This window comes from Anoplophora glabripennis, unplaced genomic scaffold (assembly GCF_000390285.2).
Source record: "Anoplophora glabripennis isolate ALB-LARVAE unplaced genomic scaffold, Agla_2.0 scaffold51, whole genome shotgun sequence".
In the NCBI taxonomy this organism is placed as follows: Eukaryota; Metazoa; Arthropoda; class Insecta; order Coleoptera; family Cerambycidae; genus Anoplophora; species Anoplophora glabripennis.
In genome coordinates this window covers 81255-153343 of record NW_019416324.1, presented here as the reverse complement: position 1 = coordinate 153343, position 72089 = coordinate 81255, and the positions used below count along the sequence as shown (strand labels likewise).

The window sequence follows — 72089 nt, the reverse complement described above, 5'->3', positions numbered from 1 at the left end:
TTTCAGTCAAATTTCACTCAATTTTATTGAATAATGTATCAATTTCTGTCCACACTCCGATTTAAATTTCAATGTAAATTAATAAGGGATGTCATTGTTAATAGCATTAAAACTAGTTCAACTTGGTGAAAAATGTTCAAATTATATTAAACAATGCGTTATTGTATGCAAACTTGATTTTCATATGCAGCAAATTTTCGTTATGTGTTTATTATGTATTAATTTATAAACGTACAAAAGAAAAATATTTTTGTCTACGTTCAGCATCTAGAAAGTATGTCTAATTCACATGCAAGATATTTTGCAAGATATTCCTAATTTATTGGACATAAACTGTGATACGAATCTACAAACAATAAAATAACTACTACATAGAAAACGTTTTTTGGACATGAACAAAGTGAAAATCCTCAACTGTCACCATTAACGTATACAACATGCGCTGTACTTAATCGACAAAAATTTCACTTTGTTTTTACAAAACAGCACTCGCGCAAAGGTCGATTGAATTTTTTTAGTGTTTGTGGGCGTGAATTTTATTAATTTATACAATCGTTGTGGGATGTGAGAAAAGCGTTTCTAATTTGTTTAGTTTTCCAATAACCCGTATTTTTCTTACTTTTTTGTTTTATGTCCTTTTCCGACAGTTCAATTTCAAAATACATTAAAATAGCGAGAACTAGATCATTTTTTAATTAATGTTGCCATAAAACCATACATATTAATGCCTTGCATTAAACACCATTCTTACAATATCCATTAATTTAAATTTTACGAGTATAGCAATAAATAACAGATTTAGTCGAGCGTGAATCTTAATAAATTAATAAAAGTAGGTTAAGTTTAACGCCACTAGTTGAGATATTTTATAGGTTCGCTCGGTCTCAATGAACTTGATTCGATAATCTGTTACGAAACGGTTAAACTATTGAAAATAAATTTTTTAACTTTCTATAATTAATGTGTGTCTAGCAATTGCTTGTACGCAGGTGGGACAATTTTTGTAATATTTATTCTGTAACACGTATTCGTCAAATGAGAGAAACAACCTCTTAACTTTATAGTTTACTAAAAATAAACTATAATTCTCCTAAGGTCGAGTCTAAGAAAGCATTTATACTATATACAATTTACTATTTCGTACGCTCTAGCAATAAATTTTTTTACCGTACTTTGCTAACACCACATCGTTTGATGTGAATCTAAATTAAGACCTGCCTTTCTACGTGTTGAAATTTTATTCGCAGCAATAAAGTTATCAAGTAGGTACTTTTCTTTGTACAATTTAACGGGTTTTTCTCGCATCATACAATGAATACTGATATGATCGGAATTACTCAAGAAAATTGTTACACCGCGAAAATGATCGTACTAGAATTAACTCACTCTAACTCATCAGTTTAAGTTTAGTATAAAAATGTTTGTGTAGCGCGCATTTTTTAAAATTCTACCGAGCCCGGCACTGATTTATTCGTTGGCAATTAAAAATTTCGACAGATGGATGTTAATTACCTCGAAAGTAATTAAACCTGCGTTTTAATAACTGTGACGACAAACAATTGAGCGAACGGAAAAAAACCAAGTCAAACTACCACACCTGACAAAACCAATTTGAGCCTAAAAAATATAGGTCGATTCTTCGCGAGCTTATGATGCCAATTTAATTGCCCATTTATTTTTTACAACGTCTTATATTACTTCCTGTGATGGTACCTTTCTTTGTGGTTTCAGCTTTCATCTTGGACCACAACCGGTGACTAGCGTGGATAATAAGAAGGCCATGTTGTGTACGCGTATATTTGGCGCGGTAAAAAGTGAAATTGGTACCTCTGAAAACAATTTCGGATGCAAATTTTGTTTATAATGATCGGTTTAAGGAACGAAACGCAAGTTTCATGCATTAGTGGAGTCAAGATATCTTAAAATTACGCATTATATCGAAATAATTATGGGAAGCATGGATTTTCCTAAAACCTTTTGAAATTACTTGGAGATAAGTATTAAAAAAAAGTTATAAACTTATTTTTGTACTTTTCGATGTCGCTGAACGAGAATATTAAGTCGGAAAATGAAAATTCAAAATGGCTGACACAATTATCGATTTTAAATCAAACTCGCGCATATTTGTAATATAGAGGTTCGAAAAATGAAAATTAGAACAGGCTAAAGAGGTTTTATTGAAAACATGTTTTATTTTTTAAAAAACAAATTTATTACAAAATAATTAATTTTTAAATCTCATCGAGTTGTTGCGCTTCTTCAAAAATAACTGGGTAATTAAGGCAATCAATGCCAGCATAGGAACAGCATGCTGCAATGCAAATCAAGCCTGCTTTCCTTTAAATACAAAATTACAAAATCAAAATCAACGTCCCCTATTATTTATTTATTCATATATAAATATTAAACTCATACATTTACAGGTTTAACATAAAAGAAAACGAATATAAATACCTTAAATGCAATCTGAAGATTATTTGTAATAATAAGTGATAATATTACATTAAAGAATTACAAGTGTACGAGAGTATATCCTCAAAAACGCTTTTAAAATAAATAAAACTGTAAGTAACAAAACCGTTGGATTGCTCACTCAAAACCCTGCAACTTTTGTACTAATCATTTTTTTGTTTGAGCAGTATTTTCTGATATAGAAGGGGGAGTTCCAAACTTTCTGAACACCCTGTATATATTAGACTCGTATCTGTGTCTACATCAATAAGAGAACTTATATTCACAATTTCAGAAACAGAATCAAATCAGGTAAGTAAAATAAATTATAATGTCGAAATAACTAAAACTTTTACACATTTTAACTAGTATCATCACTTTAAAATTTGGCGTGATGTTCATCACACGATAGAAAAACAATTATTTCTCTGATTTTCTATATCTTTAATTTGATGACTGTGCTTATTCTTATTATTAACATCACTACTAGCACCAAAATTAATACTTACCGACTTCCTAATGGGACATTTTAGTGAAAAGGTGTCGAGTACATCATGCAATTCTACAATGTCGTATATTTAACTACCGGTTATTATCTTAATTGTATATTCTTGTTTGTTAGTGGCACATTACCATAATTATGGTCATTTGCTTTGTAACTACACCGTCTGATTCGTAACAGCCATTAAAGCTGTCTGCAATACAGTGTTAGTTATAATTTTTTATAAAAAGGAATACAATTTTTTTCACATTTTTATATGTATACAAACTATTGATCACGTTTTTCACTAGTGACTAAAAGAATTTGATTAAATCTTATTTCAGTAATAAAAAAACAATCTGTGAAATACCTACAAAACTATAACTATTTAAGAAATCACCTCTGCGTGGTTTAGAATTTATTGGGTAGGTTTATTAAGCTTTTTCCTTGACTTTCTGTTTATTTTTTCGTGTTAGGGTGTGAATTTTGTGTTCTGATAGAAAAACAACAAATAATGCTAATATAAATGAATCGACCAAAAATGAAACTCACTGTTTACATTTGTGTTCTTGTTTCGTAACCTGTATCTGTGGGATAAGTATATGTAAATAGAAGATTAAATTATAATAATTAATCAATAATCTTGACAGCTACACAGTATTTACATAGAATTTCTTTCAAGTAACCTCATCAACTGTCACAGTTTTCTAAAACCCAGTTGATGCATAGTGAAAAATAAACAGTCTACAGGTGTTTTTATGGAATTTGCTAAAAAAAAAATAAAAGATTTAAATACTATATTAGCTTAAAATGGAATCTGAATGTCGCAATTTTTACTTTTAAAAGTAAATCTTGTAGGAAATGTGTTGAATAATTACCAGTGATTATTTTGGTAAACAACTCCAACTCACCTGCTTTGAATTACTTAAAAATTATTTCATACTAACCACTGAAAATTGCAACTGCATTTGTAACAATTAGCTGTGCCTATTGTAGGCACAACACATGATGTAAGGAAATATTAATGTTCATGATTGTTTAATTTACACATTTCAGAAATTATGGAAAAAACCCCTAGAAATGCCGTCAAAGACAGCGAATGTGAAATGAAAGGTGAAGTAGCAGCTACTGACAATCTAGCACGGTTATGTAAAAGACAAATCTAAACTGATGGAAAAACAAAGGTGTGGTGAGGCCAAACGCTAACGTTAACGATGACAGCTTAGATTTTTTAAAATACTAAATAAATACTACTTTTCAAAGCGCATAATAGGATCATTTTAGAAGATGTGAGAATTTAAGTGGATTCTGTCATGATCTCTCTGTTGAACGAAAATAATAGAATTATCTCGGTAACAGTTCGCAAAAGATCAGTGTGAGATTAAAAATGAGTGCAGGAAGTGATTGGGTTTAAAAAGAATTTGATTTTTACGGTCCACAAAAAGAACAGTGTACCCGTTTACTTTTACGGAGCATTTATTAATAGAATTGCTGAAAATGAATAGCAAAAATGTAGTGTCAACAACCGCTATTAATTCACCTTTTACCCAGTAACGTTTCTTAAAGCTGTTTTACATTGACAATTTATTGATCAATTAATTGATGAAGTCGCTTCAAGACATTACAAGTGTAATGCACCAAATCAGCTGTCAAATAACTTCATCAATTTATTCATTCATTCAAGTTATTCAGTCAAGACAAAGTCTGTAGCAGTGTCAAATCACACTGTTTATCAATAAATTCGTGAATTAATTGATGAAGAACTTCGTCAATTTATTGATGAATAAATTGTCAATGTAAAACAGCTATTAAACGCATTTTCAAGGTTCATTAGTTAATAATTCGTGTTACTTCAGAAGATCAATCGTTCTTTGGTACTGGAAAGGATTCTAAATGCCATTAAAGAAACATTGTATATTATGTGTGACAGATAAACAGGTGAATATCCGATTCTGTCTATCCTCATCCAGCTAGAAGAAGCGTATTAGTCGATGCACAGCGGACTGTCGATCATTACCGGTTATGTACCGATAGGTGATGATCATTTAAGACGAGTTTGACTCGTTAAAAAGGGAAATATAATCATTATGATAACGAATAATTCTTCTTCATAAAAGTTTTAATATGTGTTATACGCATTATTCTAAAGAACCAGTTTAACGAGCCCATTTCTTTCAGTGTAGAATTTATTAAATTACTTTATCTTTCTTTTGGCCTGAACCTGTAAAGAAAATTCATTAAGTTGAGGCTAAAAACGAAATTTAATTTAACTACAACGCACAAAAAAAATGAAGCTTTTTAAATGCTATACAAAAATAATGAATAGCACAAATAAGTCAAGAGCTAATAATAATATCATGCTTACGAATTACAATTGAAATCACAGATGGTGTACATGTTCATGCTTCCTTTGATGAAAGTTTTCTTTATAAACATCGAAAAAATGATTGATACGAAACCTACAAACGTTTAGAAATCTTACCATCTATAATCGTGTGTTTTGTCTTAAAAACATATGGATGATCGGTAACCTTACTCGTTTTAATCATTCGTATTAGAAGAACCCTTTTAATTTCATTCTATCAATGCCATTAATTTATAGAATGATATAGGTTCTTATGTAAATACTTTGTAAAATAACATATCCTAACTATCCTTTAATTGTGCATTCATCGAAATCTTCCTTATCGTTTTCTGGACCTATTCGAATGAAACGTAATTATTAACAATAAGAAAGAAATTTAGTATTGTTTTTATTACAATAATTAAGAATTTATTTATTTCGTTACTAACAATGCCCAATTAACTGTTTAATTATATTGTGTATCTACCTGCGCATCAATTAAATACCGGAAGTAAGAGAATCAGATAGAGTTTTCATTTATCTTCGATGAGAGAATAACCAGAGAAAATTTCACATACAGGGCGTGCAATTTAATTGAGTAAGTTAACAACTTATGGCTCTTATGGTTTCTTGAGGAGAAACAAATTTTCGGTCAAAAACACCTTTGAAAAAAGACAGTTACTAATAACATCTATCTAAGTGCAAGGTTATCAATATATCTTGGTAAGTGCACTTATGTGAAACCCATCGAAGAGAATTATATTCGGAAAACGGTTTCTCATTTTCAGTATCTTTTTCCTCAGCTGCAAAAACGTTTGTTTATAAAACTTTTTCTATCTTAGCGTTATTTTCAAGATATTAACAGTTGAAAATCGCTTTCTTCAATCCACGTGGCCTAGATATACTTAGGTAGATATACGAAAAACAATTGGAATTGGCGAACTGACTACTTAAAAATTAATTTTGTGGAATGAATCTTAAGTGTGAGATTTTAGAAAATGAGTTTATTTCAAGTATTTGCATTAAAATTATACAAAGCATGGCCCTCTTCAATATATGTCACTACTTGAGAATATTGTCAGAACAAATTAGATTTCCTTTCTATGCGAGCATTGAAGTGCATTACTTGAAAAATTTCCTAAAATAGAGCTTAAACGAGAAAATAACAAGAGGCATGTTTAGTTCAGAATCATGTGAGGATTGCAAAAGTACATCAAAATATTAAGCAGGACAAAATTTAAGTATTCAACGATGTGTAGGTATCTCAAGAATTTTAGGACATTTGTTTGTAATTACTATTTAGTATTTATATATCTTTGTTCTTAAAATGGTCTGGTGATCGTTTTTAGTACTATAATTTGTGAATCTAAGCAACACACTGTAAGTATATACACTTAAAGTAGAATATGTTAGGTTCCCTTTTGTATTAAGCATCGAAGTCTACAAAATAAATTTCCTGAAAAATTATAACAAAAGGTTTCCGGCAAATAGTATGAACAAAAAAATTGGCACTATTACGTTTTTCGACATGACAAATACGAATTTTAGATTAATTTTAAGCCCTATTCTTTTGATAAACAGGGGAAATTTTTTTTGCTTTTTGAATTACGGGCATTGTGAATTGAAATTGTAACTTAAATCATCAACAAATTTTCAGATCCTGAAACTAGAACCTTCAAATTTCAATTAGCTTTTCTTTTATCGCTCTACGACCATTTTTCTCCAAGTTACGACCCCTTGAAAAAGATTTTCTTTTATTCTTTAATTTTTGTGACTACTTTACATTTGTCATTGGTAACCGCAGTTTTCTCTCACTAAATCGTTGTCGTTTTGTCAATGCAGAAGGGCCCGAAAGAAAAATAACCTTTCTTAACCTTCGGACAGCCTTGAGAAAGGCTAACCGAGCAGCGGAATACCGAATTAGAATTAAATAATCCATTTGGTCATTACAGTAACCGTTATCCAACGCGATTTAGCAACCGTCGACTTTCTTGATTTTACGTTTCGTAAACAACGCCATAAAACGCTGCCGCGCTTGTATCTTGACCTAGGCGAGATCCGCACTTAAATTTAAAATCAGAAACTTGCCGCAGTGAAAGGATTTTCACCGATGTTCTCGAAACCTGCGCAGATAGCGGGTTAAGGCGAGGTGAAAGGTAAGAAGGCACCGTCGGCAGAAAACAGAGGTATTCGGCGTGGCGCGATGCTAAGCTATGCGCAAAGGTCATGAAGGAAAGCCGGCGTTGCCGGAGTTGTTGTGCTGTTAGATTGATGGGTATTTGCGTAACATGTTTTTTGATTAGTCATTTCTCCTCATTCATGCGGATCCGTTAGTATTCTTTCTCTCTGTGACCATTCAGATATAAACATTGTCTTGTGAGAAGTTCCGAGCTTCACATTTTAGCTATGGTCGACAATCAAGATTTCCACCAAAAATTTACAATGGGAAACTTGGCGGAGCCATCAAGGCACGCGATTGATCGTCGACCCTGGTTAAATATTTTCTAATAATGAAAGTGGTGTTTTTAAATTTATTTTAAGGACAACAGTTACGGTTTTAAAGTTTATTAAAATATCACAAAAATATGGCAACTGAATGAATTTTTTGGAAGACAATGTTTTGGAAAGTTGGTAAATACAGGGTGATTCACAAATGGCAACCTCGTATTCTTTGGTGAATTTTAAGGGCAGTCTTTCCTATAAAGTTTTTATCTAGGACGCATCGTTGAAAAGATACAGGGTGTTAAACTTCAAAAAATATTTTTAAATTTTTCAAAAAATTTAAATAAATTATAGGATTTTTTTGTTGTATAGAGATATATCTGTACAACAATAAGGAAACGAAATAGATATTTTTTTGATCATCGTCAAAAGATACATTTAATGAAACATCAAAATGAACATTAACGGATAACAATACGTGAATAAATAATCATTCAATTCATTATTAACTTGACACTTATGCCATCGAAAGCTTTACCAATTAGCAATAGCGCAAAATGGAAACATTTTTTAGCGTTAAACGATTGTACTTAGAAAGCTTTCTTTTTGGTTAATAGCTGTATGTTTAGTTTGTTTTATTCCATCAGATATAAATCTATAGGTACTATATTACCGGCAGAGATCAGTGATGCTAACTGTATATAAATAAAAAATAATTGTTCTTCTGAGTATAAATAGTTTTCCAATTAAAAATGATTACGAATAAAACGTAATGAATATACCTATTTTGTAGGTATATTAATATCTTCCTTAAAGAATACGATGCCGGAAAAGAAATTTTATAATTAATATGTTATATTATTTATTATATAGTACTAATTACTATAAAAAATATCCACTGTTTTGCTACAAGATTTACATCCTTAGTACAAATGTATAAAAATTGACAATTTATTGGTAAAAACTTATCTTCTTTATCAAAATGGACACGTTCTATTGTACTTATTTATATTTAATCAGTGGTAGCAAAGGATCTAAGTAAAATAGACCTTAATTTGTTTCAGAATAATGCTTTCACATTCAACATAAAAAAAATTGACCCAAGCAGAACAATTAGATACAACTTACGGTTTCTAATCGTACATCTTGACAAAGTCATTTTGACTATTAGAGAAATGACAGAGACAAGAGACATTTATAGCAGGATAGGTATTATATTTACCTCTATTAACGTTTAATAGGTCCTTTATTTTTATAACAAAATTTGAAATTGTTTTTGTTTTGTTACACTAGAAATACACTAAAATAACTGAAAACAATTAATTACGAACATTCTGATAACACACTCCTACTAATTTAAGTGACCTCTGAACTTTGAACTATTCAATTCTGTTTTACCAGATGTACTTTTCGTCAAAAAAGATGCCACTGGGCAATTTAATATATCTCAGAAAGAAAGAATCACCAGTTTATTCTTCTTACGATCTATTACGTATAAAAAACACTGTATTCTCTCAGTTTTCGCAGGAATGCAGTTTTAAATAAAAACATTTATGTTTGTGGGCTCATGAAGAGTTTGCACTGTATTAAAAATTTGTTAATTTTTGTTTTTTCTGCTTTTGTTGCTTCAAATCATGTTTTATTTCTTAGTGTTAAATTTACGAGGACATGCGGTGTATAACAGTTTAAAAACTAATCTACAAAATAGTTTAAAAATATAGGTACTATGTGTAGGTAACCTATGCAACCAGAAATACTTCAAGGTGGTATTAAGAGTTGTCTACCTTACTTTGTAAAAGATGTAAAATACAATGGCCATCGATATCAACTGTGAAACATAATTGTGTGATGGTAAAAGATCAGTCGTAAGTGATATATGATATTATGACTAAATGGCTGCAAAAGAACCATAAACAAGAATCCCTTATCTTTGATCAACACTCAGTATAAACTTATCCGAATTTTTGCATTGATTTTTCAAGTGCAGCTAAATCTAAAAAGGTTTATATTTTGATATGCATTTTTAAAATCTGATTTAATTTATTTTTCTTCCACCAAAAATTTTAAAATTAAGGACTCTGATTAATGTACCAGTTATCTAAAAAAATGCAATTATTAAAAGAAGGTCACATTACTTGTACAGATTTTTTAAAATAGTTTTTCAGTTCTTATCAAATTATTTATAATTTACAAATGTTTTTCGAAAATAAAGTGTAATTGGAATTAAAAGTTACTGTCAATAAATGATACAATAATTTCAAAGTGCTCACATTGTATTCAAAAATTGATCATCGTTCACATCAGTGTTTGTTCTGTTCATGTATGTTTGGTTGTCTATGGAAGAAAACATATTAGTATGAATATGAATCATTTTTGTTGCGCAAAACTGATTTTCCTTTCCCTGTTTATTACTTATTAGTTATTTAAATAATGTAAAATATTATTAAATTAAATTGCGTTTAGTGGTACATTATTTTTACTCGAAGTTTGTAGATAGTTATTACTTTTTATTGTCAACTATTGGTTTAATTTTCATAACATTATAACCATTATATTAATAAAACTAATAAATAATTTATTATACAATTTATTAAAAATACAAACAAATCACTGTACAAATAAAAATAACAATTTTAAATACAAAGTCAAAGTATTGGATAACTAGTTACAGACAAACAGACCAAGAATTTGACTGGTATTCCTATCTTGAACATTGGTAAGATGTCATGGTGGTGGAACTACAAAACAGCGAAGGCCGTTTTGCACTTTCCTTAATTTGCCTGCCTCTATTGTTGACACAGGTAGGCAACTAAAACAAGAGATAAAAACGTTAGTTTTAAAAAAGCAACTATTTAAACCTGGGACAAATCCGTGTTGTAAACTTTTAGTGTATGGTCAGCTTAAAATAATTCATTGTAAAGGTGGAAACACACGCGGTGGTGTGGGACAAATCAGAGTTACTAAACAAACTTGACATTCTGTTCCGTGGTTGCGTTATAGTACATGGTTAGTTTAAGAAAATTCATTTGATGGTGGTAGGTACATTGGACAAATAAAGATTTATGTTGGTTTTAATTGCAGTAAAACGATCGTTACTTTCATATCAAGTTCAACTGCTCGCTATATACGCAACTCGCCAATGGTACATTATCGAGAAATAAATGAAATTTATGTAAAGACTACATATTTGGAGAAAGAAAGTGTCCAAGCGCGCTACAGCCTTATGCATGAAAGTGACAGTTGTTGTCTGGCCATTGACGGACCATTTGCGATAACTGCCTCTAGTTCCTGAGCGAGCACTTGCAGCAGGGTACTTAAGGCGAAGAGTTGTTGAGTAAACAAACCATTTACGGTAACAACACTAGATAAAAATGGATTTTAAAAGATTTCAAAAACGTTGTAAGTAGTAAACAATTGACAGCAGCTACCATTCTGAGTTGACTCAGTTGTTTTCAAGTAGGAAGTACTTCACATTTTTTTCATATTATTGTTTACTAGATTACCTATATTGAGTAAGTAGTTTATTAATATATCTAAAATCATTCAAATTGTTTACACAGTAAAAAAATTTCACTCAATTTTACTCTACTACAATAATGTATCAATTTCTATCCACATTTCTGAGTGAAATGATTAATGATTAATAAGGATACAGTGTTGAAATTAATTCACTTCGCCGAGCCTCCTTCTGTCCTGGCTGAGACCCGCCAGCTGAGACCCGCCACCGCTGACTAAGGCCTGTTATCCTGGCGATCACGTTTTTCTGTAGTTTGAAAAGCTAACTGACCAAACAAATAAATACGGATCTTGTCTTACCTAATAATAGTGACTATTTAACAGGTACATGGAGTTCTATTCGTGTTGGATTTACCACCAACCCCCGTGACCAAGATGATGGACATCTTCGTGAATAATAACCTTCTTGACTACCGGAACTGGCACGTGCACCTTCTTGATGTGGTGATGGTGGACTGTGTGGACGTGGTAGGGCGCATGGATGACAAAATGATCGCTGAAAAGTTATTTTATAAATAATAGATATGCCATAATATTTTAACCGATATAATATTTAAAAGAGTTATTCAAATCATCAGCATACAACAAAACATTGACATTAAAATTGTTCGTGATATCATCGATGAAAAGAAAAAAAGATAGTGGACCAAGCATCGAGCCCTGAGGTATACCTGATGTTTGACTAAATCAGATCTGTAACCACTGACAATTTCAACGTGATGAGAAAGATTTAATTTCAGTAAGTGTAAAAGAGATTTACTAATGCCAAAATATTTAAGTTTACTTAGCAGTGTACAACATCAAATACTTATAAAATAAAATAAAATTCATTAAAAAAGCAAATAAATATGCAGTCTTTAAGTATATCTTGTTGAACCATTACAAGACACAGAAGAGGATATCCTGTCTCGAATTTCAATACCAAGAGTCATTTACAATTGTTTGCAATTAAAATATGCAGACACTCCCAACAATAAAATTACTTGCCTTACGTAAAACTAGTTTTCTAATCATACTAATAAAACGTTACCAGTGATGTCACAGAGAAAATAACTACACACGTCGGAAAAACCGTCTGGCGTGTTGCAATATATTATAAGGCAGATAATTTCACTCTGAAACTGGAAATAATGACCCTATAATCCGTAATCATCTGGTTCCGGTATGTGAAATAAGTCACCTTTCTACTACCAAACCCAGAAAGACATTACGCAACGCAACCAATTCGATTCTCGTTCCGTCGCTTTCTTCGGTTCGGAGACAGACGTCTGGAGACAATTTGGTTGTTAAATCTGTTGTAGTTTCGTTTATAGTCTTGGTTCAATTGTCGGAAAAATGTACCTACGTTTGTGCTTTTTAATGGTCATTTCTGAACTAGTTTTATATGGAAATTATAAACGTCGCTTTCTAACTATTATCTTATTCTCTGAATAATAATAATAAAAAAAATCATTGAGTTGCTATATTATACAAAAGAGTTATGACGTAATATACAAAACAACTCTGAAAGCCGCCAATGTTACAAATTTTTACCGTATATGCCTTGGCAAACATAGTTTGAACTTAAACTTTGAGTCTTACAAAAATAACCGAAATGTCCTATTAGACACAGAAATATCCAAACGTCACCCGAATCAGTCCGATCGAACTACCCCTGCGCCCAGTGCTGACAGGCGAACTTTTGTTGGAAATTTATAATCGCTCTTCCTTACACATACATATTTTCCTAACATCTACATGTATACTATTATACTACCAACGTTTCCAATGTTAAAATGTTATTATCTGTGTTTCAAAAACGAAGCGTTTTTTATTTTTGGTCAGAGATTTATCTGTCTATTTTTTATTAACATTAACGTTAATAATTCGAATATTTCTCAAACGTAAACTGTAATATTTCTAAGATCTAAGCAGTTTTTGAAATTGATTGGTACTATTGATTACAGGATTTTAAAAGGAACTATGAGGTTCAAGATAATATTTTATTAGATGAATCGTTCAAATGGTCATTTTAGATGAAAAAACCGCGGAGTGCTATTAAATTGGAGGGTGGAAATTGTAGATAGGGATGAAAATGCACCCCTTTCAGTTTTTTAATTGTAGTTCGAAAACGAAGCAAAATTTTGCTACAGTTCATAGGAAAAATTATTTAGAGAATTGAATTTCCCATCGAAGCGGTTTATTTCAAAAATTTAAAAGGAAAATTTTATGCAAAAAATCGTTAATAAACAATTTGAAAAAAGCAAAAAATTCGATTTTTTGATTTTTTTTTACTTTTTTGCCTCTAGTTTTTTTTTGAGTAAAGATAGCTATAGGCATTGCTTCATAAAAAAAGTAGATAAAATTTCGTTCAAAAAAAGAGGTTGTACAGTATATTTGGATGAGAATTGACTGATATATGGCCTCTCATACGTTTTAATTCTCATTTTTTGCAAAAAGGAAAGATTCGTTCAAGGATTTTCATCACATGAGGGTCATTAAAATTGAAAAAACCGCGGGGTGCTATTAAATTAGAGGGTTGAAATTGAAGGTAGGGTGAAAATACACTTTGGCAGTTTTTTAAATATAGCACGAAAACGAAACAAAATTTCGGTATAGTTCATAGGAAAAATTGTGTAGAGAATTGAATTTCCCATCGAAATGGCTTATTTAAAAAATTTAAAAGAATAATTTTATGCAAAAAATCTTTAGTAAACAATTTTAAAAAAGTAAAAAATTAGATTTTTTGATTTTTTTAACTTTTTTGACTCTATTTTTTTTAGTAGAAGTAGGCAAAGAAAATAGCTGTACAAAAAAACTAGATGAGATTCTTTTTAAAATGATGCGTTTTCAAAGTTTTTGAACTAATATTGACAGAGTTCAACCGGTCAAACATAGATATTTTTTTGATTTTCGTTGTTTTTAACATAAATTAGTCAAATAAGTAAAAAAAATCAAAAAAACTTTTTTTTATGATTTGTTTATTAACGATTTTTTCCATAAAATTTTTGTTTTAAATTTTTTAAATAAGGCATTTCGATGGGAAATTCAATTCTCTACAAATTTTTCCTATGAACTATACGAAATTTTGCTCCGTTTTCGTGCTATATTTAAAAAACTGTAAAAGTGCGTTTTCACCTCTATCTTCAATTTCAACCCTCTAATTTAATAGCAGCTCGTGGTTTTTTCATCTAAAATGACCCTTTGAACGATTCATGCAATAAAATTGCTTGAACGTCGTAGTTATTTTTAACCCTGTTATTTGGATATAATCAATAGCTTACTAACTGCAATTGATCATTCACTATTTTCCTTTACATATTAATATTTTATCAGGTACTATTTTTGGAATTTGGAACGGTGTTTGTAACAGAAAAAATGTGGATCGTATTCTACTACGACTAGATTGATAATTTCAAAGAAAGTTTTATAAAATACTTACTGTCCACCTCCCAAATATCCCGGAGTAGGTGCAGCTGCTGCCAAAACCAGGACGAAGGCTAACAATACAGCCTAAAATGAAATACAATTATGTAAAATTTTGTTTCTACCAACAATATGTGTACAATGAAAACATTTTTGTTGCCAGAGTTAATTATAATCCTTGTGAGATAAAACTTTTCAATTTGTTTTCCATATAAGAAAACTTTATTCGCAAATAATTCAAGAAAACCATGTAAAGTCAATATTTCACTGTCACTATAGGATCGTTATGTTTATTGCATGGTCTAAAATTTAATGAACGTTTATTACTTTTGGAACAAAACGTGTTTTTAGTGGCAAATATTATAATATAGTAACAACAAATAAATATCTTGTTAGCACTTTAAAATTGGATATGGTCTAAATTATATGTTTTCTATTATTTTAAAATTAAGAGTCAATTTAATCTCTTCTCCCTTGATTTACCTTGATTTATTAATAAAATAAAAAGGTCCTGTTTAAACATTTGTAATTTATATCGAAAATTGTAGTATGTTTGAAAAATCGAGTGTTTTTTTTTAAGAAAAGAAAATAACAGTATGAAAACGTTAAAGAAAACTAGCCCTTACATTTTAGACATAAAAATACCTAAATTCACCATTGTTTTTAAAAGATTGTACATATTTTCAACAACTAGATAGAATTTTTTATTATACCGATATTATTTTATTGTATTTCTTAATTTTTGTAGTGTTATCTTTTCGTATACTCACGAAAATTTTCACGGAGGCCATTTTACGTATCGGAATGGTAATCCACGAGAACTAAGTCACAAGACACTGGATGAAAGAGTGTGAATAATGCATTTCCACAGATGGCATAGTTTATATAGATAAAAGTGGACCTCCATCCCTACTTTCTTCCTTGCGGTGTGTTATCGTTTTTGATTACATAAAGAGGAAATACGCCAAGAGCAAGGCGTCCTGTCGTAAAAAACAATAAAAAGTCCCCGTGTCATGTCGGAGAGAGTCCAAATGTGGCAATATTATTTATATGTATCAGTGTATGTCACCGATACGCGACGTTATTTTTTGCGCAAGGATTTAATCCTACCTGATGACCAGCGGCGTGCGCAGATAATCTCCAAGGGAAGCTAGCAGTTGCTTTTTTAAAATATTATCAGGTTCTTCTTCCGAAAAAAAGAAAGTGCTGAGTTTTGTAGACAATCTGTGATTTTCCATCTATCTATTGATATTTTTTTATCACAGACGATGAGTTCTTATTTTCAAAGTTAGATTTTGGTCAAAAAAACAAATGAAACAAAAAATGTTCATACAAAAAAGTTGAAATTGTCTGGAATAATAGTCCCCTTTCCAGCACAAGTCTTTGATTTCTGGGTTAATTCTCGCATTCAGTAACCGTGGTAGAGATTTTTTCCACAGATTTCTCTGGTGTATCCTTCCAATGAACGGGCCAAATCCAAATCCATCAGAAGACTGTTTTGCACCTGTTGTTCTTGACATTTTTCTTTTCTTTCGGGATATTTTTTAATACATTTTGTTCAGATGGACCTGTTGTATCAGTTATGTAAGTGATATATTCCGTTTTATTTGCGATTGTATCGTCCTTTAAATTGCAAGTATAAAACCATCAGTTTGCCACTGATATGGAAAAATTAAAATTGAAATTTGGTTGTGTTACTTCCTGTTTCGGTTATCTAAATCATTCATGTAAGTATTGTTAATAAGAATGTGTTTAATGGGTGCTTTCTATATAAACACATTATAGCAATGTCCACCAATAATGCCATTATTTCTCTTACTGCACTGTGGATTATAATTCAATGCAATATAAGAAATCTAGAGGAGATTGTTCATTAGCTTACAGCACCAGAACGTTTTTCTGTGTTGAAATTTTAGAAAATATTTAGAATTCATCTCAATGTAAGATAAAAGTAAAAATATATAATTAAAACAAACTAGTACGCTGCTACAAAATAATTTATTTTGTTAACATTTTTCCAGTTCCCTACATCTACGCCTATGCTAAAGAATGTCAACAATAATTTCAGTTGTAAATATATATTTCATAATAAATGCGTAAAGGAAAAGCAGGCGTAGTCTAGCGATTTTTATTTCTTTTTAATAAAATTCATACTATTTTAAATTTCATGAGAATTTAATTTGAAGAATTTAATCAAATGCGTAGGTTAGAAAGCAAAAATAAACACGAATCATTTTTTACTAGGCTTACTATACTAATATCCCTTTTTTCGTACACATTTGTAAAAATATTAATTCAGGTAATAGATTATTTTTCTGTTAGTTTGTTATAAAATATGTTTATGTTATTAATACGTTTGTTAAATATATTTTTTCTTAATAACTACAGTTTATAGAAAAAATTATAAAAACTATTATTAACTAATTAATTATTAGATAATTACCTTTTTTTGTAAAGCTTCATAGAAGGCAATAGTAAGTTTATGAAATATAGAGTGAGATAAAACTATTTTATGCCAATCACCTTATAATCGAACTTTTATCCACACATATAAACCGTCTAAGGTGATACTTTATCCACTAGTGGAATAAAGTAACTTTATTTCACTAGTAAAATAATGAAAAAATAATAAAACCTATAATAAATCATATTTAATTTATTTACTTATTATTATATATTATACATTATATTATATTACATTTACAAGAGATATTACCTTAATCATTAAATATTCTTTATCGGAAGCCCCAGTAAAAAATTCTTCAATATATGCTCTTTCCAATATTGCAGCTTTTTCTGCTGTGTATCCTAAGTTTGTTATATTTTTCAACATCTATATTTTTGTAGACCTTTATAGTAGCCTTCAACATCGAATACCTACTTCGACTACATAGATGAAATTGCATATTTTTTCTGCAAATTAAAAAATGCGATAGCATGACTTCTTCATTTATTTTCACTCATTATTCTCTGTTTTTCCCCTCCATTCGTTAAATTCGGCGAATACTATTTCGTAATATTCGCTGGATTTCGCTGGCAATAAATGGAAAATTGCTTCTTGAGCTTCTTTAAAAACATTATTGATGTCATTTATTTCTCTTTAATCGGCAGATAAAGTATTTTGAGTAGCAGTACTGCTATATGAAATAAACTACTCAATAAGCAAAAATACCTCACTCATATCAACAAGTCGGAAGGAACTCTGTACACAAGAATTAACCTGGTTTGTTGCCGCAAACCTGTTGACGTGTGCTGTGTTTATTGCATATCAAATGGAAAATGAAAACTGGTCTTTTCCTAGTATCAGCTATTAAGTTACATAATTTTGGAAAATGCCGTAATAGTTTGTGAAATTTTATATTTACTTGAATTTAACATTGTTAAACGATAGAAAGTGAATCACAAACTGATTTCCTCATAGATTTAATAATTGCAAATGTCACATTTAAAAAATAAATACCTAACAACGTGAGCGAGGAATAAACTTCAAATGACACAAAATGAGAACTTTCTATGTGTGTCGGAATGACCAGAGTTGTAGAAGTGCCATTAGAATTCCTAATTAATATGCTTATGTGTCCAACATGGTAAATTGCCAACCACACTTCGCAAGTATCGTTAGAAGGTACCATGAATTTAGATTAAAGTAGACTGCTGTGATGCAAGCTGACGAATATTCCTCGACCCAGTATCGAATTTAACCATGATCATGGCCTACTACGCCGAGACCGCTGGTAATGAATGGAAGTACATCAAAAACGGTTTAGAATGTCGTCTCGGATCGTTAGTGAACCAGTGATCTAGTGGACTGGAGGAACTGTTATGGTCAGACCTATTATGTAAATTAAATTTATAGATACAATGTCATCTGGTTTGCAAACATTTTAATAAAATCAAATAGTTTTACTCAAGGAGTGATCTACTTAAAATATTATTTGGATTTATTGAATTTTTGTGGCTGGAAATATACATAGGTATTGAATTTTCAAAACCCAGGGAGTTGCACTAACCAAATTTGGACGGGACATAGCTAATACAATGCGAAGCATCGCTTTACTATGAAAAACGTTGTCGCCGCTGTTCTTGGTGGTGAAAATTCGAAATATTTGGAATTATTAGTAAGAACTGATACTGATATAGTTTACATTCACATATTAGCTAATTTTGGAAACGTTTTTTTATTCGAAAATATCAAATACGTTTGTTAATTGAGTTTTAACTAAAGTTTAAAACAAGTATTATACAATAAAAGACATGAATTATCTGCTATTTTTTAGATTTTACTTTCTCTTACGTCGTATATATGTATAATAGAAATATATCTTTGTATTAATTTGCGAAAAAATAAGGTAATAAATTTGTTGAAAGTTCATGCAAATTAGAGAAATCATTGTTACATTAAAAATTTTTTGAAACGTTGTACTAACACATATGTTTTAGTTTATATTAAATGTTATACTGACCATAAGAACTAGTAATATAATTTATACTCATCACATTTTTATTATAAGCAGGTCAGGAAAATGACGATTTCGTGACGATTATGTGAGAAAAAAATGTTTCCATACCATTAAAGAAATTCATTCGTCATTAGGAAATAATTTAAACTACAACCTACGCTTTACCAATAATCTGGAAAAATCAAAGCCATTTCTCAGTTGGGTATAGAATTAGCAGAAATAATATGCATGTTTCTATTTTAATAACTATAATCTTAAGTGGATGTTATAGATGTGTTTAATATTAATATGGTTAGACCTGTTTGTTTTTTTTTATCAAAAATGGAAATATATCTATATTAAGTATCAAAATTTATTTTTGAATAAATTGCTTAAAATTAAAGTAACAATATTTACAAATTGCACATGCCACGACTTAAGTAGCTTTAAGTCCTTGTGATATAAATTGAATATTATAATATATACCTTTGAGGAGACAAAAACAATAATATTTAAATAAAAATATGTAGAAACAGAATAAAAAATAAATAGGAAAAACATGTGGATGTATTCAAAACAGTCTTAAAGAAAAATGTTTAGTATAGGAACTAAATTATGTCTAAAGATCTTAATTATGTAACAATGTTTTGAGTTTCAAACAGTCACACATTTGAAAAAAATTAAAGAGTCACATTTTTTGAGCATAAACACTTCATAATCATGATTGAAATGGAAAATTTTTTTTTGAGGTTTTCTCACATTTTTACCGCAAATAACGTTTTAAATTGATGAAAAAAATAAAAAATTCGAAAAAATTTTCGAAATTTTTGAAGTTTTTTTGTTTTTTTTTTTGGAAAATCTTCCGGACATTGAAGAAAACAAAATCCAATTGTTTCCAGCACGATTAGTCTTTTCCGTCCTATGCTTCTGTTCATCAACTTTTAATTTAATTAAAATTAAAGTTGACCCCGATTCATACCGTTTTTTGAGACAAATTTCTAATTAATTTTTGTACAGATAAAAAAACAGTTTTTTCAAAACTACCATTTTTCTTCTCTGAAAAAAAAAAAATTAAAAACATTCTTCCAGAGGAAAGAATTTAATGATAACCGTAGCTCCTAAAAAAATCGATTGAAAGATCTAAAAACTGGTATTTTAGAGCTTCAAAATGCTTTTTTTTAATTCCCCATACGACCATTTTTCACCTAAATACAGTCTGTCAAGAATCACAGAAAAATTTCGGAAATTCTTTTGACCCTTTATTTTTTGCATTAGTTAATCTGATTGATCCGAAAGTACGTGAATTTCACTCTACAAATCAGCACTTTAGGCTAAGCAACATAATATTAAGTAGGTAGGTAGTTTTATATCACAGCAAACTCTAATAAAAACGAGAAATGGATATTGAATGCAATAACAAGAAATTTCCTATAATCAATACTATTCCTCTTCATGGTGTTTTTCCCTTTTGCGTTGTGCTCTTGTCCTTTTGCGATTTTTCGGGACAACCGCGTGCTTCTTGAAAATATTATGCCTCTCACCACCATAATGGTGATGTCCAGGATGAAAGTCTGAGAAGTCATCGAAATCCTCGTCATGATCGAAGTGGGGGTACTTCAGATCTTTATATTCCTCTTTGTGGTCATCTTTGTGATGAGAAGTCTCCAGCTGTATAATCTTTTCCTTCTCGTGGAAGTAATGGTGGTGCTCCGGCACCTTTACTATTTTCGTGTGGTAGATTGTTTTGATCTTCTGCGGTACGATTATCCTATGATGAACACTGAAAAAATACAGACATAAAACTTTGTGTGTAATGCAATGGTCTCATTAGATGTTAGATTGCAAGTTTGCTTTACAAATATTTATGTAGAACTTGTTTTCTGTAGTGATATTTTTTAGAACTGATTTAAAAAAAATTGACGCTGGCACTTATGCCAAATATCTTACAAGGTATACTTATTTTAACATGATTAGGGTAGCAATTTGTTTCGACTGGGTATCCCATTTTTTACTGAAAACACAGCATATTAAACTGTAATTCTATCTACGTTTGCTTATATTACTATAATTCAAGCAATTATCGTTCCAGGTACATGATAAATAGCAATTACTTATGTAAATATAAATTATACTTACTGGTGATGACCTGGAAGGGGGGAGCTATTTATCTGGACAACGATCGTTACACAAACGATAAAAGTCAATACCTGCAATAATATGAAATAAATTATTATGGGATACAAAATTAATACAAGGTTAAAGTGCCTCTTTTACTACAATTATTTATTAGTTAAAAAGTTTAATTTAACATTTCGTTATATATATATTTCAGCATTAAGGATAAGTAAAGTACATGATTCACTTTACACAGGGTGTTCAAGGAGGAAGGTTTAAATATTTCTCTAGGTTATACTATTTGGGCAAGTTAATAACTTTAAATAAAATTGTTGTTAGTTCAATTCGAAGATTTTATTAGTCGAAAAAATTTGCAAACGGGAAAAATTACATCCATATAAAATTCGTTTGTTACAAGAATTCAGTAAAGACGATTATGATCGTAGAATCGAGTTCTGCGAAGTTATTATGGATAAATTAAATGAAAATATCAACTTTGTCACCTGCATATTGTTTCCTGACAATATGGTTTCAACATCAACAGAGAGGCAATTGAATGGCCAGCTAAGTCTCCCGATATGACTCCGTTTGACTTTCTTTGTGGGGTCACATAAAAAATGTAGTCTACAAAAATAGGCCGCAAAATATCGAAGAGTTGCAGGAAAGGATAAGGCATGAAATATCCACTATTCCTCCCAACATCTTTTAAGTTCACTACAAAATTTTGTTCAGCGAATTCATTACTGCCATGAAGTAAATGGTGAACAATTTGAGCACCTTATAAAATAGAATTCCGAAGAAAGTATTTGTTGTTTATTAAAACTTGTTTTCTCTCTTTTTTATTCTGGCATACCTAACCATTGTTTTCATAAAATTTAAAACATCCAGGACATTTATTATATATTATAAAATACTTTTTTCGTTTCATGCATTTTTATCAACCCTGAACTATTATGCTTTTATATTTTCTGTAAAAAGCTAATAGTAAAGTTAAAGCATATCCATATCCTCCACCTTGTGCTATTTTCAAAATAAATAACCATATTTGGGGCCCTTTTTCTTTTATAAATTTGAGAATATTAAAAAGTTACCTACTTTCAAAATTTGATATCTCGAAAATGGTTAAGTTTAGGTACACGATGCCCTGTATGAATTTGGTTTAGAATTTCGAGAATAATTGAAATACAGAATAATATACAGGGTGTTCCATTAAAGAAAAAGCAACTTTGTTTCGTCATTTTGTTGATCCAGTATACTCAATTTTTTACAAAAAAATGCCTGAATTAAAAAATAACATCCTTGAATCATACTCATGCGCAGGAAAAGTTGTGAGGGTCAATAGGCGCTACTACCCCTATTTCCCCCAACCACGCCACGATTTTTTTTTATTTAAATTCCACAAAAGTCGAGATACCTAAGAAATAATATCACCAATCTAGTTATTTACTTTAATTATACGCATAACACAAATATCGAGCTTTAACTCGAAAGCAATAGAAGATATCTAATAGTTCATTTGACAGATATGTTGAAAATCGATAAAGCTTAGGTTCTCCTCTCGCCCGGTGACACATTACAAAAGCGTGACAAGGTTATTAGCATGATAAAAAGCAAAAAACTAGATATTACGTCGAGATAAATGCAACGGTACTCACGTTAAACACCTCCATATCTGCCGCCAGACTCACAAGCGAAAATAAAAGTTCTCGTTTCTATTGGAGAAACACTAAGCCTCGGCGGACTTTCCTATACACATATATATTTTCGTGATCTGAAGTGGGGCTGAGCCTCAAAAGGAACGCAACCACTTCCGAACTACCGTCGTAGACGAGATTGACTGTTTCGAAAAATCCTGTTTGTTCTGCACACTTGTAGGTAATGACGAGAGAACGCGTTCTTTTCCGTGGATGAAGCTAGAAAGCCATCATTTATCCGCTTTATAATGACATCATTTTCATAATAACGTGCAATGAGCTTTGTGTAATAACAAATATTTTACGGCGATGATACGGATCGATTCGCTTTGAGACTGATGTGGAATTGTCGGAAGTTGGTTCGGAAATTGCCAGGAAGCGATTATGCCAGTTCAATCAGTTATACTCGTACATATTAGCAGACATGCCTTTAATACTTACTTATTTTTGAACAATATATTATTACAAATTAGAAAATTCAGCTTGGGAGCTGTTAGTATTTACTTATACAGGGTGATAAACTGTTCCAACACAATCTAGTTGACTTGATAGATGGAGTTAAAATTGGTCAGAAATTGTAAATTTTAAAAGGGTAATTTCAATGAAATTTAATGAGAAATGTCACTTTCTGATAATGCGATCGAAGTAGTTGCTTTTATAGAACAGATTCGTAAACTTGTACGGGAGAGGTGCGGTATATTATTACTATTAAAGGTTTTGGAGCCCAGAAAATCCGCATTGGATGTAAGAGAAACATGCACAATTGTCGAAAAAAGTGAATGTTTGGACTGGAATAGTAGGAAATCGCATACTGGGACCTTATTTCTTTGAGGACAATTTTACAGGCGACATTTATTTCGATTGTTTGCGTTTTCAGTTGATTCCAGCCCTGGAATTAATTTTTTCTAACCGTAATGAGCACGATATGCCTGCTGGTGATGTCTAGTTCCAACAAGATGGTGCTCCTCCACATTTTCGCCTGGATGGAAGAAATGACTTTAATGAAGTTTTCGCAAATCGATAGATCGATAGAATAGGACCGCTTGGATGGCCACCACGCTCCCCTGACCTAATCCCACTAGATTTTTTTGTGGGGTAGGTATCTAAAAACCAAAGTCTATGTGAACAGACCAGATACCATCGAAAGATTGAAAAATCGTATCAGAAAAGAAGTTCGAAACATAACACCAAATGTTATTCAAAATGTAAATGACAACTTTGAACACCGAATTGGGACACACTGTATATAAATTTACCCAAGAAATAACTTAATAAAGTTACGCCGACAGCGTAGAAAGCACCCTGTATATTTTTACCAGTGATTAATATACGGGATGGTTAATTATACATATTAAATGAGACCTGATCTAGGCAGGACATAAATTACAGCAGATAATTACGAAAATTTACTTTTACCAAGGCTTTCCATCTCGAATTCTCTTTTGTTGCATCCTCCTCGCTGTGGGTTCCGTGAAAAATACTATTCAAATATCAAACATATGTTCGCCTGTCCGTTTTATTGACGATATGAAAGTAAGCGAAATTTTTTATTAAAGATGTCGTTATTTATAGCTCGAAACCTCTAGACTGGGCTACGACACTTGTTCAGTCAATTTTTCAAATTCGCACACTTGTTTGTTAGTATATCCAGGTTAATGACAGGTCAAAAGTGGATTATTTGCTTTAAAACAAATATTAAATTAGATCAAGAAGCACTGCTACGTAAGCTTGAACATTTTAACCAAATATAAGGTGTGCCTCAGGGCTCGATACTCGGCCCACTGTTTTTTTATTCATTTCTTCAATGACAACGCGAATAATTTAGGTTCACTTTTTGCTGTAAGTTAATGGTTTGTAAATCTATTCAATATCTAACTGTAAAAAACTTCAGCGCAGTTTGGACTTGATTGTGTCAAAGAATTAGGTGTTATATTGGGCGCCAAATTAATTTCTTCTGCTCATATTGCTGGTTGAGTACCAGGAACATATATAAATTTGAATTCTACTTACTTTATGTATAAGCTTTGACTTCTCTTTTTCTTCACTTATAGGATTAAGGGGATATTGTAAATTTTTAGAGAAAATTAGCAAGTGCCATTAATAAATCTAGTTATGAAAAAAACATGTTATTGATACCGAACACTTAAATTTAATTGGCAATTATCAGCAGAGTGAACCTAAATATGCACCTACTTTCTTCATTATCGCTAAAATAAAAGGAAATTGTCCTCGGGCAATACATAAGCCATATGTTGCTTACTTCCGCTGCATTATTTGTAGTTCGCTTTGTAAACAGCCTCAGTTTATGTACAAGTTTGCATAAACAAATCAATTATTTCGCCAATGAAAAGTACATATGTAAGTAATCAAGAAGAAAAAATATTATAAAAGTAAGCCGGGACTTGGCACCATGTAGCTAGATTACTGATTAGTCAATAAATTATTCCATTTTTGAAATAATAAAAACACATCTTTTTCATTTGTAAATTTAATTAGAGCTGTATTAATTTTACTCGAGCATAATAAACGTCATTACAACATTAACCTCAAAACAATATCACGATCAAGTACACAAGTTTTAACATTGTATCCTTTCAATCAACTTTCCATTTCTGTTGGAATGTATTTTCTTAAGGCAACGATTCTTCATAGAAAATATATCATTTTGTCTATTACAATTAAAATATCAAGTGTATATTATTAGCACGGGAGAAAGGTAACGATTATAGCAAATATCACCTTCTAAAGCTTAAAATTTCTTACCAGATATGTATGTACTAGGTTTAGCAAACGTAAATCTGAATTAATTAAAGGATATAAAGGCGACTTATAGTGTGAATTGATGACTGTAACTTCTGGGATCGAGATGTTTAGGTGGTGTACCACAGGGTTCAGTGTTGGGTTCTATTTTATTTCTAGTTTATATATCGGACCTTTAAAGGGACTGTGTCCGGATCGCCTTCCAATGCCGACGACTTGAAGTTCTTCACATCACTTTCTTTGGCTTTACAAAATGATCTTCATCTCATTAATCGCTGATGCTGGGATTGGTCTTAATTACTCTAAATCTCTATATTACTCTAACATCCTATATAAAAGCATCGTCATAATTATTTGCCTTCAAAAATGCTTTTATATTTGAAAGTTGAAAAAAATTAACTAGGTGATACTTATATTAAGAGAAAGTTACAAGATGTATTGGAATCACTTGATCTTTTTTCCCAATTTCGTGAAAGACTTGTCAATTCTTTTGATAAATTAAGAAAGGATATTGGTATCTCATAATTTGCAAATTTATAATGCCTTTAATAATATAATTAAAAAAACTAAACTATCTTTTAAGAGAAGTACCATTAATAATAAGTTTGCCAGGACGAATCCTTAAAAAATATAGCTATTAGTGTAAAATGTAACGTCGATTCAATTTCCTGGACAAACAAATAGCTGTTGTCTCATCAGTTGATTAAATCATCAATCGATAGTGAAAATTATATGTTTGTTTCGTCAGCAAAGTTATGTGTAGAACGACAAATTAATTAGAAAAGTACGTGTCACACGAATTGTACCCAACGATCAATTTGTTGTTTGCCGTTTCCCAAGAAGTCAAGCATGTCCTGTTAAGTTAGTGTTTTCTTAAAGTATGAACTGTTTTAAATCACTAAAAGCCTTTTGGCTGAGGAAAACAGAAAAGTTCGAAATATCCGATTGCATGGTGTGCACCGTAGCAACTTCAGTGGAATGCGCGCCAATGTTATTACCACTCAAAGGGTTCTGCAAACATCGCGTCAAAGAAGGTTTCTCTGGAGGTCCTAGATTTGAAGAGAGAAGGTACTACAAATGGATTTCCTTGATGACATTACTAGCGATGACACTGGCGGTCATTTGGAACGTTAAAGACTTCATAACCAATTTTAACCACTACAGTAAGATTCAAAGATTGGTGGTAGCATCCGATCAAGTGTTTTCCATTTGCGGCGTCAGCATAGCCGCTTCTATGTTTCTGAAATGGAAGGGTTGGATGGCAAATCTGAACGGATGGTGTGACATCGTAGAAAAAAGGAACGATTTTGGAATAACTAACCTGGCCACATCTTCTTTTTGCCGGAAGTTTACCATCAGGGCAATTATTATCAGAATTTTACTCTTCTTGTTATATCTATTGTCAGCCATATTAGTGGTGCTTTTGTTGTTTCTAACCAAAATCAAATTCATAGAAACCTTCGTGTTAACTGAAATTACCCTGCTCTTCAGCACGTCAGCGCAATTTACAGTAACGTTCATTTTTTCACAACAACTGACTGTCATGAGAGCCATGGTAAAAAACGCCCAGAAGCAGTTGTTTGTAAATATGCGCGATCCTTACAATTGCATCGTGGATTTAGAAGGTTTTCTTCGAAAGTACCCCAAGTTCCTTCTGGCTATGGCCAGTGTCTACAAGAACGCGAGTAACGTCTTCAATCCAGGACTTTTGGTTTGGCTCAACATCTCGGTGGCCAACTTGGTTATAAACATCTACTTGTTTATTAGTCAGTGGGAGGATGGATATTTTTGGAAAATCACAGATTTGGAAATTCGTACCTTTGCCCTTATAGTGATTTTGGGGTACGTCGTCACCATAGCTGATACGGAAAACATTGTAAGTATATCATATTTATATAAATTTATTTCGCCGTTTAACTCATTACAAGTGTTTGTGATTTTTTCTTTCAAATGATTAACATCTCGCGAAGGTGTTTTGTGAACCTAATTTTTTAAATTCTTGAATTTTTTCTCAGACTTCTTTTAATTAATCTTCAATAGTACACATTGAATAATAATTGTGTTTCATTTAACTTTGCTCCTATGGTACTTTTTAAACACAAATAATTTGAATTTTATCGATTCCCATTAGTAAATAAGTTGCATCTTACCAATTCAACTTTGAAATTAAATATTTATTTTCTCCAGAGGGTTACATGGAAAGTTATTTAATTGGAAACTGCATGCTATATTCCAATTCAACGTTCCATACTTTTTAGTCGACCTCTAATAGGATCTAAACGCATTGAGCAACCAGTACTATGGACTTCCTTAAATCGTTTTGGTTAAGACAAACGCAGAAGTACGATGTATCTAACTGCTTGGTATGTGCCATCAGAATATCGATAGAATGTGCGCCAGTAGTCCTTCCTGTCAAAGGACTTTGCAAACATAACACCGGAGGAAGCTTCTCCAGAACCCCATACTTTAAGGAGAGGATATTTTACGTATGGGTGTCTAATATTGCATTGATTATGGTGACATTAGCGACTGCGTGGAACATGAAGGTTTTAATCACAAATTCCTGTGCAGACACCAAAGTCCACTGCCTCCTTTTGGTATCCGACCAGGTATTTTCCATGTGTGGTATTGTTGTAGCTGGTGCCCATACTCTCAAATTGACCAGTTGGATCGCGCTTCAGAACGCTTGGTGTGGCGTGGTAGAACGTAGACGTGATTATGGGATATCCCTTCTGTTGACCTCAACCTTCTGTAGGAGATTTACCATACAAGCGATTGTTATAGATGTGATGTTATGCTTGTCCTATGTGGCGCTGTGTGCATTGGTTTTAATCTTGCCACTTTTCACCGTAGATGGGTTTGTTGAGAGTTTTTTATTAAACAAAGTTACTGTTACTTTCAGTACAGCAGTACAGTTCATAGGAACGTTCATCAATGGGTATCAGTTTATAATCGTGAGAGTTATGATGAGGAACGCACAGAAACAGTTGCTTGTAAACATGAGGAGGCCTACAGAAGGCTTGGAGGGGTTTCTTCGGAGATACATTAAATTCCTTTTCAGAATAAAATACGTTTTCAGCATGTACAGCAACGTTTTAAATCCAGGCCTTGCAGTGTGGTTGATTCTAGTAGTGGTTAACTTTGTCATCAATATTTACTTGTTTATTATCCCCTGGGAAGATAAATTTTTCTGGCAAGTCACGTTTTTAGAGCTCCGTACGTTTGTTCTTATACTGATTTTGGGATATATTGTTACACTAGCTGACACAGAAAGGATAGTAAGTATTTGCAAGCATGGCATTTATTAATATAACAATATTATGTTTACCAGTAAGTTTACCACATGTCGGTGTCTTGATCTTTCTAAGCTGGAACATAAATCCAGTTTATATTTGATTTACCCTCGTAGATTTTTATCTCTGCAAAAGGATGCAATGACAAAACCATTAAGCTGCGTCATTATTTCTAGTATAATTTCTTTAAAAAATATAAGCACAAGTCTAGCAATAAATGAATAAACTCTTTTTTTTTGTGACAAATTTGGAAAATTTATATGAATTTGTATAAAAGTACGTATCGTAAAATCGAAGTTAATATCTATCATGAGTTATTTTCTCATATGTGTATTTATTTTATAGATTTTTTACTAGCAGGACCATAATTGACAATCAAATTTCTAATCCTAGTAATAGCTACTTTGTATTTCAATGTGCTGCATTATTTTAAATTCGACAAACACATTTTTTTTACAAAACGAGGTAATTTTTCAGATTTTCCAATACAATTTCGATTAAAGTCTGTTGTAGCAAAAACGCTATACACACTACCAACATACTGCGTTATGAATAACTGTATTGGGTGCATGTTGAAATATATTTTCGACCCCCATAGCCCGATTTACTTTAACTGTTTTCACGAGAAGCGTTCGAGTCCGGTTGCTAAAATAAGAAAAATGCATTTTGGTATATTCTGTGTGATATCGCTCAGTATTATAGTGATGTTAATACTTTATTCACATATACTAAAAAACGATTATTGTGCTGAATATACACTGAAATGTATGTTTTCCCTGAACGATTTCTTTTTGTATTTAACTGGTTTTACAGTGACTTTATTTAAGTTGTCGAAAATTAGAACAACTCTTGCGAGTTTGAGGGGATGGATCAAGATACACGAATGTCGAAAGTCGTTTTGGGTTTATTATATATCACTTGAAAGAGAAAGAAGTTTATTGAAACGTAGGAGAACTATTTTCAATGCAATTGTTTATGGTTTCGTAGTATTTGATATAATTTTCCACCTAACGTTTTTTCAATCCGATTTTGTGTTGATGAAACCTATTCTGGAACTATTGTGCGGCTATTTCCAACTGATGGCGTTTTTTGAGGGCATTCAACAAATAACTGTTATTCTCATAATGTTGAGGTGCTTTTCCAATTGCGTTAAAAATGCTTTACTACTCGAATTGCCTGCCAGTGCCAGATGTATCTATTATAAGAGCATAGCATTGGACCACAACTTAAGAGGAAAAGAATCACCACTTTCTCACCGCTTGCAGAAAATAAACAGGTTTTATGCCGCTTTAACCGAAAATGTCGAAACCGTAAATCGTATTTATCGACCCTTGACCATATTTTGGTTCCTATTGTTGACTATTCTATTAATAATTGGCTTTTATGTGATTGTTAACGCTGACAACGAGGCCTACATGGTAAGAATTGTTGTAATGGGACTGTTTATGGTCAATTGTGTCTTATCTTTGATTTATATAATTGCGCTTTGCGAAAAAATTATAAAAATGGTAAGTTATTTATATATTTTTAATTTTGATAATGGTATTATGGTATTATGCTAATTTTTTATATTCTGACAAAGCCAAACTAAAGTTTTTTTTATATATACAGGGTGTTAAGGTACGGTCTCTCTTTCCAAACCAAATATTTCAAATAACACTTTTTATTACATTATTAATTTACTAAATGTTTCACAATAATAGTTGTTTACATTTTTGTTATTCCGTAGGACAAGTCTGCCCCATGCACAAGTGGTGTGCATCAGCTGTGTAACATTAGGTTAATCGCTGTTGTCACGTTGTGATGAAACTCCTAAATATTAATACTCGCTGTATTTTGAAAACTGTTAATATTAAGCCCTTGTAATACACAACTATTTTGTTCAATTATGATTACTCTGTCTCATGCTGTGTTGGTAATGGCAGTTAAACTTGTTACACCCTGTATAATAGATTTTGGTTTAATAGCGTACATTATCTGTAAAAAATTAAAATACCAAAAAAAATTAATCCGAAAAAAAAAATAAAAAAGATCCCACTCTAGAATAACTCCCAGTTTCATAACTTTGCATATTGAAAGACGATTTTTTAAGAATATTTCGAAGAAAAAAATAAAAAAAGACTAAAAACGTATTATTTTTAAATTATTTAATAAAACTATTTCTCAAAACGAACAAAATGAAAAAAAGAGTTTACGGTGTTTCTAGTTTTTTCAAATGCTCATTTATAACTTCTTGAGGGGTTGAAAAAATTCATGAAAGTTACCCTAAATAACCCCAAAAAATCAGGAAATTTTGAAATGGTCGAATCACGACCTCAGTGATTTGGAATGGGATGCCCCATATATAAAAGTGAATTATTTAGCGTAATTCTCGTATATTATTCCACAAATATGTATAAATGTCGACTGTTTTCCCTCCCAAATGAATCCATTCTAACAAATTGATTCACTAGAGCTATCAAATAAATTTCGGCCACGTATTGTCTTCAAACAAAAGCTCTGAAAGCCTTAAATTATTAAAATGAAGAGCTGTATCGGTTGTTTGTTGAAAAACATTTACGATTCGAACATCCCGATTAATTTCCGTTGTTCCCACAGGGAAGAATTCACCTGTGCAATTGCAATTAAGAAAAATGTTCTCCGTTTATATTATTTACTAATAATGAGTGTACTGGCAACGCTGATCGGCTACGCGTATTTGCTACCAACACTCTATTGCTCCGTGTACACCCTCAAATGTGTGCTCCTCCTAAGCGACTTCATTTATTCCCTGATAGGACTTACTGTCTTGTTCTTTAAGTTATTGAGGATGAGAAGAAGTGTCTTGTCGTTGAATGGTTGGCTTAAGTTGTACGAGCATAAGGATATTTTTGGTATTCAATACACATTCAATACAAAGGTATTCAAGTACAGAAGAATTTTTTTTACTACTTCTCTCTACTCTCTCATGATCGGTGATGTGATTTTTACCTTGAAATTTCCCTACGTCAGGGACTTTGCTAGAGTGAAACTGGTTTTAGAAGTTTTGTGCGCCTATTTTCAAATGGGACAGTACTTCGAAGGCCTTCAACACATAGAGGTTATCCGTATCGTGTACGAATGTTTCTTCAACTCTATCCAGCACCATTTCTTGTCAATGTTATCTCCCGACGACAGGCTCTATTATTATAAGAGTACAGTGTTAAATTCTGGCGAGGGAAGAGAAAATACCTCTTCTCTTGACAATTTGCGGAATATAAATAGGTTCTGTATAGCTTTTGCTAAAAATGTGAAATCAGTCAACACCATTTTCCGGCCTTTGGCTATATATTGGTTCTTGGAGGTGACATTCCATTTAATTGTCAATTTCTACATCGTTGTTAACGCCGAATACGAGAGATACAAGTTAAAGATTATTTTAATGGGATGTTTCTTATTTATCTCCGTTGCTTTCACGACTTATGTTATCATTGTTTCAGAGAGTGTCAACAGGATGGTAAGTAACATATATTCGATATAATATACGGGGTGTTCCACCTAAGAGGATTCTTCTGTAACTCTGCAACTGTAACATTTATAAAAAAATGGTTTTAATAGAAGTTATCTGGACATGATTCCAGTCTGGAATCATGTGGACGCTACATAACTTTGTTAATTTAACTGGAACATCTTGTATATTATTGCGTTTTTGAATTCCTTGGTTTATTAAATGTACATGGTGTTTAAAACTTCCCGTTTCCGAGATAATCAGTTGTTTTTGGAAAAAAATCGCGATTTCAGCTCTCTAAATGAGGCTAGATAGCGTCTAAACCGTAAAAGTTAGAAACCTGCAATTTTGCCCAGTTCCAGTGTTAAAATATCCTTAAATTTCCTCCACTGCTCTATTTTTCCTATAGTATCAGATCGTATATATTAAATACAAGACATTCATGAAACCAAGCATGAAAATTATCTTCCAGATTATCCTTTGATAGGAGCCTACTACGTTATTTTACATATAAGCTATTTGTAAACTTCGCATTTTTTCGTAAAAATGAGATTTCGTTAAAAACTAACGAATTTTGGTATAGGATCAGGTATAGCAAAGTTGTAGAGAATTTAATTCTCCATCTCATAGTATGGAAATATACAGGGTGTTGCATTTAAAAAATTCGAGATTTTTCAATTTTTCAATTGTCAATTTTGACATAATATTTTGGTCACTCTGTATAACGCAGGCCAGTTTTTGGAGCATGATTCGGAATAGTCATCCTTACTAAACATTTGATAAAAAAAATGGGCTTAGTAGCTATTAGTATAACCTGTCAGTATCAGAAAATGTAAGCAGCCAATATCGACTAGAAAAACCTTTCAAGCGAGATATCTTAAAAACTGTGAATATTTGAATAGAACTATTCTATACAAAGTACCCTTTATTTTTTATATAGAATCCGAAAAAAATATAAAAAATGTGTGTTTCCATTTAAAAACCAAAGTTGGTGTCTGGCCAGGAAAAGTGGAACACCCTGTATAGTTGAATATATTTTTAATTTGTACATTCCGAGAAATGTGACAACACATTAAAAAGAAAAATCCATATGTTCCTCATTTTAACATAGATATTGGACTTTCCCGCACTAGTGGGACACGCTGTATAAAAAAAATATTGTAATGATAATAATACTTATTTTGATGTTACTAGTGAACCACTTTATCTGTTTTCTTTACCAAATGAATTCATTTGACCAAATTGGATTTGATACAACAAAATACGTTTAGTCAGGTACATGTATTGCTTCGACCAAAAAAATTGAGCATGAGTAACTGCATCGGATGTTTGTTGCAAGAAACCTTCAACTCTCTTAACCCTATCTACTTCAGTTGCTCACACAAAGACGTCAGATCTGAAGTTAAAATCAGAAGAAGCTACTTAGGCGGATATTATCTAATATTTTTCAGTTCGTTGGCAATGTTAACAGTTTACGCATATTTACTAGCAAGCAGGTACTGTGTTGACTACACCTTGAAGTGTATGATAGTTCTTTGCGATTTCGACTTGTCTCTGATAGGTTTTACCATTCTCTTGTTTAATCTAGTGAGATTCAGCAGAGTCGTCTTGACGTTACGTGGATGGTTGTCTCTGCACGAGACTAAAGAAGCGTTTTGTGTTCGTTACATATCGCTTGGGAAAGAAATAAAACTTTTAAGGAGCAATAGGATAGTTTTTAATGTGATCATCTGTGGCCTTTTAATATTCGATTCTACAATTGTAACGATAACATACTACGACGATTTTCTCCCAATAAGGCTTCTCTTGGAGATACCATGTTTTTATTTTCAAATGGAGACCTATTTTGAGAGCATCCAGCACATAACTACGATTCGTGCCTTATACAAATGTTTTTTAAACTCGCTTAAGAATAGTTTCTTACTAGCGCTATCGTCTAGCGATAGATATTTTTATTACAAAGACATAGCGTTTGTCTATGGTATGAGGAAAGAAAATTCCTTGTTTCAAGATGAGTTACAGCGAATGAACAGATTCTTTTCTGCCTTTACAGGAAATGTAAATTCTGTAAATGTTGTTTACCAACCTCTGGCTATGTTCTGGTTTTTGGAGGTGATGTTTAACTTAGTTATCAATTTTTATATAATTGTTAACGCAGATTATGAAGTCTTCAAAGTTAAAACTATCGTCATGGTGGTGTATGTAATCAACGCTATATTGTTTTTGGGTTATGTCATCTTTCTATGTGACCAATTCAACCAAATGGTGAGTAAATCATTTTAGATGTATTGTATAGAGTTTATTGGTAGATGTATTACTGTTACAAAAGCCATAAGCACTGCACTTGTGGTTATTTTTGTTGTAGCTGTTGAACTACGTTGTTAATTTACGGGGAATGTCAGCAAAGCGTTACAGAGGCTTCGCATCTTTGTTATTTTTGAATCTCTCTAATCTGTAATACGGTTTGCACTTCGTTGAGCATCATTTTAACAATGAATCGAGACTGATGTGCTTTCTTGGGGCGTTTCTTGCGTTCCAGAAAATCGCACATTTCAAAAATCGTCACTAACACTAAGTTATTTTCTGACCAGACCTCGTATATTTGAACTATTTTCTGTTTGATTCAGCCACGCAATAATCGAATATGACTTTATCGCTGTTATTACTTTTATTAATTAGTTCATTTAATCAAAGTCCTAATTGTACCCATCGAACGAAAAAAATCAGTAAAGTCGTGGTGTGCTCATTTGTGTAGAAAACTGTATACGCAGCTAAACAAAATGGACTATTACTTTATATGCGTACTGAAACATGTTTTTTCTATATTTGTTCCTATAACGTTTAATTGTTCTCACAACGCTGGATCGAGAAAAAATGAAATTACCATTAAAATGAAATCTTTCATAATCCACTGGGTCATATTTATTTGCATGTCGACTTTGTTGTCGTACAACGCCAAGCTGTGTCTGGATTCTTGTAAAACTTTCACTTTTAGGTGCCTGATACTCTTCTGCGATATGCTGTTGTCGCTTTCAGGATGCCTAATTTTATTTTTCAAATTAGTTAAACTGAGGAGGACAATATTGACCTTAAATGGTTGGCTGAAGCTTCATGAAACTAGGGACAATTTTGGCCTACGATACGTATCACTGGCAAAGCAAAGAAAATCTGTTAAGAAGTATAGAATAATTTACGACTCCTTCATTTTTATTGTGTTGGCAGAAACTGTGTGTTCCGACGTGATTTTATTCAACCACATAGATTTTGGTTATATAAGAATTATATGCCACAACATCAGCATGCTATTTCAGATGATGACAATATTTGAGGGCCTACAGAAATTGAATGTTACTACTTTGGTGTTCCAAAACTACCTGATATCTCTGAAGAACAATTTACTATTAGCATTGTCTGTTTCTGACAGGCTTACGTACTACAACGAAATAGCTTTCATTTACGATATGGTCCCAACACAGCCACTGGACCAAAAATTTCAAAGACTCAACTCATTCTTTTTTGCCTATTGTAAAAATCTTAAGTCCTTGAATGCTATTTACTTTCCCACAGCCTTAGTTTGGTATATGGTGTTGACGGTCCATTTAATTACCGTTATCTACATTGTCTACAAAGCAGATGAAAAACATTACCTTATGGTTTCCGTATCGAAAATGTTCTTACTTGGCGTGTCGAGTTTCATAGTTTATATTCTTGTAAGATGCGAGAATGTTAATAGCATGGTAAGTGTTTTTATAAAAAAATATTAACGGCACTAAAAGAAGATATCTTTTTTGTAAAATGTCCATTGGAATCAATTTTCAATTATTGTCAGTTGATTAGAAAGAAAGAATAGTTTGGGTTAATTTAAAATTCATTAAAAGTACAGCAATGACATTAATTTATGTATTTCAATATAACTGAATACGCATTGGAATACAGTTATTGCTGTTACTAATGAATCTATTAATCAATGACCCCAATGGTGCTCATTAAACCTTATCTTAATATCTACGGATATATGGATGCATGTATGCACATGTGTCATTTTCCTAGAGGCAAAATGGATGACTGCATTGTATGCCTCCTCAAGCAAATTTACTCCATATACTCTCCCATATCGTTTCGTTGTTTTCACGATTCTGGCAAAGAAAACTCTGCAATTGTCATTAACTCAAGACGTTTCATAGGCTATTGCGTCATATTTGTTTGTCTTTCAGTTTCGATGCTGTACTATATCAAATTAATTCAAGATCAGTGCACAAGTTCCAGTTTGGCATGTGTGCATTTTATAAATAATATTCTTTTGATAATTGCTGGATGTATAAACTTATTCTTCAAATTATTTAAACTTGGAACTATTGTCCGAACTCTGAAGAGTTGGCTGATCCTGCACGAATGTAGGTATCAGTTTTACGTTCAATACATTTCACTTGCAAAACAGAGAAAATCACTTAAGAACTACAGAACCTTTTACAATATGACGTTATGTGCTATGGCTGTTTATGTTCTATATAGCGTAAGCTTGTTTGTCGATCATATGAATTTTGGATCTGTGCTATTTATTATAAATCAGGTAACAGCTGCCTTGTTCCAAATGCTGGCAGTGTATGAAGCCGCTCAGATGATGACCTTTATCGTTTTCATGTTTGATAACTACACCGTTTTTTTGAAAAACCACTTATTGCTGGTGCTGCCAACTGCAGATAGGCTGACAAATTATAAAACAATTGCTTTCGATTATGACTACAGACGTAGACAGCCACTGAGCCGAAAACTTAAAAAATTAAACAAATTTTTCCTAGCCTATTGCAGAAGTATAGATTTGGTAAATGATATTTATTTTCCTTTGGTTTTGATGTCGTTTACGCTGTTAACAAGTAGCTTAATAAGCAACATTTATGTAATAGTTAATGCAGATGATGTGCTCAATCAGACCAGAATTTGTGTATTGGAAATACTTGTGTTTAATATAACAGTCATTTTGATATACCTTCTCGTACTAGCTGAGAGAGTTAAAAATATGGTGAGTGAAAGAATTAATTTAAAAGTTAATATTTTTAAAATATACGCCTTTTTATAAATCGTTAGTATTTTGAGGGACGTTAAAAATACCAAAGGGCACAACAAAGTATTCATTAGAATAGTAGTTAAGTCGTTTGAATGAATAATCTACAATTAAAATCATGTTGAGATAAAACAAAACTAATATACTGTTTCATGTCGTATTCGAATTACACGAGATATTGATTGGCAATAATTCAATCAACAAATATTACTAAATGACAGTATGCTCGTTCCTATTATTTACATGAACTGTTTGTTTCAGAGCGAAGATATATTATCGTTCCTGTTCAAATATCCAATTAGTAAATTGACTACAGCCGAGGCTATACAGGTAAGGTTCATGCGTTTGTTTATCGTTCTCTCGCTCCATTATGATTTACATGTCAGGTTGAAATGTTGATATCCGGCCTTACCACCCAGAAGCCCGTCCTTAGAGCCTCCGGAACATTTGTAATTGGCACAAGACTACTAGCAGCGGTAAGCTTTTTTTCGTTACCGACGAAAATCGCATGTGTAATTAAATTAAATTAGATTAAATTAAAAGCTTTAAACAAATGTAGTTCATTTTAATCGATATTTAAACAATATGTTTCCATCCAAACTCAGTTTTAGTGTCGTATTGTATCATCATTTCGAAATAATTTACAGCATATTTTGTGTAGAATCATAAAAAGGTGTTTTTCATATGTCGTATATTATTTTTTATTCCGTTATTTGCAGATATCTGGCACCGTCCTGACTTACGTGTTGGTAGCGCTGCAGTTTCGCGCATCTTGGACCAAAAATTAAGGCCCTCGGGAAGATGACCAAAAAAATTGCACCTGTTTCACTTGGGAAAGTCGTGAACCCCAATGAAACGCGTTTGTGTTTATGCACCACCCTAAGCCCAGTTCTGAGGATATCCAGATTGCTAGGATTGTTCCCCATTACCTGGACCCACGAGAATAACAGATGCACCTACAAAAAATCCTTGTTCTGGGTATTTTACACGTTGTTGGTGATCTGCTTGTACATCTACCAAGTCGGCACCTCCGTAGATTTTTTGCACCTAGCGAAGAAAAAGTCTTTGCTGATACTTCTGAATGAAATAACCGAAGCAATTTATGGAGTTTATATCCTAATTCTGACCGTAGCAAACTTCACAAGGCACCCGCAGTGGATCAAGGCTTTGAACGAGTTGTTGCCCGTACTTAAGCATGACCTTTTTTGTCAATCTGCGATGAAGGTTGTAGTCAAAGTGCAGTACGGGTTGATAGCTACGATAATATTCGTCTCGATGTTAGAGATCACAGTGTTACTTTGGTTGCACTACTCCGAAGGTTTCCAGACTAACTTCGACGTAAACATCTTCATAAATCGTGGTATGCAGAGCTTGTCATTTGCTTTTTACGTTTTGTTTTTTACTGTTATATCAACGCTTGTAGGCGTTTTGGCTTGTTTCGAGAAACTCATTATAAAGGCTTTGAAGCATGTTCCTGTCCATCCAATGAAGGAAATTAACGAAACCAACAATGAAAGCGAGTTTTTCGGAGTGATATACTACAAGCTCTGCAAAAGTGAGCATCACTGCACTACGAAAATGGATAAGCTGTCGCCTCCAGATTTAGTGGAGCATCTGAGGATTCTGCACGAAGAAATCAGTTTGTGTATTTATAAGTTCAACGACTGTATGAATCCTCAGTTTCTGGTGCATACTGGTGTTGAGCTAACTGTCCTGATTATCCACTGGTATGCCGTTATAGCCTATATGGTCTATAATTTTAAGTCACCTTTTGCGAAAACTATACACGTTATGAATTGCTCTTTTGTGATACAGCACACTATTGGACTGTTCCTGTTTCTGAAGAACGCTCAACACTTGAAGAACATGGTAAGTAAAAGGGAAATGTTAATTTTAATATAAACGGTGTTACGAGTATGTGAACATGAAATTTAGTTTATTATTTCAAGTAAATACTTAAACTTCTACAGAGTATAATATTGCCTAACGTTAGGCAACTTCTATTACTGCCGCTAGTAATGTCGTATGGCTAACAAAAAGAGAAATTGTATAATTAACATGTTTGACAATATTTTTGCATGTACCTGTCGTTTAAGCGTTTAATATATTCCAATGAGCACATTTTTTTTACATTTGCAAAATCTCTACTGGATCATGGGTATACACGGTGTTTGACTGTCTTAACTTTAACAGACGATAGAATACATTAAAATAAACAAAAACTTACTGAATAAAGATAAAATATACAGTATGTGGAGAAGATAGGCCTTTTTCAAAATACAAAAATATTTCTATGATGGTAGTTGGTTGGTTAAATGTGGTCTTTACGGATTTTATCTCCGCATCCAATCATAATTATTAAAATTTCAATTATCTGTTTTTCGCTTAAATGGGCAAAAATTTTTCAAAATAATTTAACTACGAATGAATTGGAACTAAAACAATTTACGTTATACCTAAGGCACTCTGGTGAATTTTATGTGTTTATCGATGATCTTTTTTTGAGAAAAAATGCTTTAAAATAAGTAGACAAAGATTAATAAAGAGTAGATACGTTTTTTAAAGTACGGAAGAGACTATGATCGTTTGAAATAGTCGTCAGTACGACATAAAGGACAATTTTTTACATTTTTTTGACAAAAAGTACGTATAACATTATATCGCTGAATACTATAAAATATATTTTACAGTATTCAGCGTCCTATTAAAAAAAATGTCAGTAATGTTATAGGTCTGTCAAACAGCTAAAAAAAAATAGAAAATATTATAGCGACTTTTTAAAATCTGAAGTGGAGAGAAATATGAATTTTGTTCTATCATTTTGGCAAATAGTGTATAATGTGATTAATTTTGATCGAGAAATTACTTCATAGTTATCCGCTGACTTTCATTTCTAAATATTGTATAATAAAAATAAGTTGGGATATTTATGTAAATTCAAAGACAAGGTAAATTGATTTAAGAGAAAATTTGAATCTCGTAAGACTTTCACCGTAATTAGAAGTCATTGTTGATTACTTGTCAACTTTTATATTTAATCGTCGATCAAGTGTGCCACATACGAGTGTTAAAAAATAAGCAAATTAATGGTACAGATAAATGTTCTATTATAGCGGACAATTATTTTTCCTGAATGAATTAACTGCGTGGCTCAAAGCTACAGCGAAAGTTAAAGTTTATACATTACGAAAGCTTTACTGGAAATTTTTTTAAAGATTATTACAATGCGTGGAAGGAAAAGTATAACTGATTAATTTAAATTGCACACGTGTTACAGATTGAAGGCCTGACAATTTTTTTACTGGAGTATTCTACAAGAATATCTACCCCAGAGGAACACCAGCAAGTTCGGATTTTTATTGAAAAATTGAAGAAAAACAGACCGTTTACAGCGAGTGGAGTTTTTACTATTGACCTTGGAATAGCAGGACCAGTGAGTATTATTATCGTAAAATAAATAGCTTAAATAATAAAGCAGTTTTCAAAAAAGGTATTGATAAATAAGATTCATATTTATCTATTGGCAATTTTTTTAAATATTTCTTTTTGTTTCAGATTTCCGCTAACATCCTCACATATGTTTTGGTAGCTTTACAATTTGAATTACCAGAAGAGTGAGCCAGTCACTAATACTGCAAACTCACGTTCTTTAATAGACCATATTTATAAGTACTATTCTTATTTGTCATGCTTTTGAAGAACAATCATTGATCTTTGTATGTAGGGTTTCAATAAATTTCGATAAATAGGAGAATACTCTGTAAATGTTCAAAGAAGAATCGTCCTTCATATTAAAGAAGAGTTTGGGTGAATTGCTATAAAAACAATTGACAAAAATGTCATACTACCAAATGTTACTATTTATTTATTTGGGACATTTGTTTAATTTGAGTTCTCAGAATACCCAATTAAACAAAATGAGTGTAGGTAATTACATCAGTTTTGGATTATGATTTAGATTTTTAATTTCCATCATAAGCTAGCGTGCTGAGTAAAGAAAACCGTCCAACTTTTACAAAAATAAACTTTATTATACAAAATCTTTTAACAATAAAATATTTACAACACAGGCACACATGAACACGACATAAAATGATAAATTATGAACTTATGAGCTAGTTGTGGAACACACTTTCAGGCAGAGGTACTTTGAGATTGAGGTGTTGGCTTAGTCCCAACCGCCATGGCCACCGTGACCACCGCCGCCGTAACCTCCACCGCCACCTCCCCCATAACCACCTCCATGGCCGCCACCGCCGCCGCCTCCGAAACCACCCCCATGACCGCCGCCGCCGCCATATCCTCCACCACCGCCGCCTTGTTCCACAATGGTTATAACTCCGGTCCCGCCACCTCCATGGCCGCTGTGTCCTCCTCCAAATCCACCTCCACCTCCTCCGCCGTAGCTACCGCCGCCGTGGTGGTCGTCGTGGCCGCCTCCGATGCCACCACCTCCAAATCCACCACCTCCGAAACCACCTCCTCCATGGTGATCGTCGTGGCCTCCTATACCACCGCCGAAACCTCCTCCGCCGCCATATCCACCGCCGCCCCCACCGCCGTGATGGTCGTCGTGGCCGCCGCCAAAACCGCCCCCGAATCCTCCTCCTCCGCCAAATCCGCCACCGCCGCCGCCGTGGTGATCGTCGTGACCGCCTCCAAAGCCGCCGCCGCCATAGCCGCCACCACCTCCGCCGCCATGATGGTCGTCGTGACCACCTCCGAAACCGCCGCCGCCGCCACCGAAGCCACCTCCAAATCCTCCACCGCCCCCGCCGTGGTGATCGTCGTGGCCGCCTCCGAATCCACCGCCTCCGCCGTATCCACCACCTGAATAACATAGGAATGTGTAGATAGTGTGGAAAAGAATACTAAAAAAAATATTCGTGTAAATTATAAGATAAAAATCTTTAGTGTCGAGAAAATTTTGTTTTTTATTCTGTTAGATGATAATAATATAATGCTCCGTCATAACAGTAAGTCAAATTTGAAATGGCTTGCAGAAAAAAAAAATTGTACCGAAATTACATCCACCTCCTAGAAATATGTAAGTGCCAAAATTTTAACCAAGTATTTAACTTATAAAAAGCAACACCTTTTGCCAGTTATTTTATTTTTAAAATTGTAATTATTTAAAAATTTACATTTTTGTAGAAACACTTGAGTAAACCAAAAAAAAAACACAAAATTGAGACTAGAATTTAGTATTTAGGGTAACAAAAAAATTTAAGATAGTAATATTCCTTAATTTATTGCTTTGGCACTTAGTTTTGGAATACCTTATATATTTTTCCTGCTAATGTGTGTCCGCAAAAGTTTGACAAAGTATTTATTTATACCTTGCTCAATTGAAATTAAGGAAAATAGACATTTGTCATTTAGTGTGATGTTAACTGTGTCTAAAAAGTTACTTACCACCGCCTCCACTTGGCAATGGATCTCCTCCATGCAGCTTAATGATTTGAACGCCGCCCCCGTGGCCTCCACCACCTCCGAAACCACCGCCGCCTCCGAAGCCACCCCCTCCGTGATGATCATGGTGGTCTCCGCCACCGCCTCCATAACCGCCACCGCCCCCATAACCCCCACCGCCTCCATAACCACCTCCGCCACCTCCTTTGATTACAATAGTGTGCTCTACGCCTCCGTGGCCACCGCCACCACCGTATCCACCGCCGCCTCCAAATCCACCGCCGAATCCGCCACCTCCATGGTGATCATCGTGGCCTCCGCCAAATCCGCCGCCTCCAAATCCGCCTCCGAAACCACCACCACCACCACCACCGTGGTGGTCGTCGTGGCCTCCGCCCAATCCGCCGCCCCCAAATCCACCTCCGAAGCCTCCACCACCTCCGTAGCCTCCACCACCTCCGTAGCCTCCACCACCTCCGAGGTGGTCATCGTGGCCTCCTCCAAATCCACCTCCGAAGCCTCCGCCTCCGCCGAAGCCGCCGCCTATGTCGTGGTGGTGGTGGTCACCTCCCCCACCCCCGAAGCCACCGCCGCCGCCGTATCCGCCTCCGAATCCCCCGCCTCCCCCTCCATGGCCGCCGCCCCCTCCGTGGTCGTGTACTATTACTTCTTTGATAATTTTTTTGTGTTCTTCTTGTTGAGGCAAGTGCACTCTGATGTGGACACTGAAAAAAAAAACGAAAGTGCTTTATTTTGTATAAAAAATCGTTAATTTGGAATACTACAAAATAATTTATGAGTAGCATCTACGAAATCCCGGAATAATTATACAAATAGTCAGTTCGTAACATTTCTAGAATATTTTTTCCACTCTTCGTAAGATACAAGTAAAGTTTTTCAACACTAAAATTGGACAAATTTCAAAAATAATGTAAATAAATATAAATATTAATGAAATAAACTAAAGTTTTTCAAAGCAATACAGAATAAAATATTTAATACATATTAAGAAACAAACAGAAACAACAATTTAATAATGTAACGTAAAATCAATGACCTTCAACGAGCATGAGATTTTTTTTCAAAAAATCCTAATTGTAATGAATCCATAAGAAGCCAGTTTTCTCAAAAACCAAGCATTTCTTTTAAAAATAGAAAGAGACCTCTTTGCTGTAGAATAAACCGAACCGTAAAAAATGCATTCATTTTGAAAAATTTTCAGTGGCGTAGCAATTACATTAAAAAAAGGGTTATCACAGTCCTTTCACAATAAAATCGATAGAGCTTTTTATTCGCACACTTCGTACTAAATATAAAAAAATGGCTTTCATAGTTTATGAAAAATTAAATAAAAACAAAAAAAATGTTTTTTCAAGAGCTTATATCTCTAAAAGGAAGCCTTTGGAAGAAAAAGTGTATACTTTAAAATGACATTATTTTGATGAGATCCAGCGATGGTTAAAGTCCTAATAATTTTTTTTGTGTACTTTTTTCGATGAGATTTTTGCATTAATATTTTCATAAAAACTGATTTTTTTTTCAATTTTTCTTATAGGCTGAAAAATGCGTAAAAGAATAAAGAAAAATAATAATTTTATTATTTTTAAATACAACATCTTGTATCTTATAAACCGATAAATTGGAAATTGCAATATTTTTAATACTTTATGTTCATCCAACACTTTTATATTCGTGAATCACGCCACATAAATTTTCTATTCCAAATAAAATTTTTGAAAAACAAAGAAATGTTCAACTTTTTATCGGAATAGTGATAATTAGTTCTTCAATGACGGAAAAAAATACTTACTGTTCTTTCCCACCAAAAGTAGCCTCATTCAGAGCGATCAACGCCTGCAACACCAACACTCCCTACAACAAAAAAATTAATTATCCCTATACTTCAACTCGTCCCTTTCGAAACTCACGAAAAATTTGGAAGCCATCAGCCTCGTGCCGTGACACCTCTCAAGACACAATGTGTACGCCTTTGTTCAGTCGCTGTGTTGTGATTAATAATAGTCCAAATCTCGTCGTTTTATAGTGAAGATCTCTCTCGGTAGGTCAACAATTGATAAACAGGAGTTCCCATGCGGTGGGGGATACGTGGGGGGTGAGGTTCTTGTGATTTCCTCGTGGTAGTGGCCCTGACCTACAGCGGCGGAGTTTTGCTAGCGAGAGTGAAAGAGCTGGGGAACAGGTCGTTGCACATAGACAGTATGGTGTGCACTTGAATTTACTTTCTTTCAAGGATAACGCGACACATGGAATATACTCTTTTTGCGCGGTTTTTGATTGTTTCGATCCATTGGAGTTTGAAAGCGACTGTATGGCACGAAAACTAAGAATTTTTTACAGATTTTCTTTCAGATTTTCAAGTCAGAAAAAACAAACTGTTTCCATGTGGGATAGTTCAAGTTGGGACTAGTACCAAATCGTAAATAATAATATTACGTTAAAGACGGCTTCGTTACGACATTTTGCGCCCGAGCGGAGCGAGGGCTGGCAATAGAGTCCGAGACTGGTAAATCATACTTAACTGCTGCGTGGAGTATAACATTTTATCTGCTCCCACAATTCTTTATGGTTCGTGAAATAAAGACATAACGAATTACATGAAATGCGGAAAATATGTGGTAAAGGCAAGCACGACATGGGAAAATATTTACGGAACTAAATAAGTTTTGGTGTTATATAAAAGGACGAGAAACAAAAATAATTTAGGTCACAGCAAAATATAATTACGTACTGATTACTTGTTGTCTGGTGCAACTACAATAATTACAAAAAAAAAAGACTTTTCACGTGAATTAAATTACAATTAAATGTACGATTACAATCTTAAGATTGTCAGACTAGACAGGGCAGGCTTGAATCAACGTATGGGCATTTTGTTTTATTCTTGGACTTTTTTATTAAATCTCACTTGGGTTTGAAATTTCTTAAATATTTCTAATATTGCCAGAATATCGTACACAAATTATGCACTTTTCACTTTATACTAGTATTAACAGCAGACAATTACTGGAAGAGCGTCCCGACATGAGGGACAGAAAGAAGCTCTCACGAGTTTAATGCAAAAGAAACATTTTACAAGTTTTGAGGAGAAAATTTCACAGTTGCCTTAAGTAGGAAAGTGCACTAGTATCTCCTACGTTCACTCAAAGTTTTAAGTAACCAACACAGAAAATGGAAGAGAAAATTACATTTTCTAGAATAGGAAATTCTAATATGTATAGAGTGTACAACATAAGACAAATTTGTATTATCTGAAAGAAAACTCGAAAGAGAAAATGAATACAGGATGTTTAGTTACTAATAGGCCAAATGCCACTAATAGATTCTAAATAGACACACTAATGCAATAGTAAATCGAAATTATTTTTCAGAACAACGCGTGTTAGAGAGAAGTATACTTTTCATGCTGAAAAATCAATGGATTTGTAATATATTGTTAAATATTATTAATAATAATAATAATAATAATAATAATAATAAATAATATTAAGTTTGGGCGTCATTGGTTTTTTGTATGTCCGTGAAATTGTACCTTGCGATGAAAGTCCACGTCAATGTCCTCCATGTCAGATTAGAATAAAATCGCTTGATTGGTTTGCCAGATATGCCTGAAAATGTATCTTGGAATGAAAAATATTCCAACAAAACTTTCTTCAACTGGTTCTTTTGATTTTAATTATACTAATTTCTAGCTCGCATTTGACACCGTGTATAAAATTTTTGTGAAACAAATTGATGACAATTGTCGTTGTATCTTTTCCTAAATGTGATTCTAAATCTAGGTAAAATTTTATATCCATTAGAATTACAATTTAGTAGATGATGATGCTATAAACAATACGTCCCACATTATCTATTATTTTATGAATTATTTATAAGTTTTACAGAGGATTAAATGAAGTGATAATTGTTACAAACAATAGATGCTTTCTTCCTTTCTTTTTACTAATTTCCACATATTTATCTTATTAAATGAGTATAAAAAGCCAAAATCTTAATGGTTACAAAAATTAAAGTATTAAGTTAAATATGGCAAAATGTTTTGCTTAAAAGTATTTATAAGTGACTATCTGATATTCTTATTCCAACCAGTTGAGACAGAATTATTCCAATTAATCGCATTTTGTTTGTTTACCGTCCCAATAACTAAATATTGGGCAATAGGTAGCCATTATGCAATATTTTATGGCAAAGTATACTTAAGTTTTCCATGTTCTTTAACAGCTACAAAGACATCTGTTTTTGCCTTATTTAATGACAATATTCTCTGTCTGCAGCCTTTGCTTTCACATTGACCTTCAGACTGGAATTTACAAAGATCCAGTTCTTTCATAAAAATGAAGCTGAGCTCCATAATCTCAAGATACGTTAGCACCAAATGACAAAATATTTATTCTGTGAATTCTGTGAATTTAACGACGAAAAATGAGGTGGCCACCCTTAAAGGTTATATCAGAAGTTGAAACTAAATATTATAAGTTTTATTAAACCTGTCATTCTTGGAACGTTTCAAAATTAAATAATAGACAACAGTCGGAACAACTACACCAAAGTTGTCAGTAACAATGTCGATGTATCCTCCGTTACAGCGGTTAGAATGTCAAAGACCGGCATAATATATAATTTTATGTAACATCTGTTAATAACTGATCTCTTAGCACGTACCGTAACTCGAGTAAGAAACGTTGCACGTTCAAAGAAAGTTTTTGTTTTCCCTTTCACTTGATTTCATCCATTGAGATTAACCCTTTGACACGACATCTGATACTTTCTCGTTTGTACAGACGGCATGTATATGGGACTTATTACTACCGATGGACGCCGTTGCCAGCGAATACACTCAGGTGAATTATGCTAATTGAAAAGTGGTAGGTACGTAGAAAGCTATACAGGGTATATCACTGCAGCTGAAATGAAACGCCTGGGTCCATGTAATGCGTTATAATTGTTATATCTTCTGCTCAATTGAGTGGAAATTAGTAAATTGATACGATTTGAGGAACTGGAAATATATATATTGCTATAGAAATGTACCAATTCCTTGACTTTCTATAATAACACATCTCGTCAGTGGTAACATATGTATGAAGCTTTACGCTAATTAAAAATGAAAATAACAGGCAAAATTGACAGGTATATAACCGTCTATAAATCTCAGTTTTTTAAATAAAAAATAGAACAAACGTGGTGTCTGTGCAGTATATTGTATACGACAAGTGATATTTCTACCGATCCTAAAATAGTATATTACAATACGAGTATGGAAAATATTTCATTACTCTCGAGAGATAAACAAAATCTCGAGACAATGTGGTTCAGTATCATAATGTTTACAAAAAAAAAGGAAAAAACGAATTACGTTTTACATACATTGTGTAGTGCATTGTTTTGTATATTTTAGGATGTACAAATGCGATAAAATAAAAATAATATTCTTGGGTTTAAAAATCCAAAGAAACGTCATATCTAAAATACTCGTCTCCTGATTGCGGACACAGTGTTATAAAATCTTAACTTCCTGTATTTAATTATGTAACTTTCAAAGCGTAACTAGGCTGCAGTTCCACGATATTTTGCCTACAGAATAGATTTAAGCTGTCGAAATGTCTCATCAAGCTTCGCGAAGAATACAAATGAAGTGAAAAAAATATCCGTCATTGTTTCTGTTTAAAATGTTACGCAAGCTGTGTGAGTTTCCCAAAATATTTTATCTGCTTCCACTATAGCAAATATATATTAATACATTGTTTTTAAGGAGGTAAGTGGAGTTTACCGTAGAAGATAAGTGAGGTAACTTACCTCCCTAGGGAAAAAATCGATTTCGAGTTATAAATGCATATTTTATGAACAAATAAATATAAATATTTGATTACATTACATTTTATTAATTATTGTGAATGAATATTTATAGTAATTGTACAGTTATTACATTTAGTAACATTTATAAAATCTGATTAATTATTGCCCTCGCGTTTACTATTTGTCACATTTTTCTCAAAATGATTTGACCGCTAAATTTCAGTCACCAATATTATCTGACTGATCCATTAAAACAGCATTATGCCACGTACTACTAGAATCTGGAGTTGAAGTGTAATTGTAAAGAATCCTGTTGGCCATTTCATTTTTGTTACTTAAACTGTCAGCAACATAACTTTCTGCAATTGTGGCTGATTTCCACCCACCATGCCTCTTGATTGCTAATACATTATCTCCTGTATTAGCCAGTAACGTTGCCGATGTTATTCGGAATGAATGGCCTGTATATGTTTCAGGATGTTCTAGTTTCAAAATCTTATTAGGAATCATAGAAAGGGTATTCTTGCCGACTGGTTGGTTGTAACATCTACCTGCTTGATAGCGCATAAAAAAGTGACTGCAAAATTTCGAATAATGTCAAAATTAATAGATTAAGAAATGTCAAAAAATAAATCATAAGCTTTATTTCATGAACCATAAAGAACATATTATGTGCAATTATCATTAGTTTTTATTAATTTCAATTTCCCTTTTGTTACATGTAATCTCAATTTTTTTCTCTTTCATGTTTCGTTTTCTTAAAGCATTATGTGAAAAAGTGAAAATAAGACAATAATATGTTTAAGAAATTAATATAATGCATAACTTATTAAAAGAAAAACCCACGTTTCCAGTAACACTTTAACAATACCTTTGCTTGCCTCTTTATTACCATCATTATTTATTAAACTCTCTCTTTATTTAATCGATTATTAGCGAAGACAAATCATTCGCACTGCATTTACGTGTAAAATGTAATTATTATCTATTGTTCTGCTAGACACTGGTAAGACTGTATATAAACAGAGTGATTCACAACTTACCCAAACAAATTTGGGAATAGATGCGGCATGGGAAATGGAGTCAATATTGTAAAAAAAATTGTAAAATCGTTATAGTTTCCCAGAAAAAAATTATTGAAGTTGTAGTACTTTCAACCATTACATCGCTGAACAACTGTAGTCTGTAGCGCAATACGCGTGGAGAGCCACGTGGCCTCAGCGACTTCGAATACTGAAATCCGATTTTACAATCGTCATTGCGATAGTGTTTACAATAGTTTTTTAGTAGTTAGTGTCAAAAATGGCTTGCGTGTATAGCAACTCGGAGTTGATGGATATTGTTTTAATTTATGGTGAAACATTTGTGTTATAGTGAAGCAGGACAACATTTGTGTTAGTTGGTACAAACTGAGTAAAACGGACCCAAATGTGTTTACACGTCGGTGGACAAAATTTTGAACAGTTGTTGTGACATCAGGTATGTCAAATTATTTTATTAGTTAAAACCACAAATTAATTTTATTAATTAATAATAATAATAGCGGCAGAAGCACTTGAAGTTGCTGATATAAAATAGGTCTTTTAAATCATTTTCGAACTGCTCTTTTTGATTTTTTCTTTACAAAATTGTATTTGTAAGAGTCCCCTGTACACCCAATTTTTTTTTTTTTGTCAGATAAGTTCTGAATCACCCTGTCTCTTTTATGGCATTGTATAAAAATAAATATGTACTTTTCTTTGTTAATATTCGTTTTTTCGTGTAAACAAGTTGTTTATAGAAAAGTAGAAGCAAAAAAACGCTGTCATTATTTATTTTAAGTTATGTAAGAAAATATGCGGACGAGCGTGTAGCACTTTCATCTTGAGGACCTTCAAGCCGATAATTGGAGTTGCGCAACCTTTCACCGAGATGGGAACAAGGAGAAATGGTCGGGCTTCGACAAAGGGAAGAGAAATTTTGGTACCCACCAGGCAAGGCAGTTGAATAATTAATTGTTGAGTCAATAGTCAAAAATGTACGTCTTCGGAATCTTTTGATTTGTTTTGACATGTATTAACTGAGAACATTGTTGACAGTTAACTCAAAATCTAATGGTAGACACGTGGAAGCAATCATATTCATATTTCAAATTGGGAAAGTTGAAATTCATTTGTTTCCTGACCGTCAATGTCATGGATGTCCTGAATGAAGTATTTTAGAAACAAAAATCGTCTTTATGTTTGTGAGTTCTGCGCATCTTCCAAGTTTGTTTGTTACACTTTCTTACTGTTATAAACCTACAACTTCCTTTTATTTTGCATAATTTCAAAAGAAATAGTTAATTCGAGTGATCCATGTGTTAAATCAATGTTCTTGTATTTTTTTTTATTTCAGGAGTATATTTTCAAGTTTCTTTTGATACTAAAAAAATTTGATTGTTTAGATGTTGTGATTTGAATACTTAAACTATTTTAATTTAATTAAAATGGGGCACATAAAAACAGTTTTCTATTCCAATACAAAAGTAGCGCGAACAACTGAATATTAAGCAATTTCCTGGACAATTTATTTTATAAGTGTCCGCGGGCTTTTCTCCAAATACATAGTTGCTGGCATTTCCTGTGAAAGGAACAGTTTTTACGTCAATTACTGATTCCCATTGAATTATAAATTGTTGTTGTTAATACCTACTGATCTTCTTGTGATAAGCGACGTTTTTCCATTAGCTATTGTTATATAAGCGACTAAACTGACACATTTTTTTTTTGCTTTTGACTTATTGGTTGATATGTATACAGGGCGAAAGCCGACCCTGTGTTATTTATTAAAAACTTTGGAAGAAAATATAATTTTTTTTAAATGTCAATTTTTTTTAGTTTGTACTTTTGCATTGAAAAATTCCCCAAATATTGAGAAGTATCTTTCTAACGCTAAAATAGAACTTTTTTGGTATAAAACTTTTCTATTACAAATATGGTTAGGAAGTTGTAGTTTAATTTTTATAGATTATACACGCCACACCCTGTATAGATAAATCTATTTGTATGTTCAACGAAATTTTACCATAATTTAATTCCGATTTCTAAAAACATTACTTGTTTCGTTAGAAATCTAAATATTCAACACTACAGCTTTATTTGTAAGGATAATTAAATATGAATATCAGAGGTAAACAAACAAATTACTTATTATGGAAAAAACAGTTATATGTTCCTAGGAAAGCATCTATTTTCACTTTAGCGGTGTTTTCATACGACTTTCTTTTTAATTTTACCGTTGAATAGTATTTTATTAAGAATTACTACCATTTCACTAAATTAAAACTTGTTTTTAATTCTATGTTCTTATATGTGAGCATACTCCACATGATATACCACAGTCGCATAAGAAATTGGTGTCTCTCAGAAGTGCAAAATTTTTGTTTAATGTGAACAGAATCCTGATAAAATGTGAAAATAGTATGATCTTTCTATAGCACACGAATGTAAAAAAATGTTTTAAGCGCAGTTCCGACTTCTGTATTGACAAAAATTGTTACATCGTTGTTTCATTCCAAAAATCGTCACTAACACTTAATGAGATATCAGCAATCCAATAACATGTCTCCATTAGCAGGTAATTAAAAATGTTCGGTTATTTCATGACTACACCTCGTATTTCAAGCAACAATCACTTTCGGAACATTGTTTTAACGACATAAATTAACATTGACTTCGCGCATATCAGATAATTCTATAATGTACAATAAAAATGATTATTATAGACTAATACAAGTTGCTGCTTTCACAACGTGACAATGTTTGCTACGTGTTCAGTTTCTTTACGGGCCAATTGTATTCCCAAATGCTTTAGTCGGGCTACTAAGAATAAAGCTTTCGTGATAGAAGTATGTCATATAAAAAGTCAAAGTAGATGCTTTAAATTTATTTAATAAGAAATGGAGAAGAAAGACTGGAGCAGGTATTCATCAAAGAAATAGTGATGTAGTCGATGTTGAAAAATTTAAAAAAATTATAAATGGTTATAAAAGTGTAAAAATAGATATGATAACAAGTATCTCTAGCAAATTGTGTGTCCTTTCTAAAACTTAATTTAAACCCACGGTAAAGTAAACTCTAAAAGAAAAATTATGGGGTAGTATAGCAAAAAATTGCATCATACTTTTCTAAGAAGTAGACACATACAGTCTTGTTTAGCCCAATAACACATATTTTAATGTAACATACTTTTAGGAAATCTTATTTATTTTGATTTGACAATTTTTCTGATGCTACTAAACACTTGATATTGTTAAATTTGTTGACAATATTGCAAAGAACATTTACTGGTGGAGTTCGTGATTCCATTGTAGAAGAATGGATTTACTCGACAAATAGATTTATCCTATTCGTTTCTAACTTAGGCACCTCAGACTAATGGACCACCCTGTACGAGGTAGCTCTTACAGATTAGAACGACCCATGGAAAGTGGAAAATCATACCCGACCAACGTTTTCATCCGATTCACAAACCAGAAGTGTGACTACATCAGTTGCATTCCACAATAGAAAGTAAGTCTTTGTATCTAAATAAAAAACTTAATCGTGAGAAGCATCGTCTTGCCGGAGTTATTTCTGCGATCAAGCATTATTGAAGAGCGCGTTTCATGATAAGGTCATTAACACCGGCCAATTTCTAGTTCATCACACTTTAATTTTTGTCGTAGACATTGCCGGATACGGTTCTTTGTTTGGATTATCATCAGGTTTGCCTTGCTTTATGTCGGGTTATTATTGCCCCATGAAAAATTGCCTTCTCCTTTTATTAAACAGGCTATATTATTAGGCAACCAACATGGCACAATTGGTACTGTCAACAAAAAATTTTACAACGAAATGACAGACCATTGCGTCTACGTTTGATTTGATCAAAATTTGACGTTTGATTTTATCAAAATTTAAAAGGAGATTTTATCAAAATTTAAAAGAAGAAAAGGAGAAAAGAAGAAGGAGAAAATTTTAGTCTTTTCTATTAACATCCAGAAGAAAATTAGGGACTATATCTACAAAGCGGTGGGATTTCGAGAACATGTTTATATTGTGTATATCAAAGTGCGATTATTTTTAGATTTCTGAATTTTTGCGGATAAAATTCTGAACACAATCAGCTAATGTTGTTGAAGTGATAGAAAAAGTGATCTAAAGATCTAAAAACTAGAATCTTAGAGCTTCAAAATGCTTTTTGTTAATTCCCGATCGACCATTTTTCACCTAAATACAGTCTGTCAAAAATCACGGAAAAATTTCGGAAATTCTTTTGACCCTTTAATCTTTTGCAGTAGTGTATGTAAAAAATAAATACTATCAGAATATAAAATAAAAAATATTAGTTTTTTCAGGGCGTTCTTTATTTACACTTACATACATGTTAAAAATAAAAAACAGAAAGAGTTAATTTCGTGAAGCATAAACAATATGGCGTAATTACGAAAAATAAGGTTGATGACGGTGAAATTTACATGCTTCAAAATTTAGAACAGCATCCAGCAAAATTTGGAGAATGCAACATTTTCAGTTGGAAATAAAATAGTCTAAAAGATCCCTAATTAATCTTTGTTTATCTCTTATAGTTTATGCGATTATGCAGAATATATGTATAATCAAAATGGCCCTCCTGGTAAATCCTTAAATATACGCAGATATATTTACAAGTTACAATAGCTGTCCTATAACGACCTGTTTTAATAAAAAAAATTCTTCCACATCAAAATACACTCGAAAGATTCATTGTAATGAATTACAGATAAATTTTTTATATGGCCATTGAGAAAATAGAGATACTAAATATATTCTAGAAATTTGTTGACTTACACAGCAGAAACTTTTACTATAAATAAAATTTCAAATGACTAAAATCATTTATCAAAAGTTTCTAAATCTATGCAACTAGTTATACCACAAGCCCAGAAAATGATTGCCCGACTTATAGGCAATTCACTATGCATTCCGTGGAACAGCGATAAAAAATGGGTTGTACATTGTATATTATCTGTGTTAATTTATCATCATAATAACTCCGACAGCAGATATTTTATACATTGTGATTCCAACCATTTGGTCTTCATTGATTTCTAATAGGAATGTCACCGAACCGGCGCATTCGCCATTTATTGCATTCGAATTGAGCTGTATTTGTGGTTGCATATATACATCGCACAGCTTGCTTCAATACATAAACCGAGTATATCTGGTTGCATAAAACAAATACCAAAATCAAACTCTAAATATTAAAATGATCAAATCTAATGTAGATACTCATCTACAATAAAATCTATGGTTTATTTTCAGCCATATGAATGGCGTGTTTGTCACCTTCTCATATATTATCACAAAAATGAAATGATATAATGTTACAACAAACTGGGTGCATATTCTATACTCGTATTTGACATTATTATATAAAAAAAGTGAAACGATTTGGTGGATGTCCGTGATCTGCTAGACTATGCTTTGATTGCGCCATCTACCAATCGGTAGTTCAACTAAAATCTCATACCACTGGCTTTCCCTTTTTAATTATCAACAAAAAGACAGGGATAAGTTACTTATATAAGAAGCCTTCTGTAAGAGCTTGTTGATAGTCTATTGTGTCACAAGCTGATTCAACGGCGTACGATTTAAATCAAAAATTGTATAAAAAGAGAACAGTATTCAGTGACAAAACGTTACACATTTTTTTAACGCAAATACCCATTTTAGAATTAAGGGTTGATCCTTTGATTTTATAGCATTAGACTTATTTAAATTACATTAGATACATGCTACATACGTTGATAGAACCACTGAAACGTCGGTGGATGGCAGTATAGGACTTATTAAGGAATATAAACCAGGGGGTCTTAATCAACTGATTTCAAATTTTCAAAAGCCATTTGGAAAGTTGAGCGTTCTTTTCTATGTGAAAATTATTTCAAGTATCCAGATGGTTTATTTGAGGCTGTGCAACATTTTGAAAATTCGATAAATTTTTTTGAAAGTTTTATTCAAAAAATTATTTTGCGAAAACTATAGAACCGATTTTATTGAAATTTGGTGTGCTGTTTTATTATACCATAAAGTTTTTTTTACCAAAATTAGAATGCCTTCGTAACAACTAAAATATTTTTAAAAAATTATTAAAAAATCTTGATTATTTTGCCCTTTTTTCATCAATTATTGCTATTTTGCAACATCGACAGTAAATTTAAACATTTTTAACATACAGTATATTGTGCAAAATTCAATTCTAAAACTTTTTTCCTCTTCAATATTCTTCCAAAATGCATAGGTTCCAAGATATAAGTGAAAAACTCAGATAAAATAGGTACATTTTTTATTTTTTGCAATTTTGAAAATGTTCTGGACCTCGTCCAGATCTAAAGAAAACTAAAGAACGAAAAATCAAAATGCTTTCTACCGCAACCAATGAGGCGTCCGTTGTATTTACGCCCAATAACTGTGTCATTCAACTTATGAGTGGCGATATTCAAGCAACATTGTCAAGGATACTTTCTTCTTCCGCAACACAAGTAAACGACATTGATCTGTAGCCTTCAGTGAAAGTATTTCCAGCGAAAGTAATCTATCTGTTACGTTCTGCGCCAATCCGTGGTGTGATACAAACGTAATTATTGATAGTGTGATTAATTTCTTAGTTTATTTTGTCGCCTTTTGTCTTATTAAGAATACAGCTGGATATAATACATTTCATTAAACAGCTTAGATAGTGGTTTATTGTTTAAGATTCTATTCGTTCCTTTGGATCTAAATATTAGATTGTTGGAGGGCAGTGAAAGCTTTTAATGAATTATGGGATAGAGACCCACTAATTTGGATGAAAAGGAAGAGTGATATTTGAGAAATGCGTTTTAAGACAAGGAATTTCAAAGGTAGGGGAGGAAAAATGAGGGAAAAGTCGATGGACTTTTGAATGAAGGCTAAGTGGATTCATAGGAGTTTTAGCTTTTGAAATTTTGAAGGATTTGACTTGTTGAGACCAACTACCTTTGAAAATCAATTATTTTAAGGCATAAAGATAAAGTTTAAGAAATAGCATTTCATTATTTTTTAAATATTGTAAAATGGCGAGAATTTCAGGACACACGATATACCCGTCAATGTAATGCTTGTCAAAACTTGATCAGAAATAATAATTATAGTTTTCACTTCTTCTTTTATGGTGTTGTGATCTCTCGGACGGAATATCTACTCGAAAGAAAAGGCCGTGGGCCGTTAGTAATTTTCCGTAATGTAGGTATAACCAAACCGGTTGATACTGTAAGATATATAAATGTCGATCTTATGTAAATGCAAGTAAAAGGGAGAAACTACGCGTTTCTTGTTTCGATACAATCTTCATTTCCATACCAACTGAGCTGAACATTCCGATAATTTTAAAATATGGTGTCATGTTTATGAGTAGGAACTAACGCGTTTTTCAACATTACTTGAGTTCATCAAATCTATGCTACATATTAATTGCACATTCCTTCAATTTAATTAAAATGTCATGTAGAATTAATCACCACCATCACTATGTTAGGTATGATTTAATCAAGTTCTGCAATACATATATGGAATATATATTTCATAATCCGAGGATAGGTTTACTGAAGCCTACAAAGTGTTACTTAAACAATACACAAACAAATTATTTACAACATTTAAACTTATAAATAAATAATAAATTGGGTCGAATTACAAAAATACAAATAATTAGGACTATACGTTTTTTAGGCAGTTTTTATCAGTCATTATTATTTTGTATTTAAATATTATATTTTTATGTATTAAAAAATATGTATCTCTAGTATTACAAGCATTAAATTTATTTTGGAAGCTTTGAAATGAATAAGAGAACCTTGCCAAGAGAAAAATGTAGTCTCATGTAAAAGTTATATTTTTGGCTAGAATATTCTAACGAAATTTCGTACTTCGATGCAACATATTAACTAATGAATCATAATAAATAGGCAAATTATATTAAAAAAATACTAGTGTATATTATTTGCAAATACCTACAGAAATACAATTTGAAATATTTGAGAAAAATACAGCACAATAAATAACATAGTAACACTTATGAAATATGTATAACTATTTACGTCGTTTTAAGATATTTTGATAATAATTATTGTATGCCTCTAAATAAGCATTTGATAGAATTGAATTTAGTTCAAATGTAGCTATTAATCGTTAAATAGCAAGTAGAACAATTGAAAATAAAAGCAACTTACTAAAAATTTATTCTTATAGAAATCTGTTAATTAATTTTACTTATTTTAAAAGCATATATGTGTTATAGGTGTAGAAAATAAGTTAACAAACACAATAGCAACACCTACGTTATAAAGTTATTTTCAAAGTACAAAATTTTTTGATAGTCCAGTTTCTATAACAATCCTAGGGAATTTCTCTATTCTAATGTTTTGAAAACATTGGTTAACATCAGAGTCAGCTAAGTACAGTTTTTAAAATAATAAACATACTCACAGTTATCAATTTAATCGCTAATAAGTACCAGTTTAGTATGAACATGTGTTTCACAGGCCAGACCATTACAATTATTTATAAGGCCTCACGTCTGTTGCGTCATCGTCTTGTGACGTCCTACTAGTGGTTTAGTGGGTCTTTAATCGTAAACGAGAGAAATCTGCGCGCATTATGTATCTATCTAAAAAATTAGAACAGGTAAGCCAATTTCGCTTAGTGGTCTACACGAGGTCTACACGAAAAACAAAATAAGAAAATTATTACCGATTTAAGTTAACTAATTATCAGAAATATATAAAAAATGTGGTGTTAGAACTTTGACTGCCTTAATTTTAACAGACGATAGAATACATTAAAATAAACAGAAAAACCTTATATGGGTTCTAACCATTTCCGAGAAAAAAATAATCAAAATCTACAATTTGACGTACAAAAGTTCGATTAATTAAGAAATATTGACGTAACTGCGTGCATAGAATAGCATAAAATACAATGTTTATCATATTTTTGAACTTCTTTCTGCTTCTAATTCTAAAAAATAATTAGCGTTGTAATAAATTTAAAATTCGATAAAATTCATATCGAGCAATGTGACAACGGCGCGGCGGTTATTCGTTAACACGAGGCACTAAGCTGTCCAATAATACGCAATTCAGTTGGTATCTGGAATTCGACAGTCGAAGACTTGCGAAAACGAATTTTTGCCACTACCCATCAAATAAGGATAAAGCGAGTTCGCGAAAATTGGATTCGAAGGTGTCGTACATGCGTCGAAATTGGTGGTGTACATTTTGAGCATATATTGTAGCTTGTTTTGTACTTGTGCATTTAAAAATTACTGAATTTTGCTTTTTGGTAAGTACCTAAATTATTTTTAATACGTAGAATTATTATATTATATTTTTCAAATTGATAATTTGATTAAAAGTTCCTGTTTTAAGAGATTCTACTAAAATTTGAGCTAAAATTTAAGTACAACACTATCTTCGTACTACAAAATCCCTACATTTTATTTTATTTATTTAAAAACTGGAAAACAATCGTCTTGAAAACTAAATATTTCACAATAATAGTTGTTTACATTTTTGTTATTCCATAGGACAAGTCTGCCGCGTGCACACGTGGTGTGCATCAGCTGTGTAACATTAGGTTAAGCGTTGTTGTCACGTTGTAATGAAACTCCCCAATATTAATACTCGCTGTATTTTGAAAACTGTTAATCTTACGTCCCTGTAATATACAACTTTTTTGTTCATTTATGATTACTCTATCTCAAGATGAAGTAATGGCAGTCAAACTGCTTACACCCTGTATTGTTAAGAAACAAACATTTCGATTTTCTTTGTGTTTGAAGGAAACTGCCCCTTTATAAACTGAGATCAAAATATTACTGACAGCTGGCTCCTTCAACAGGATAACAGAATAATACAGAAGCGAAATTGAAATATTCTCTTTTTCTTTAGTTTAACAGATAATTCAGAAACCGTTGTTTATTTTACTTTTTTGTATAAACTGCAAAAATCACGGAATTGACCATACAATTTTATTTTCCAATTAATTACTTCATTAAATACTTTTAATTTTGGGAAATATATTGCAATTGTCTGGAGCGGTCTTCCAATTCAGTTTCGCGCTTTGGGCACAGCCAAATATATTGGTTCAAGGGTAACAGGATTTGGCTGAACAAAGGATTATTTCACGATTAGACTTTTGTATTATTCCGTGACAAAACCACCACACCACTAAGCAGAGGCGTTTTAACAAGCGGCCCTCTACCGCAGCGAGTGCGTCTTCGTTCGAAAATCGTATTTGATGTCGTCCTCGATGATCTCGGTAACCGGTTTGACGTCGTCGAAGTTTTGGTATTCGTGGATTCGGGCTTGTGGTGGCCGGTACGCCGACAACGAGACGGGTCTTATGAGTTCCTCGAGGGCAACTTCCGTATCGCCCAACGCCCACTTGGTCCCGCAGCATCTTTTCCCGACATCCGCCAGGTCAATGGGCTTCAGCTTGACGTATTTCGGGGGTTTCTTGTTTATCTTCGGCAGCTGCCCGTAGAACTTGTCGCCGTACGTTAGAGGATGGAGTATCTTCACTTCGGGGAGGCGTTTGGGAATGGCTAAGCTCTGGTTGTCGTCTAGGTAGATCCGGTAGTGGCCGGTGTCGGTGGTTCTCCTTGCAATAGAATGCACAGATTAATATCCCAGCTATTTAATAATAAATCCATCACTAGGCGCTAAATATGGCGATTTTTATTTAAATATTTCGAAAACCCGTCAATCTTTAAAGTCTATAATATAGTTTTATAAATTGTTTACTTTTTTTTTTAATTTCGAGTTTCTTAAATCAATAATCAATTTGCAAAATTTGCACTACAATTTGAGGAAGTTTAAATTTGAAACAAAAAATTTATAATAATATTTTTAGTAAACTGAAAAAATTTCCAAGAAAATTTACATAAGACTATTACACATATATCCATAAAAATATAAATTATTTAAATGTGTTCTATCATTAAAAAATATTCAACTGCTGCTACTTAAAATTTCTTTCAAACGCATTAGAATTGTATATCTACCGCGTTCAGTTAAAGTGCAGGTAGGATTATCTGTGTAATAACTATAATTTATCATAGACAACTATCTTGGTATCTCTGAACGTAAAAAGGGACCATTAATACAATGTCTTGTATCAGACGAGGTCTCAGTGGGTAATAATTCTGTAATTTTATTGGATAGACTTTATAAATCATACTCACATACCAGGTATGCACTATTATACACCGATAACAGTTACAATAATTGGATAAAAATTAAATAACAACTACTACACCCGGATCTTTGATAAATTTAGCCTTGGAATAGCGTCTCTAAAGCCAGTGGATTTAAACCGATTTGCAATGATTTTTTCAACGATACCAGAAGTAAACCGAAAGCTTTTGACGTACGATGATGGTAAGATAACAAATCCAGGATCTGTAGAATTCTTAGGAGAACATCTAGACTCCAAGTTATCACCATAATACAGTTATTTTATGGATAGAGTAATTCACGTAACTATAGTACGATCGTAAACGATGCAAAATAGAGCAAAAAATTGTCGGTCTTTTATCAAAGGAAAATCGTGTCATCATTTTTAGGAGGCGTAAGATGAACCGTTTCAAATTTAAAATGAAATTGAATGTAAAATCTGAAATACCGCCGCATACGCACTGTGTTCTGGTACTAGCTGTAGTCGGCCAGGTGCATCGAGTGTACGAAGTGGTCGGTTATACGTCAAATACTAACCTGGCGAGCTTGATCATAGAGCAGGGAACAATAAACAGTGGCACGTACAGAGGTGAAATGTAGCACATATGTGGAATTTAAATAACGAATTGGATTTATAATAAATTACATTTAAAACAAATAGTTTATGAGAATAAAGGGATTTTTGTAGGAACAGGGTTCCAGACGTGAACTGATCTCTTCATCGCACCCCATTACGATTCTTTTTTTTATAAGGAGAACGAAGTTTCAAAGCAAAAACCTTGTACAACAGATATACTATAAATATTTACAGAATGAAAACAAAATATAAATCCTATTATATGATTCTATCAAATGAAAACACTAACAACAATTCTCTACCAATCTCAACAAATTAAGTTATTTTTCTATCAAACAAGAAATGTTAACAAATTATAAACAAAATATAAATTCTATGATTTATGTACTGTACGCCAAACTGCATTTTTCTCATCTTCATTTAATGTTAATTTCTTCTTTCCACCCTCTTTTTTAGGTTTCTTAACGTCTCCTTCAATTTTCTTCTCTCTTAAAATTTTGAAAACAGATAATTCGCTTACTCCAGTATATCTAGAACACATTTCCACCAAACCAGTCTTCAGTTTCATGGGATGATCCTTTTCTAAAGGGTTATAGACATTTAATATTATCGTTTTTTCTCTGTAACTTAATATAGATTTTTTTGTAGCCACAGCAGTACATCCGGCTCGCGAACATCCAGGCACCGCCTCCATTTCTCCATATAACGACAACAGAGCAATAATAATACAAAAGACTTCACTTCACTAGCACAGAAAATATAATAGCATTCACGATTCACAAACAACACCCCGAAACACACACACAGCACACAAATAAAACACTAAAAACACTTTTGCTACGGAGCACAAGAAATATGATTTCACTCACAAACTCTCAAATAATAGCGCGAAACACACATATAGCCCGAAAGAAATATAATTGCACTTATAACTGTTATAACCTCACAAATATCGCGAGCGAGAAACACGCAGCACCAATACAACCGAAACGAAACTAACCACGCCAGGCCGGCACGCGCGCCGCGGCAAAAAGCATAAGACACAAGTCATATGAGGGAGAATGAAGGGAGTAATAAATGTATTGTTGTCCTGCCGCCCAATGTGCGAAGGAGATGCCTTTGTTTTTCATTTTGTCCTTCATAAATATATAACTGTTAATCTATAATGCATAAAGAAATTATTCAATTTCCAGAATCCCCTATAAAATGTGTTGCACTGATTCCCTTGACAGGCAATGATTTATTACTTTGCATCGTATACGATCGTACTATAGTTATCTTTTTTAGACCTTTATATTTGTCGTTCATTAGAATCCTCTACTTCTAATCACAGTGATATATACATGTCATACTGACCCCCCACAATCAATAAAGACAAGATTGTCATAGAACAAGTGCATATTAACACCAATAAACAAACAAGCTTGTTATAAATATTTGTTTAAACCATATTTTACACAAAAGTATGATCTAATTATCATTATTGTGAACTTTCCGCTTGCAAAACTGAAAATGACAGGGACTTACAATTTTGTTTATTTAAAAAAACAAGCAACACACACCTATATATGTTTCACAAACGTAGTGAACTCTTTAAGAAAGATTTTAATCACAATTTGGTACTTCTTAATGATAATCTGAGATGTTAGGAACGTGGGTATTACAGAAGACATTTAATTAAAATATGTTTCTAATAGTTTGTATTGTACCTACCACTGAGCAAAGATAAACTGAAATTGCAGGATTAGTGGAATTACCTGAAAATAAAGAAACGTATATTAGTTAGGATTGCCTAATTGTTGCCCACAATGTTAAATATTTTTGAGCAAGGATTATAATCATAACATATGTTTTCCTTACACCGCAGAAAATGAAGTTAAAATATACAGCGCTGGCAAACCTATGGAGAAATGCATCATTTTATCTCTCAGTCCTTGAACTGTTATTAAATCACATTTTTTTAATTATATGTTGTCACGAGAATAAAATGCAGTGTATTCGATACAGTTACGACGGCAATCCCTATAGCCGTAAACTATAACATCGTCTCGTTAATTTTTGTCAAGGTGAAAGGGAGAAGTTACTTTGTTCTCTCTTGTTTTATCTGAAAATTATAAGTAATTTCTACACGTCCTGTATATCGGTTTCAGTTCGTTCTTTCAAAAATTTAAACAAATATACATATTTTGAATACAAGTGATCTTGAGCGACTGTCAACAAATAATATCTATCATTTTTTATACAATTTTAATTACCTAGGTATTAAAATATTTCACACAAGTTTATCTTAAATAAACTATGACTCATTTGAGTGACTGCGTGTAAGATTTGGATAAGAATTAATTATTTAACGAAGAATTTTCTAATCGGAAACCAGTATAAACATTTAAAGAAAGTGATAAACCAGCAACGTTTATGTAATATGACGTAATACTATCGTCCTGTAAGAGGTAGTAGTACTTAGACATACATTTTTAGCGATTGGAAGAAATGTGGTGCTTTTAAAAATAAATCGACAAATTGCTGATATATAACATCAGTTGAAACTTTAAAACTTTGTATTTCCTTATTATTTTCGTGTGAAATAGTTTTGCCTGGCCCAAAACTTCACTGAAAAAAGCGGACAAATACAAAATACAAAAACACATCACTTTTTTTTAGAAGCAAGCGTTCATAGGAAACCAGTTCACATATATCTAAATTTTGATTGGAAACATGATATCGATATCAAGACATTCAATTTTTAATAATGAATTGAAATTAATTAAAAATGTAGTAATACATAATCGATAGCCTCAGAATTTTGTTGAATTTAAGAATATTGAAACAAATTATGTTAGACAACAGAAGGAAATTACATCCTCAATAAGAATTCTATACAGTTTTGTACAGGGGGCCCCACTAAGGTCGGCGAGGCACGATATTAGGGAAAGTATAGACCCTAGAACTTGGGGGAAAAAAAATTGATGAATAAATCTACCAAGATAAATCTCGCAATCTACATACCAAAACATAGAGTTCAATTTTTCTCAGAAATGTTTCCTATTCAGGTATATCAAATAGTACAAATATGGATAACTGGATTCATTGCGCATAACTTTTGTCATTGACATTTTGTTCTATATCTCGACAGAAAGGGTGGGGGAAGCCCCTAATGTCTGATCAGAAAAATTAATTTTTTTAAGGATTGGCGCATCAAAAGCCCATAGTGTTAATCTCGTTGGAAAGGTCGTTTCATGCTTTATCTCGTGGTTAATACGTAATGTCATTTACCTCAATATGGAAACCTATAGATGGGGTTATTTCAAAAAAATGATGTTTTATGGATTTTCTCAAAAATTTTAGTCTCCGTAAATGAATTCAGCACAAAAATTGATGAATATAGTATAAGTTTGAAATTTCTAAAGAAAATGTTGTTTATTTATTGCCGCTATTTATCCAAGTTTAGGTTGTTTTCTTAAAAAAATGAAATAGCAGGATAAAACTTTTTATAGGTTAGTTTGAAGAGCATAAAAATAGCTACATTTTGACGCCAAAAAGGGTTAGATATTTTTTTTGCTGTCAAATTATTCGCAAACTAGTGAGCAGAAAATAAATAATGATAATGAATTGAGGAACACAACGCTAACGAAAAGACATTTAATTACCAAATAAAATGCGTTTATAAAATAATAAAATAAACGTAACTATAGGAACATGCAAAAAGAAACAAGGTTAAACTATCAGAAATAATTAAAAATGAAATGTTTTTGCCGGCTTTGTCAGGCAAATCTATTTTCTCGTTTTTTGGCGTCTATATACCTTTAAATTTTCCGCTACAGAGAATTGGTTGTCTTTCACGATAATTTTATAACTTAATCTCGCTATAAATAATCTGTTTTACATTAAAATATTATAAACAAGTGTAAGTGCTTTATTATGTTTACCAACGTTTTATGACACGTTTTTTTAAAAAAATTACAGTTACGGCCTTATTGCTCTTCATCAGTTACTCAAAGGGGCAAATCAGAACACTTTGTACCATGGGACTTTAAAAATAAATATAGAAGTGAATCACGTAGAAAAATACCTTCGAACGTAATTTATACATACACTTTCTCAGAATAAAAAAAACTGAGTTTATATTGCCAAAAAGATTAAGAGATAAATCAATCAATTTATTAACCATTAACAGTTATTACTCATCGGTAAAACGTAATTGTTGTTTACTTTCCATGCACTGTTTAACACTTATTGAAACACCCCAATTAAAGACACACTCCATCCTCCAAAAACATACCTGAATAGGTACGATTAACATCTAAACAACTCCTCGTAATTGGTATTTACGCAAGGCATTTTAAACTGGGTTTCGCTTTCACTCGACAAAATCACAATAATTGTAAAACCCAACACCTGCTCGTCGGATAATTATCTTAACATAAGTACATACCCACTTGAGGTCCATGCTCGTCGAGGATGTTCTAGTGGTGCACTAGGTGTTCACTATCCTGATCAACGTTTATATCACGGTAATTATGTTCCTTTGGACGAAAGCCCAGTGTTTTTTTTATCTACTCGAAGTGTTCAGTGGCTGTTAGACCGCAGTGTACCAGACTGTTAAGCCTTTTGCTAAATATTGGCGTGACGAGGGGCAATTTGTTGGGAACGTTGCTTGATGATGGGGAGATTGTCACGAAATCTGCAGAAACGCGTATTAAATGCAATTCTATTGCTATTATATTACGCAATTGCGGAATACTTACTTCAATACCTATATGGAAGTGAATGTTGGTTGGTGGTAAACGGTAAAACAAAATTATCCGCCTCTAGATGAAATTGTAAAGCATTTGCAGGTACTGATTTGAATAATTTATTGATGAAGTCCGTTTTAATTATCGCCATTGTGGTTTCTACCGGTGCATATTGGTTGTTTTATGACATACAGGGTTTGCCATGACAATTTTCCAGTTTTTATACAGGGTGGTGATAAAAAAATTTTTTATCGAATAGGAAGTTCAAAAAATGTGGAAAACTCGAAATTTTTAAATGGAAACCCCTAATTTTTTTAACGTATTCGAATTCTGCACTAAAATTAAGTGTAACTTTGTTAAGGTTTCCCTATACCTAAACCCAGTGGTTTTCATTTTATTTACGAATAAACATTTCCCTTTTCTTAAAACCTGGAAAATTTTCATGTCAAATAGGATAAATTAGGTCGTCCTATACAAAATGTTCAATTTGCACAAAAAAATAAACCTATGTTTCCGGGAAAACTAAATTTTACTGACAGTCTGCTTCTGTCAATGTTTGCAAATAAAAATAAGTAACTATACCATTACAACACACGATAAGATAATTTTTGCAAATTTTTTTCTACGTCCATCCCCAAAATCTTCAACCAAAATGACTGAAAGTCAAATTTGACAGTTTTTTTTCTTTATGTAGAATATCCTACAATAACTTACTTCGTCCTTGAGATGCCATGTATTATAGTGCTAATAGCAAAAGTATTAATCTACTTTTCTTAGTGTAACATAGGTACTCTGATTAGGCAAAACTGTTTATGAAATCAACCCTTTGACTTATGCTCGAAGTGTATACTTATTTATAAAAAATAATGTTCTGTTCATTTTCAGTGTATCAGAAATACAGTGATTATATATAAGAATGCCACATATACATATAAATTAGAGACAATTAGTAATAGTGCTTTTATCTTTTCCAAACGTATGTTTCTGCTTGCATGGAGCAACAATCGTATCATTACGGAATTATGTTTTAGAAAGTCGTTGTTTTTAAATATTACATTATACGCTAGTCGTTAGATTATCAAATAAGTAATTTTAAGAACGTCTAATTTACAACTAATTGGAATTATTCAGTGTAATAAAATTAATCGCATTTAAAACCATGAAATTTTAATTTATATATGATTTATTAATTAATTACTAATTAATTTTTCGAGAGCAAATGTACCCAATTTTTCTTCAGTTTTCTATGACTTTTTTTCTACTTCGGTGTTCGTTATTTACATTTTTGTATGCATATGTGATCTAAAATAATGAAAATGTCCAAAAAATGACATTAATAATAATTAATACATACTTATAACAATTTGTTTTTCAGCCTGTATGTTTGCACACCCTGTATATCAGAGATTAAAACGTTCGGATCAAAATATAAAAACTTATATACGCTTATTTTGGAAAATGCTAGTAAATGCCTTTGATAAAACGAGATACCTATTTGAATTTGGTATTCCAATTGTTTTTCTCCTGTAAACCGTTGTTTTGTTTTGTTTCTTATGTACAATGAAATTTAATTACTGCTAAGGTTCACTTAGAAATGGAGGAGTGTTAATTGATTTTGATCTTACTTGGTTTTTTACTCAATTATAAAGAAAAAGCGACTAGACCTTGTTTCCAATATGTTTTGTATTTTTAACAACGTTCCCTTTGTCAAGGTTTGTGTTTTTTGAAACAAGTTCAAAAGGTCAGCAATTTTTTTCACTAACGCCATAAAAAAAACCTCTAAAATATTGTGAAACAATATTAACATTTCAATATCGATCCAAATTGGTTTTTCCTTGTGATATTTTCAAATGAAATACTTTAAATTTCACTTTGACTGTAACTGACATGAAACAAATTACATATTGATCACATTGGATGCCAAGTAATGGGTATTTTAAAAATTTTATCTGATTTAAAATATACGCATTGTCCCATAACCAAATCTAACAGAACCTCAGGAGCTGGTAGCAGAATACAACTAATTAAGACGCCATTGAACTGTTAGTCAAATTAAAAAGAAAGTTTAGACATTCTCCAAGCCTTACCACGGTTTACGTATGTTGTGAATACCTCTTATTATAACAAAAATTCGCACTGAATAGACGAAATTATGCCCATTTTCCTCTAGTTATATTTAATAGCATACCTCTTACTGCAGCTATTTTGCTATCGTGTTACTGAATTTTGAAATATGTAGAAACATGCAGTCGCCGTGCTTCAGGAATCATGGAAAATTAATTTTAATGTTGAGAAAGCTCCTTGAAATGTTGACAAACAAAAGACGGTATGAAGAAACAAAAAGAAATCATTTAAAGTGAATATAATTCCAGGAAGTCTCAATTCGGATTATATTTGACAGAACTGTTGCATCGAGTCATAAAAGTAAATATTTATAGGAATTAAAAACCGTCGTCATACAGTATGATGATCTTTTGATTGAGTTTCAGTAGTTGAACAAATGAACTTTCTATATAGTGTCAGGGTATCACAATAAACTCGCATGAAAAGTTATAAATTAGTCACTTTCTCATAACTTTCCCGCTTATATGGCATTGATAAAAGTGTTAAACGAGATCTCTTCTCAGAAGTGGCAAAATTGGAGAAGAAATTTTACGAATACAAAGGGTGACCACAAAAAACTTGTGATTTTCGCCCGTTTTTTCACAATTCGCAGAGAAATAAAAAAATACATAAAAATATGTTTTTGGTCGCAAATTACTTGTCGTAAAAAACTGAAATGAGCATAGCTTTTAGTATTTTGAAAATTTTAAAAATCGCCCTTACTTAGGGGTTGAAAAAATGCCAAAAATTAAGAATTTGAATATTACCAATTGATATAAAAACTATTAGCATGTGAATTATCTTAATATATTTTTTTTGGAATTTTTACAATTATTTCTGAGATTCTCTATTTTTGGGGATGATTCCACCCCCTGAGCGCGTTTAAGGGTGGATTTTCTAATTCAACATGCTTATTTCAGTCATGAGAATAAATTTTTCTTTGTATCAAGAATCATTCGATAGAAAAATTCACATGCTAATAGTTTTTATATTTAAGGTATTGGCAATATTCAATTCTTCATTTTGGGCGATTTTTTAACCCCTAAATAGGGGTGATTTTTGAAAATTTACAAAAAACTAAAAGCTATGATCATCTTATTTTTTACGAGTAATTTGAACCAAAAACATATTTTTATTTATTTTCTTTAGTTCTCTGCGAATTCTGAAAAAACGGCCGATTTTTGCGGTCACTCTTTGGACATGACTTAGCTAATACAATGCGAAACATCGCCTTAATGTTAAAAATGTTGTCACCGGCGTTCTTGGTGGTGAAAATTCGAAATATTTGAAATTATTCGATGTTCGTGGCTGAAAACATACATAGGCATTGTCGAATCCAAGAGAGTTGCACGAACAAAAATCTGACTACTTAAGCGCTTCAAGAACAGCAAAAATATAAAACATAAAGTTGCAAGAAAAGTTATTAAATTATTTCTGTGTACTTATTTGATAATAGCTATTGGAGTTATTACTAAAGGACATTAAAAAATTATAAATTAATAGCATGATATTAAATTATTAATAAATAAAATGCTTAATAAATTGAATAAACGTTTGAAGTTGTTCAACTTTCTTCAATTGGATGACATCTTAACGGATGTTTAGAAATTTTTCCTCACATTAATGTTTTTCGTTCTATACTAGTCACAAAAATTGAAGGATAAAAAAATCCTAAATTTCTAGGTGATTTTGAAAAAAAAATTTTTTTATTTAACCACCTCATCATAATCATAAGAAATTCAGGGGTATTCAATAGCTTTTTATAATTATAATTTTTGAAAAAAAAAACTAAATTGCAAATTGATAAGTGTAAGATTGTTTAAAAATAAAAAAATGAGGAAAAAACTATTAAAATTTACTGTGGCTGTCCTAATCAACCGATTTCAATTTTTCAAAATCCATTTGAAATGTTGAGCGGTCTTTTCTATGTGAAAAATTTTTTAATTATCTAGATGCTTTATTTGAGGCTGTGCAACATTTTGAAAATTCGAAATTTTTTTTCAAAAAATTATTTTGCGAAAACTATAGAACCGATTTTAATGAAATTTGGTGTGTTGTTTTATTATACCCTAAAGTTTTTTTACTAAAATTAGAATGCCCTCGGAGCAATTAAAATATTAAAAAAATATATCCAAGAAACTTGACTAATTTGCCTTTTTTTCATCAATTATTGCTATTTACATTTACATCGGTAATAAATTTAAACATTTTTAACTTACAGTATATTGTACAAAATTCAATTCTAAAACTTTTCTTCTTCTTCAATATTCTTACAAAATGGATAGGTTCCAAGATATAAGTAAACTTTTATTGTGTGAGTTGTACTGAAGGTAATCCAGAAAAAATTTGCTTGCCCCCTCTCACACCCACCTCAAAACAGATCCGCCCTAGTCTATTTGGCTTTGATAATTGATTGCAGGGGAACTAATGATCGTACAGAAAATCTATGCAGGGTTTTGAAAACTTCAAAGTGTCCTCTACAAGCCACTTTTACCATTTTTTGATCAAAAAAATTTCGATGCAAGAAACGTGATTCAGAAAAAGGTAAAAAATTGGGTATTAGTGGATTTTCGCTTAACTTGAGATAACTACAAATAATGAATACTATACTTATCGTGTATATCAAGCTATTTGTAGGTCGATATTATAATTGTTGTAATGCTTACTGTTTATTACTACCAAACTTCTCACGAATCGTATATTTCTTTTACAGCCCATTGAGCAGACTAGAAAAACGCTTCGATACGTTTTCCCTCGCGAGGAATTAATGTTAATAACTAATTATTAAGTGAAATTCAATAGTTATTGTTCGAAACTATTTTATAGCTCTGATAAGTACCGTGAACAGTTTCCTAGCTCTCCTGTATCACCAAACGGAAAACGAACATCAGATTTCTTCGTAATAACGTCTATTTTTCGTGCAAACATTACCGGTAGAACAATGGCAGCTTTCCAAAAGATGATGCAGTTGTTCACGAAGACGCCCGTAATTGTCTTTACACATGCACACTCGTTTTCACACAATTTTCACACGCTCGCCGGTTCTCACTGGACCAAAAATCGATACTGACCGATGAATTTACTTACTTGCCAAGGAAGAAAGGTTAGAAGCTTGAAATAGATTGTGTTTGTTATTTTGTCCCTGGATTATCCGCTTTACTTTCATTTTGATAAGTTGCCGGTAGAAAGGTACAAAGTGCAGCGGAAATTGGGCGAACCGTGCGAAGAAGTGAACGGGTTTCAAGGGTGCCAGAGAAAGGCGCGTGATTTTTACGTCGGATTTACGTAACGGACGAGTTGGGCGGAAAAAAAAATCGAATTTCTAACTGGTCATCTGAGGAATGTGAAAGAGATCAGCGAAATCACAGCGAATAGTTATAGAAACAAATTTTAAAGGCGGATTGATTGAGATTCAAAAATGAATCTTAATTGTTATAAACTTTTCCAAATTCTAATCCTTCATGTTACTGTTTTATTCGCTTCAATAAAAAATTACATATATTGAGAGATTTTTTTTTGCAAACTCAGATATTTCAAAGAAACTTGACTTCTCGTCTGGGTTCTGTTTCTCACCTAGAAATTCTCAAGAAATATATCAGTATTATATTGGAAATTAAAACTGAAATTTCACGCTTCTTTACGCGCTATCAAGCAAGTAGATGCTACAACCAACCAGTCGGCAGGAATACTCTTTCGATGATTCCCAATAAGATTGCACATTTTTTAAACTAGAACATC

At 32.3% G+C, this 72089-nt stretch overlaps 5 protein-coding genes across 6 annotated transcripts; 1 reads left to right on the top strand and 4 right to left on the bottom strand.

Annotated features, from left to right (window-relative positions):
- Positions 1 to 10335: 10335 nt before the first annotated feature.
- On the bottom strand, positions 10336 to 15488 carry LOC108907651. Its single transcript, XM_018711409.1, has 4 exons — positions 15410 to 15488; positions 14656 to 14726; positions 11535 to 11730; positions 10336 to 10527 (listed from the first exon to the last, which is right to left on the bottom strand). Exons 1-3 carry the CDS (start codon positions 15428 to 15430, stop codon positions 11586 to 11588), a joined length of 237 nt encoding a protein of 78 aa, XP_018566925.1. The 5' UTR covers positions 15431 to 15488; the 3' UTR covers positions 10336 to 10527; positions 11535 to 11585.
- A 4865-nt stretch (positions 15489 to 20353) lies between these two features.
- LOC108907650 (histidine-rich glycoprotein-like) lies at positions 20354 to 22930 on the bottom strand. The gene is made up of 3 exons (XM_018711408.1): positions 22849 to 22930; positions 21215 to 21285; positions 20354 to 20858 (listed from the first exon to the last, which is right to left on the bottom strand). Exons 1-3 carry the CDS (start codon positions 22861 to 22863, stop codon positions 20519 to 20521), a joined length of 426 nt encoding a protein of 141 aa, XP_018566924.1. The 5' UTR covers positions 22864 to 22930; the 3' UTR covers positions 20354 to 20518.
- A 15339-nt stretch (positions 22931 to 38269) lies between these two features.
- LOC108907603 lies at positions 38270 to 41149 on the top strand. Its single transcript, XM_018711345.1, has 4 exons — positions 38270 to 38828; positions 38892 to 39337; positions 40746 to 40901; positions 41024 to 41149. Exons 1-4 carry the CDS (start codon positions 38270 to 38272, stop codon positions 41084 to 41086), a joined length of 1224 nt encoding a protein of 407 aa, XP_018566861.1. The 3' UTR covers positions 41087 to 41149.
- A 487-nt stretch (positions 41150 to 41636) lies between these two features.
- On the bottom strand, positions 41637 to 46463 carry LOC108907602 (glycine-rich cell wall structural protein-like). Its single transcript, XM_018711344.1, has 4 exons — positions 46431 to 46463; positions 44691 to 44752; positions 42884 to 43605; positions 41637 to 42298 (listed from the first exon to the last, which is right to left on the bottom strand). The coding sequence occupies exons 1-4, from the start codon at positions 46461 to 46463 to the stop codon at positions 41637 to 41639; spliced, it is 1479 nt and encodes a 492-aa protein (XP_018566860.1).
- Positions 46464 to 59444: 12981 nt separating this feature from the next.
- Positions 59445 to 66200, bottom strand: LOC108907634. 2 transcript variants are annotated; one of them, XM_018711389.1, is made up of 3 exons: positions 65948 to 66200; positions 63229 to 63272; positions 59445 to 60363 (listed from the first exon to the last, which is right to left on the bottom strand). In XM_018711389.1, the coding sequence occupies exons 1-3, from the start codon at positions 65960 to 65962 to the stop codon at positions 59961 to 59963; spliced, it is 462 nt and encodes a 153-aa protein (XP_018566905.1). In that variant the 5' UTR covers positions 65963 to 66200; the 3' UTR covers positions 59445 to 59960. The 2 variants fall into 2 exon arrangements, with proteins under 2 accessions (XP_018566905.1, XP_018566904.1); XM_018711388.1 differs by lacking the exon at positions 65948 to 66200 and adding an exon at positions 65795 to 65869.
- Positions 66201 to 72089: the final 5889 nt, after the last annotated feature.

Excerpts from the sequence above, each read along its gene's own strand:
- LOC108907602 (XM_018711344.1), bottom strand. The coding sequence starts at position 46,463 with ATGGAGGACATTGACGTGGACTTTCATCGCAAG. Across the intron at positions 43,606-44,690 it reads ACTTTTGGTGGGAAAGAACA|TGTCCACATCAGAGTGCACT; the intron begins GTAAGTATTTTT and ends TTTTTTTTTCAG. Across the intron at positions 42,299-42,883 it reads ATTGCCAAGTGGAGGCGGTG|GTGGTGGATACGGCGGAGGC; the intron begins GTAAGTAACTTT and ends TATGTTATTCAG.
- LOC108907650 (XM_018711408.1), bottom strand. Across the intron at positions 20,859-21,214 it reads CCCCTTCCAGGTCATCACCA|TGTTCATCATAGGATAATCG; the intron begins GTAAGTATAATT and ends GTATTTTTTCAG.
- LOC108907651 (XM_018711409.1), bottom strand. The coding sequence starts at position 15,430 with ATGGCCTCCGTGAAAATTTTC. Across the intron at positions 14,727-15,409 it reads TGGCCTCCGTGAAAATTTTC|GCTGTATTGTTAGCCTTCGT; the intron begins GTGAGTATACGA and ends ATTTCATTTTAG. Across the intron at positions 11,731-14,655 it reads GGATATTTGGGAGGTGGACA|CGATCATTTTGTCATCCATG; the intron begins GTAAGTATTTTA and ends ATAACTTTTCAG.
- LOC108907603 (XM_018711345.1), top strand. The coding sequence starts at position 38,270 with ATGACCAAAAAAATTGCACCTGTTTCACTTGGGAAAGTCGTGAACCCC. Across the intron at positions 38,829-38,891 it reads AAACATCTTCATAAATCGTG|GCGTTTTGGCTTGTTTCGAG; the intron begins GTATGCAGAGCT and ends CAACGCTTGTAG. Across the intron at positions 39,338-40,745 it reads CTCAACACTTGAAGAACATG|ATTGAAGGCCTGACAATTTT; the intron begins GTAAGTAAAAGG and ends CACGTGTTACAG.
- LOC108907634 (XM_018711388.1), bottom strand. The coding sequence starts at position 65,815 with ATGTTAATCGTACCTATTCAG. Across the intron at positions 63,273-65,794 it reads TGTTAATCGTACCTATTCAG|GTAATTCCACTAATCCTGCA; the intron begins GTATGTTTTTGG and ends CTTTATTTTCAG. Across the intron at positions 60,364-63,228 it reads CAGTTTATCTTTGCTCAGTG|GAGAACCACCGACACCGGCC; the intron begins GTAGGTACAATA and ends TTCTATTGCAAG.